Genomic DNA, 72,089 nt, shown 5'->3' on the forward strand with positions numbered 1-72,089 from the left:
GAGGGACTGGAGAGGGAAAATCGGCTTGCGGCTGGGGATGAAAGGGCGGAAACGAAGGTAGGGTTTTTTTAAACAATAAAAATATTAATGACCCCGCAAATGTTTCAATGGTAGGAGTATAATCTTGGCCCACTTAAGCTTTGGATCTACCTAATTTTTTCCATGATGGCATAAAATGATTTGGAAAAGCATATGAAGGGGATGAATTTCTCATAAACACCATAGTGTGCCCCACAAAGCTTGGCATCCCTGATCATTGACGGCTACTTTGTATGCTTACATTACGTGACATTAATGATCGAAGAGCATTTTAGCCTCTTTCAAAGTAAGCAGGTTTTATTTTTTATTTAGCAAATAGACCCAAAGATAGATGGGTTTTATTAAATGTATTTACAATGTTTTATTAAATTCAATATCTCCAAAGGTGACATTTCACTTCATCACCTCATCCAATGCCGGGAATGGGAAACTCTTGGAAGTGGTGAAGCTTCCATCTACCACTAGATTGTGACCGCTCACATACTTTCCATCATCCGATGCGAGATAGAGGGCTGCCTTCGCGATGTCATCCACTCCGAATTTCACCCCCTTTATCTCGCCAGATTCGTTAATGATCTCCGTTAGCCGTCCTACATCAAGCCCTGGGTAAAACTGTAGAAATGCAGAAAGTGCCAGCGGTGTCGGTAGAGTAGGAGGCGAAATGCAATTCACCCGAATTCCGTACTTAGACAGCTCTGCCGCGACTGATTTCACAATCCCCACAACAGCAAACTTAGAGACTCCGTAGGAACTGTATAGAGTGCTGCCCAAGATCCCAGCCACACTCGCTGTGCAGAGTATGCATCCTGTTTGGCGTGGGACCATGACACGGGCCGCGTGTTTGATCCCTGCGATCACGCTGCGAACATTGACCTTCATGACTTGGTCAAATTCTTCCAAGTCAAGATCGGCAATTCCAGAGACAAGGGTACCGGAGATCCCAGCATTGTTATACATGACATCAAGGTGACCATGTTTTAAGACAGCAAAGTCAACAGCGCTAGAGATGTCGGATTCTTGGGTGACGTTGCAATGAACAAAGGTGGCATTTGGTCCAAGCTCCATTGCTGTTTTCGCCCCGAGTTTTTGTTGGATGTCAGCAATGATGACTTTAGCACCATTACGGATGAATTCTGTCGCTGTAGCTTTTCCGACGCCGCTTGCCCCACCAGTGATCAACACCACCTTGTCAGCTAACCTGTTATCAGAAGCAAAATGTGATAATATATACTCTCTAATAATAGTTGATGCAAGGAAGGACGTGACGTCCAGCGCCATTTTCCCAAATACACCCAACTTCCCTGGACTCCGCACAAGGATTTCTCGAATCACACGAGAAAAAATAAATAAATAAATTCTAGAAAATTCGTAATTTGATTAATGTCTTATGTGCATGTCCCTGTTACGTAATTACCAAAAATATAAAAAAAAAAATTGTGGATCCATCTAGTGGATCCCACCATGGAAGAACTCTGCAGTTAAAACTCTCACAAGATCCCAGCCATCGAAATGCTGGCCCGTAAATTGACGGTTGCAAAAGTTGCCTGGATGGCATATTCACTACAAAAGGGTCGAGATCTGATGACTTGGGTCATCTAGCGGAAGGAATTTTTTGCTTCATCGACCATCCAAGGACCCACTAGATGAACGATCTGGAATCTGGATCACTAAGAGATAGATTCCACCTCCACATACGGAGTGCTCATCTCATCCAATGAAAATAGATAATTCAGGACAACCACTGTCTGATCTAGGCCATGAATATGCCATGACAGAAAATGTAGAGTGATCAATACATCAGGCGGGCCATACGTAAGCCTAACATTTAAAGAAGTTGATGGCTCATATTCAACAGTACAGATGGACCACATGACGAGTGAACCACGATAATTTTTGGGCCAAGCATGTTCACAGCGGCCACCTGGATGACCCATACCTTGAGCATGTGCCACATGGGCCCATCTCTTAGGTTAGGCCTTATCCCTTATAGGCCCAGCAGATGAAAGGTAAAGATCACATCTCTTTTCATGCCCCACATAATTAATTAAGTGTACGGGCTTAGACCTGGGCCCACTGGGCTTTCTGATGTGATAAGGCATCATAGTATCTAAAGCTATATTGCATGAGTAGGCCTATATAGTTCCAAATAATGGGAGCCCGTTGATCATAACATAGGCCCACATAAAAATGTTATGTAGATTTACGAGAGTGACTGAAAAGATGAATTGCGAGATGTGTTCAAACGTGGCAATCGTGTACGAGATCAGGAACAATCATTACGTGTGGCCCTACTGTAAATATGATCCGACCCATAACTCCGGTCAAGCCACTCATCAGGTGGGCCACATCTGAGAGAAGAAAATTGTGGTCAGAAAGAAAGATAATCACCAACCACCAATATTTAATGTACATACATGTGACCCATCCGGTGAGTGGACCTACCTGAAGTTTTGGGACAAGAGGTGTTCTCATTGAGGCCATCAGATGCATGGCCGGGATTTTACACACTTGTGCACAATGGGGGTTGTGTCCGGTGATTCACCTCTTCAGTCACTTGTGTGCTCGGAAGTAACACCTCTCGGTTACTCATATGGGTCAAATAAGCTATATGGACAAAAGAAAATCATGGCGCACGAAATGGTGGGTATCACTAGCTAATCTCCACCATGTATGAATCGAACTGCTTGTACAATTGTGTTGGAAACTAATTCAACTGATCAAGCCTAAATATTACATATTTATCCCCTTAATTGAACTAGTTTTGAATGCATTTAAGAGATTAATTGATCTAATTAGATATGTTTTATACATGCCTGGTAATTTGGAAGATAAAGTCGAATATGTACTTAAAATGATGAATTAAAGCTCAAAGAATGATCAAGCGAAGAATTGAATGTTTGGAAAACAACATCGAAGATTTTAAGTGTCAAAGATACAAGAAAACCAAGTACAAAGGGTGAAGAAAAGTCTGAAAAATCATACAGTACAATAACAAAAATAATAGACTGTAAAATCCCACATGAAGTTGGTTTAGTTTAACTAAAAGTACAAAAAATAGTCCAATAAGAAACAATGATTTTTAGACTTAATTTGGTTTGACAGTTAAGTCCGACCGATGTGATGTTCAGTGCCACCCAAGGAGGGTTCGTCGTGACCTAAAAGAGACAGACTTACAAATTTTAATGAAATTTGGCTGTAGCAGAAGACAAGTTCAGGTAGACTCAGTGTGACTTTGTTGCAACTGAAGGATATCGTCAATGTGACCAAACCGTAACAAAAGTGTAGAATTTCGAAGTTGGTCCAAAGTTGGTATGGATTTTTCTTCTTAAAAGGGGTGTTTTAGACTGTTCTATATATGAATTAGGGCTTGGGAGAAAGATCAAGGGGGTGGCGGTGCTTCTACAGAACCGCATACTTCTTCTTTAAACCTTTCGTTCTAGTTTATCTTTTAGGTTTTTCTTTTGTTTTTGTTATAAGATGTTAGGCATGTTAAGCCAATCTCTAAGAGAGGGTTAAGGGATGAAGCTTATAATTACAATATTTAAATTATTTAATTCAATAACAATAGTTTGAATGATGATAATAGATTAGATTGGTTTGAATTTACTTTATGAAAGTTATTTATTTATTTATTTCCTTGATTCACTATGAACTACGGTTATAGTGGATATTTTGAATGAGCAATTACTTAGCTTGATTAAAGAAGAAATCAATTTGTATAATTGATTGATCCATTGTAGACTTTTGTTACAGTAGACACTATTGATTCCCTGTGATTGAGATTTGAGTGCTTCGTGAGAGAAACATTCAATTGAAATCATGTTTTATTAGTGTTTATGATTTGTTTAATAGAATTATCTTCCAATTGGATATGATAAGATTTCAATTTCAATTGAGTTATAAGAGTTGAATTAACGAATTAGATATTGTGATTACTATAAACGAACCTGATTTAAACCTCTGATAGTAAAATCTAGTACACTTAGGGATAGTGTGTCCGCCGGAAGTGGAGTAGGGAAACCGAACCACCATACATGCTTGTATTTGGAATTATCATTTGTGTACTTTTCTAATTATGCTTAATGTGATTATTTTATTGAATTGTATTTATGCATGATTAGATGAATACTAGGATTTGAATAGTTAGCACATCCTACACATATGTACACTATCAATTATAGCCTAGTTACATAATTAGCATATCTTTAGTAATCCATGTGATTAGATCAATATCTATTGGCTTAGAATCTTTAAAACTAATTGTTTTGCTTAGTTTAATTGACATATTAGTTTAAGTAAGTAATTGTATGTTAAAAAGTATAAATTTTATTTGGTCCTCATCACCCCCAGGACATAGTCACCATTCTATAGCTATGCCAAACTTCCGCTCATAGTTATGATATACTATTTCACGCAATTTCATGTACCGTTATCTGAATTGAGACACTTAACCAGTCTCCAGGTTTGTTTATCTACTTTTGTCTTCCATTCCTTAATATTGGCAAATCTTGTATGAGGCATTTAAATACGCTTGTAATCGTGATTAGGGTAATTCAGAACGTGTAAAGAGCTTGAGAGCCAAGGGTTTTGAAGGGAGAAACTAGGATTTCATTTATAAGTTATTACATCTCTTGTAGTCTTTTGATTATAGTGGATTGATTTTCTCTTTGTGTCATGGTTTTTTTCTAGAGTTGTACACGAGTTAAGCCGAGCCGAGCTTTGCTCAGCTTGTGCTTGACTCGGACTGCTTGAGTCCCAACTCGTACTCAGCTCGGCTCGGCCTTTGAGCTCGAAACAGCAGCTCGTGCTCAGCTCAGCCGAGTTTGAACCAAGTTTTCGAGTTAAGTTCGGTAAGGGAAGAAGAAGGGTAAGGGAAATGGCGACTGGGCAGGGCAGAGACCGTCGGACGGTCGCTGTGGCCACCAGAAAGGTCGCTAGACAGGGCAATCGAGCACCTAAGAGAGCGAGGGAAGAAGAACAGTGAGGCGACTAAGCGCCTGAGACTTGAGAGAGAGGGGGAAGAAGGGTAATGGTCATGCAGGTTAGGGTTTTTTAAAGGGGAACGAGCGCCTGAGAGAGAGGGTTTTTTTTTTTTTTTTTTTTGAAGGGGAACGAGCGCCTGGGAATGGGATGGGTAGATGGGTGGTAGAGTTTTAATTTTTAAGGGGTATATATACCCTGTACCGAGTCAAGCCGAGTTCGAGCAATATTCGAGTCGAGTCGAGTCGAGCAGGGGCAAAATCGAACTCGGCTCAAACTCGTTTAGAGCACCAAAAATTAGCTCTACTCGGTTCGAACTTAGCTTCAATCCGAGTCGAGTTGAGCGAGCGAGCTACCGAACTAACTCTACTAGTGTACAACTCTATTTTTTTCCTGTAAGGGTTTTCCACGTAAAATCTGTATTCTATGTATTTGCTTAGATTTTTTTTATTTTTTTATTTTTTTTAATTTTTAAATTGCATTGTTTGATTTGATCTTAGGTTGCTTCAGCGCCCAACATCATCTCCATTATTTCTTATAGTATGGTCCACTTAACTTTTGAATTTGGCTCATTTTATAACTCACCCGAGGAGATGGGATAGACTTCTTGGGAGCGGAACCACACCATCTCCAGTGGGGATGAAATACCATACTAATCGGCCAGATGTACAAATGCTAATGCATGTGTTTTATCCAATCCATCCATACATCTTTTCAACTCATTTTACGACATGAAACAGAAAAAAGGTGGTTCCAAAAGCCTGAGTGGACCACACGAGAAAAAATAGTGGAGATTAAACGCCTACCATTGAAAATTTCACAGGGCCACGCTGATATTTGTATTTTCCCTTTGCCCGGCTTCTATGTGACCTTATGAGCAAGTTGGATGGTGAATAAACGTCTTGGTGGAGCTAGGAAGACTAATGATATCATTAATTATCCGCACTATTTCCTGTGGCCTGGTCCACTGGTGCATTGAATCTGCCTGATTTTTGGTTCATGCCTTAAAATGAGTGGCAGATAAATAAATTTAAAAAAAAAAAAAACATGCACCACGGTGGGCCCTACAGAGTCGGGTCACGAGGGATATCCCTGGTGACCGGGACAGGGTCAAGCCGCATCCGTTCGACATTGACTCGAGCATTACGGTGGAGCCAGGGGACCCGATTGTAGTGGTAGAGAACTTTAGCCACAGCACACAACGAAGGGATAACTACTAATCGAGACCGTTACATCTAGTGGGCCCTATCATAGATGGACCAGAGTTCAGTTTGCATAGCTACAACACAATCATGTGCATTCCTTTACCATGTTTCGCTCACCGAATGTCGACCACTAACTATTTTTTCTACATTCGTTTTGAAGGCTACTGATTTAACGGTTTAAATAGACCACTAGGTGGAAGGTCCCAATTAGTCCCAATTGATGGACACTTCCCACCATATTGAGTTCTTGAGGTTAGATAAGGGTGATTGCTACCTGGCAGACTCGGTCGAGAATCGCCTGAGCCTATTCTCCACACTCCATTCTTTCAAACCAAGGTAACTTCTCCTGCAAAGAACCCAGCTTAAATGATGATGATCCATGTCATGAGGGTGGTGCAATTTACTAAATGGTACCAAACGTGCATTGGATCAAATTCAAAAGAAAACATAACCCCAAAAATCTAAATATCATATCTTTATAAAAAAAATTAAAAATTAAAAAATTAAAAAAAAAAAACAAAACAAAATCGTATATATCCTTTCTGGTAATAACATAAAATAAAATCCGAATCCTTTTTTCGCCCAAAGCAGGTATTTCTTGATTGTTGCAATGTGACTAGTCTACGTCATCACTAATATTGTCAGTACTGATGTATTAAATGCAGTTAGTGATGACATGGCCAATCACATTGCAACGTACAAAAACCTTGGACGCAGATTTACTGCTAGAGCCTTTTGCAGGAAGCTCCGTGAGAAATCTATCCCGTGCCAAAAATGAACTGCATCCAATACTCAAGTGGGCTGAAAAAATGAGAGTGGAATGTCCACAGTTGAAATATTCCTAGGGTTACTGAAGCATTGTATCATGCTAATAGGAATGATGTTATGGCTGATATGAATCGCATGTAAACATCGCTGTCAATCCAGGGAGGTTTTAACTGTAGAAATGAGAAATCTCCATAACCATTTTTTCCTTTTGTACGGCCCACTTGAGTCTTGGATCCTGCTTACTTTTGACCTCAATTACTAAAATGAGCTCACACAATGGATGCATGGGTTGGATTTCTCACAAACATCAAATTGGACCCCACATAGGTTTCCAGCACCGGAACTTGCTAATCCGTCTCCAAGACCCTTGCTTGTGGTAAATGGAGCGGATCCGGACACCATAAAATGACATGCATAAGCTCAAAAGAATGAGTTGTTCATAATGGGTTAGAAAAGACTAACCTGAATCCAAGCCTCATCATATTCTGATTTAGGGGAGAGAGAGAGAGAGAGACAGAGAGAGAGAGAGAGAGATGCACTACACTTCTCCAATCTCTTGCCCTTTTGCACATTAGAATGCTCTTCCACTAGCCCTTTTATAATAGAGAGCCCTAACAACCTTCTCCTCGTCGTATGCGTGCTCCTTGGCACACATGTGAGGTGGAGACGTGACCTCTCTCTCCACATTCTACATAACTCACGTTGCTGCCCTTTGGAGATACTTTCACACGTGTGAGAAGTATGGCGCGGATAGAAGTGTGTTGAAGATGAATGGATGCCGAAACGCTTTTTTTGATGTACAATCCGGATTGACGAGTGGAGGTGGGCTAGTGGGTCTCATGGATACACAACTGGATGAGAACGGATTGGCTACTCCTGGTGCTCTGTGGGCCCCACCATGATGTATGAGTTTCATCCATGCCGTCCATCTATTTTTCTAGATCATTTTATTGCATGATCCCAAAAATGAGATATATTCCAATCTCAATTGGACCACATTACAGGAAACAGTGTTTATTGATCGCTGATCATTAAATTTTTTTAAGGGCCATAAAAGTTTTGGACCAAGCTGATCTTTGTTTTTTTCCATTCATCTAGGTTTGTATGACCTAATCAATAGATTGGATGTCAAATAAACAGTACAGTGGGCCTTAGGAGGATTTTAATGGTGGATATCCAATCACTATTGTTTTCCTGTGGTGTGGTCCACCTGATATTTTCATCTATCTCATTTTTGAGATCAGGGACTAAAATGATCTTTAAAAATGAATGAACGGCATGGATAAAAGACATACTTCATAGTGGGGCCTGCAGAGCCCCCACCAATAGCCACCGGGCTAGTGGCGGGGAGTAGCCAATCCGTTTCCCAACTGGACGGTCTTGATTGCCTCTCCTCTTTCTAAAAAATAATCAAAGCTGCTGGTTTCTCTTTCCTACAATTCCTTCTATTTTAAAAAGAAACTATTGCACGCTAGCTGCTTCGGAACGTTGACATGATATCCCTAGTGGGGGTGGCTACCAGTGAAGTGTTAACTGACAAGCTAACAAAAAAAAAAACCGTTGACATGATCCACGTTATGGATTCTTAAACTAACAAGCTTCCTTCTCACTCTCCGCTCACGTGGAGTGTCGGGTTTTAGGATGATTTTCACCGTACATATGATAGTTGCGTAAGTGATATTGCGAATGAACTATCCAGATTAGAGTGGTAGGCACTAGACGGCTGATCTAAATGGGCGGATTGAATGGATTAGCCAGGTGATTTCGATATCTAAACTTTGTGAACTACTGAGATGCTTGAGTCGCTGGTCATGTTGGACGGTTAGGTTTTCGGGACCGAATGATCATGAAGATGGACGACTAGAATTGATTGCAAGAGGTGATGGACGGTTGGATGTTGGGTCCATCTCCCATTCCACAATGCCTTTTCTTTCCTTTCATTTATAAAGAAATGCATCACCTCTCTTAATGCTCTGCTACGTTAAGTTCCCCCATTGTGAGGGTCAGGTGCTGTGTCTCATTAGGAAAAAACTAAACCGGTACATTTGATGAGAAGAGTGCATGCTTTATAATAAAACGTCAAAATTGTATTTAAAAAGATCATTAGATGAATTTAATAAGTAGGTGCATTGGATGGTCCAGAGAATTTATAAATGTAAAGTGAATGAATGATTAAGTTGACAATGACTAGCCAATGAGGTAGGATAAACTGGAGAATGGTTTAGAAACGTAGATCAACCGGTGGTTGAGGAGATATAAGGGTGACATGGATAAAGGCCTATGTGAACCATTATAAGTCATGATGTATGGCTACATTGTTGTGTAGGAAGATGTGAGAGAGGCATGAGCAGTTAGATAAATGCAGATACCACTACAAGAAAAGAGGCCTAAGCCGACCGATGGCCCAACCCTTTACCCGCAGCCAGTTTTATCGGCTACGGGCAAAGGGACGCCCTATAAAATAAAATAAAAAAAGGCCCTAATCGCTATTTGAGCGCTGAATCTCTCTGCCTCTCGCTCTCCCTCTCGTGCTCTCCCTCCCTCTCTCTGCCTCTCCCTCTCCCTCTCCCTCTCGCGCGCTCTCTCTCCCTCTCTCTCCGTCTCTCTCCCTCTCGCGTGCTCTCCCTCTCCCTCTCCCTCCCTCTCTCTGCCTCTCCCTCTCCCCTTCGCACGCTCTCCCTCTCCCTCTCCCTCTGCCTCTCCCTCTCGCTCTCCGCTCGCTCTCCTCTCACTCTCACTCTCCCTATCTATCTCTCTCTCAAAACCCTATTCCTGTCTCTCTCTCTCTCTCTCTCTCTCTCTCTCTCTCTCTCTCTCTCTCTATCTCCTTGGCCCTCTGCTCCAGTTCGGTCTTCTACTGCTCGTGGATCTCGGATTCGCAACCATCTCAGGTATGCTTTGTTGACTACAAATCCCTAATTAGAGATTTACGTTGTCGAATCCATTTTAGAAATTTGCATTGTCAATTTTCTGTCTTCTTCTTTTCTTTTTCTTTTCCAGCTCATTTATTTCACACATCAGTTACTGATTTCTTATCTTTTGTTGGGTTGATTTGGCTCCTAGAAAGTAACCCTAATTGAAATGGAATCCATTAGCAAGGGCTGCTGCACATGTTTGGCTTCTGGGAAATGCTTGAAAATGGATCCTATTTCATGTTTTGGGGCCATTTTCCTTCATAAAAGTTGGGGAGCAAATTTTTGGAGATATCATTGGTCCTATTCTTGAAATGTTTATGTAGCTAGCCTTGAGATCTCGTCAATGATGCTAGATAGTCGCGGTTCATTTTCACTGTTTTTAGCTCAGCCACCAACTCGTAATGAGATATGATAATGCTGAATAAAAAGACAAGATTTTCGAACTATGAAAATGTAGAAGGAAATTGGAAAGTAAAACTACAACACAGAAGGAAAAAACAAAAAAAAAAAAAAGAAAAAGAAAAAGAAAAAAAAGAAAAGAAAAGATAATGAAAAAGGAACAACTGTAGGGAGGAAAAGAGGGCATTAGCTTTGAAAATTCAGATTAACTCCAATAAAGAAAAACAGTTTCCAAGATCTGAAAATGATGGGCTATTTTTTTGGATCAGCCTATTTTTTTGTCCTCATCCTAACACTACCTGGTGCAAATGATGGGCCGAGTAGATGTCACATACACAGCACAGTAGGCTCCACAGTGCTTTTTTTTGCACGGAGAAGTTTATGGGAGTAAGACACCATCTGTTTATTGTAGATGCTTACTGGCCCATTTGTATGTTTACGTGAGGGAGCCCGATTTACCATCACATCCATCTGTTTAGGCCCCTTTTTCACCAACATTTTTTCAACTAAATACCAAATGAAAATAATGAGAACACATTTGACTGGAATACAATTCATATAATCATTCAGTAAGTAACAGTACAATTGTATGATGGCGGCGATGTATTTCAAATATAAACTTAAATTAGACTCATGCATGTTGAGCTGCCCACAATCTGTCGATGAACAAGTTCATGAGATCCAAGCCATTCATTATCTAGTTCCAAATGAAGTGCATTTTGGAACGTAAAGGATTTAAATCCTTTTGAATCTGATGAATGTGAACCGGTCCTTAACAATTAAACAATAAGATCAAGTTGATGCTGTAGGTTTCTTCAAGGTCCTGATACAAATCAAGGAACTGTCTCTAAAATTAGAGAGGCTATCAAAGAACAGAAGGAAATCACCGTTCGGCTGATCAACTACACAAAGAGTGGTAAGTTGCTAATATCAGTACCATGGGGTGCCTAATCATGGATTTGAACCATTCATTCATTCATACAACTAGGATCATGCCATGTTGCAAAAGCCACACCAATTGGATGATCCTAAAATCTAATCAATAGCATGAAAAATGGATAGTTGAGATTGAATGGAGAAACAAAATAGATCCAATCATCATCTTGAAAGTTGAAACATCTAGTAGATAGATCCCACTTTGTATTACTTAAGATTTAGGTTCTAGCCTCACACTATTCTGCATATCTGCTCCATTTTAAGCTGTTGTAATCCATTTGTTACCTAAGCCATCCTAAGCTCGTTGTCATGAATATTGAGCACTTCTGTTGGTTGTCTGAATTGATCTTGTGGTTATTTATTTCATCTTGCTTTTGCAGCCTGGACTAGGCACTGAAGTCTTATTGTTTTGCTACATTCACAGCTTACTGGAATGATGAGAAAGGAGAGGCCACCTTGTGCTATTCTGTCGATATATCAGTTGCAGTGGCTAATAAAAAGGTACTTTTGCTGGTAACTTGTCCAAACACTGGTATGAAAACATGGGAAACCTATGGTTTTATCACCTATATTTGATGACTTATCAAGCATACGTATCCATAGATTCCATACATGTGCAACACATATGGGACTGCTACTCTATTTGTTGGGACCTACCGTGAATGGGGCATACCCCAAAATTAGACCATTTGCATGATCATAACCATTCATCTTATATATATGTATTAATTGGTGAAAGTGTGTTTATTGATGATATGGCCTACTGCAATTATGTTAATTTCTAGTTAGACAGTAACAATAATTGAAATTTGAGGGTTAATATCTTCTTGATTAAACAGGATATTTGCAGCTCTATTTACGAGTACATCTGAAGATTCTGAACAACCTCATTTTGGTGCGCAAGTCATCTAAGTCCAAAACAGATAAGGTTAGGTGACTAATTTCCATTAATATATGATATTCCTCATTAGTTTTCGGAAAGGTAGTGCCTACAGTTTCACCCAGAAAAAGGTAAACCACAACACATGTAACAGACTGTAACTTCCTATTCACATTGTTCTCTTTGCTATAGATGAAAATTTTTATGTTTATTTTTTCATTGATTAGCTGCTTTTATAGCTTTTTAATTTTTTAATTTTTAATTTCTAATCAATATGCAATCTTTTATTGTTTGCTATTGTCATGGATATGCTTAGATACTTAGCTTACTCCTGACTTGTAACAGATCATTCTCCTTTCTCACAGTTTCTTGGAACTTGTAACAGATCAATCTTTAGTAAGAGTCTTGTCTCAACCCATCTAATGATTTTATTAACTTGTAACAAATCATTCTTTATTAAGAGTGTTGTCTCAACCCACCAAGTACATTGGACAGTTTCCTTTATCTGGCTACAGTCCCTGTCAGACCAGAATTTCCTATTTGTTTAAGACAACTACATTTACAGCACAAGTAAGATGCAATAGATACAGATTCCTTTATTTTGATGGAAGCAAACCTGCTCTTTACTTTACCAGGAAACTTCAAATGACATTTGTTGCTAATCTTGATAACCATATGATATATGCTTTGTATGTTTATTCAGAGTTGTTATATATGAGAATGAAGTTGCTAATCTTGATAACCATATGATATATGCTTTGTATGTTTATTGAGTTGACTTGTATTGCAAGGTCATATCAAAATTTATATAAATCCAGTGCTCATGTGAGTCATAATAGGAAAATACAAATTTGGGCAGTATGCTTTATATGTATTATATTTTTTTTCTTAAATTATTATTGTGACTTGTTAGTTTATAATTGTGACATGTGATTGTGATTTGTAAGTTAGATAATTAGTTACCCGTTTGAGGATTTCTATGTGGCCATACATAGATATGGTGTGTTTTTGGTGGCATAGAAATCGCTCGAATTGCCATATTTTGGACAATTCAAGGTTAGATGGATAGTATGCTTTCATATAATCTATTTAAATGTTCATGCCTGATCTGCGGTCCATCTCCTCGTTTCTCTCTGGATATGTTTCTTCTGTTCCGTATCCAATGGCAAATATCTTTACATTGCTTCAGATATTTGACATCGGAATGTAACATAAGATTAATTTATCTGGAGAGGCATGGGGAGATGCTGCCGGATTTTCGACGTGGACGTTTAAATGAGAATATGAAAGTATTACAATCTATCCAACCTTGGATGGTAACTAATTTATGATTTAATTGAGTGGTGGTCCCTGGAAGGTGGGAACCGCTGTTATGACCATGACGAAGCTGTCCATTTCCTATGGACAGCAATATAGGGGTCCCTGGAATGTGGGAACCGCTATTATGACCATTTAAGGTTGGATAGATTAGAATGCTTTTGGTTCCTTAATTTAAATGTTCATGCTCGTTCTGCATTGCATCTTTATAATTGATTTTTAATGTCAAATATCCTCACATTGTGCGGATACTTGACATGAGAATAAAATGCGAGATTAACATATCTGGAGAGACATGTGGAGATGCTGTCAGAATTTCAATGTGGGCATTTAAATGGGAACATGAAAACATTACAATCTATCCGATCTTAGTTGGGTGATTGATTTAGTCAATTCTAGTAAATCTTTGACAATAGTGAATCTTCAAGTGAGTCATTCTAGTTAATCTTTCGTAGGAAGCTTTGTCGAGCCTACATTGTATTTTCACCAACTTGTCTTTCGAAGTGGCTAAGGAACATAGTAATGGATAAGAGTTGGATTCGTATGTCAAGGTACCTCAATAACTTTTAGTTGTTATGGCCCATTGGTTAAGATGCATTTTTTTGACATCTCCTCCAATTTCATTGGATGGTTTAGGGTGAGCAACGAATACTTAAGTGGAGCTGTGAAATTCCTAGATTTTGCATTTGCAAATGCAAGCAATAGAAGGAGGATCCTATGTCCATGTAAGAAATGCAACAACAACTACTGGGTGTCTCGACAAGAAGCATACGATCATATTGTGTGTGATGGATTTAATACGAGTTACACCCATTGGCGTTTTCATGGAGAAGCTACGTCTTCTTTTATGCCTGCTACTACAAATGTTGAAGGTGATGATCCAAATCCATGCGACGATATGCACGGATTGTTGGAAGATGCATTTGGACATACACTGGATGGTCAAGAGAGTGATGCAGAATATGGACCTACACCGGGGCTTAATACCGAAGCGCAACAATTTTTCAAATTGGTGGAAGACGCCGATCGGGAATTGTACCCAGGGTGCAAGAAGTTCACCAAGCTATCTTTCGTTGTTCGACTATATCATGTGAAGTGCCTCGGTGGATGGAGTGACAAATCGTTCACCATGTTGCTTGAACTGCTGAAAGAGGCACTCCCCGAGGGTGAAACTTTACCAAAGTCTTTCTATGAAACCAAGAAGATCATTGGGGACTTGGGCTTGAAATATGATAAATTTGATGCTTGTCCCAATGATTGTATGTTGTACTGGAAGGAGGCCGCTAGTGAGCAATCATGTGCTACATGTGGTGCTTGTAGATGGAAAACGGTTGAACATCAGATGACGAGGCAACTTCTTCATTAGTAAAAGATCAAAAAATTCCGGCTAAGATATTACGCCATTTTCCCTTGAAATTAAGGTTACAGAGATTGTCCATGTCATAAAAAATAACTTCCGCTATGAAATGGCATTTCGAGAGTCGAGTCGCACCAAAGATGGAATATTAAGGCATCTTGCTGACTCCCCAATGTGGAAAACTTTTGACCATGACCACCTGACATTTTCTTCGTACGGACGCAATGTTAGACTCGGGTTAGCAGCTGACGGTTTCAATCCATTCAGGACAATGAGTATTGCCCATAGCACATGGCCTGTTGTTCTGATACCATATAACCTACCACCATGGATGTGCATGAAGCAACCGTATCTCATGTTGTCCTTGCTTATTCTTGGACCTTCTGGACAAGGTAATAACATTGACGTATATATGCAACCTCTGATAGATGAGTTGAAGGAATTGTGGGAGGTTGGCACAGACACTTATGATGCCTCAAGCAATGAGATATTTCGAATGCGCGCGACATTGTTGTGGACTATTAGTGATTTCCCTGCATATGCAAACTTGTCTGGATGGAGCACTAAAGGACGCCTCGCTTGTCCTTGTTGCAATAAAGATACTTCATCTAAATGGTTAACGCATGGTCGAAAGTTTTGTTATATGGGTCATCGTCGATTCTTGGAACTTGATCATAAGTTTAGAACTGATAGCAGATCCTTTGATGGCACGGAAGAATTTTGTGAGGCGCCAACTCCGCTATCTGGGTCTGATGTGTTGGCTCAGTTACAAGGAATTAATGTCACCTTTGGGAAGAAGACCGTAGGCAGTCATGGGCATAAGAGAAGACGAGAAGACAATGAGGAAGAAAGACATAACTGGAAAAATAAGAGCATTTTCTTTGATTTACCGTATTGGGAGCATAATCTATTACGTCACAATATAGACATGATGCATATTGAAAAGAATGTATGTGACAATGTGCTTAGGATATTGTTGAACATTGAAGGGAAAACAAAAGATAATATGAAAGCACGTCTTGACATGCAAGATATGGGTATAAGACAAACATTACACCCGAGACAGCTCTCATCAAATAAAATATATTTGCCACCTACATGCTTTTCTATGTCATCGAGTGAAAAGGATGATTTCTGCAAAGTCTTGAAGCGGGTGAAAGTTCCAGATGGTTATGCAGCAAATATTTTATGATGTGTGCATCTCAAAGAGCACAAAATTTTAGGACTCAAGAGCCATGATTGTCATGTTATGATGCAACAAATACTTCCGTTGGTGATACGAACAACACTTCCTCAGCGTGTGAGCTCAACCTTGCTTGAATTGAGCAGTTTCTTTAGGGAATTATGTTCCAAAGTAGTCCGAGTAAAAGATTTCGACCAATTGAAATCTCGAATTGTGCTAACACTTTGCCATCTAGAAAAGATCTTTCCATCGGCTTTTTTGATATTATGGTGCATTTGCCTATTCATTTAGCGAGTGAGGCCAAACTAGCAGGATCGATACAATACCGATGGATGTACCCCATCGAGAGGTGCGTGCTAATATTTATAAATTAATTTTATTTTCCATGCTATTCTAGTCATGCTAATCGACCATATATTTCTGAACTGTTTAATATTGGTGACCATAGGTACCTACACACATTGAAGTCCTATGTACGTAATAGAAGTCGGCCCGAGGGTTCAATTGCAGAAGGGTACTTGGCAGAAGAATGCTTAACTTTCTGCTCAAGGTACTTGCATAATGTGCAGACAAGGTTCAACCGACCAATACGGAATGATGATTATGGTAACACCGTTATAGAACAATCATCTATTTTTCCACGAATAGGTCGTGCATTAGGGAAGGCTAAAGATTGTGTACTAAATAAAGTTGCATTTACACAAGCACATCGATATGTTCTGTTTAACAATAGCGCAATCATCCCATATCTTGAGTAAGACAACTATGACACTTAATTTATACATGTGAAAAATAACTTCCCACTGTTTCTTACCGGAACCAATTTATATACAGAGAACACATGAATGTTGTTAAGCAGAAGAATCTTTGAGCACGACCAAGGGATATAGAGCGCATTCACAATGAAACATTTCATGAATGGTTTAGTGATCATGTAAGTAGTCGATGCAATAAGTTGACTGACATGTGCATGTTCATTTATTTTCATTGTCTAGACACGTGCTTCTATTTTAACATTTTTTTTTTATATATGCGAATAGGTTGAACAGTTGCGCTATGCAAAGAATGAGCAGGTCTCAGAAGACCTTAGATGGCTAGCTCGAGGTCCTAATATGGCAAGAAGATATGAAGGTTTTATAGTAAATGGCTTCAGGTTTCACACTAAAGATCGAGAGAAGAAAAGAAAAACTCAACATAGTGGAGTTGTGGTGACTGCAAAGACATCAAGCTTTGCGAGTGTTAATGACAAAAACCCTATTGCAGGAGATGTAACTTACTATGCTGTCTTGACAGACATCATTGAACTGGAATATTGTGGTGATCGAAAGGTTATATTATTTAAGTGTGATTGGGTTGATGTTCTATCTCAGGGCAGGGGTGTGAAGAAGGATAAGTTTGGGTTCACGCTCGTGAATTTAAAATAGCTATGCCATACTGGTCAACAGTTGTTTGATGAACCATTTGTGTTCGCATCTCAAGTTGAGCAGGTGTTCTATGTGCAAGACCCCATCGAGAAAGATTGGCATGTTGTAGTGAGGACGAAACCTAGGGATTTGTTTGAGATGCGTGGGGAAGAGTCTACAGATGATGTTGACACTAACTTAGAGAGTTCATCATTCAATGATCAAAGTTTGGAGGAATCGAGTGATGACATTATTAGTTGGGAAAGGATAGACATCGATGGTACAACAATTGTCACACCTTTACTACCTGCCCAAAAGATGGTAGAGGACCAAACAGATGATACTGATTTTTCTGATCCCGATGGAGATGACATTATGTACAATAATTGATTTCTTATGTACCATATTGCCCTGATATATGAAAAAGAAATTCAAATATTTTTTTTCCAGGCGATTTTGTTATTATTATTACTGTTTTTTGAAATTTAACTAAAGATGAAGAATATTTTATTGTCATACTGTCATATTGCTAGACATATACAGGTGTTAGACATGAGGCGCATCAAACGCACGGCTAGGCGATCGATAGGTCCTATGACTGATGCGGGACCTAGCCAGCCTCAAGTGACCTAGGCTACAATGGGTCCCTCTAGTGGTATGTTATGCATCGATTATTTTATGTGTTTTTATGCTAAGGAACTATATGAGTAACCATATTAATGTTGTTGTTTTAACTGATTCACAGGGTGCGATAAAAAAGAGAGGCCACACACGATGCCTCGAAGTTTGGAAGATGCGTGAAGGACAACGCATTACTATTCCCATCAACACTAAAGGACAACCCGTTGGTGACAATGTTAACAAGTTGACAAACTTCCTAGGGACTATGGCACGCAATGGGGAATATGCACCCCTTACATTTACTGATTGGAGGGCAATGCCGAATGAGAAGAAGGATGATATGTTAGGACTTGTTATGGTAATGGTGATAATGCTTACTTTTTTTCATTTTTCATTTTTTTTCCATTTTTTGTTCATTATATGATTGTCTGGTTTTAACATGTGATGCAGTCCAAGTTTGAGTTTAACGCGGATGCAAAGAAGTGGGTGTTACAATCAATTGGTAGAAAATGGAAGAATTGGAAAGGTGAATTGAAAAAACTCTACTATTCTCCTCATGAGACTGACGAGGAGCGGCTTGCGAACCTTGATGAGCGGGTCAAAGAGGATCAGTGGAAGGCACTCATTCAGTTTTGGAACTCTAAAGAAGGGAAGGTATGTGATGAGTAATTATCGATTGCTTTATGTTTTAGAATTACATAATAATCTTTCATTGACATCTTATAATTTACTCCGTCGGTGTCTTCACATATAGGCTCGTAGTAAGACAAGTTTAGAGAATCGAAAAAGACAATTAATCGGCCACGCTGCAGTCTCAAAGAGCTTTGCATGGATACGTGAGAAAGAGGTAAATTTTTTTAATCACTCGATCAACCATGTTGGTCTATTTCTTATATATAACTTGTTTACATAATGATAGAGGAAGAAAACGGCTAGTGGCGAGGATCCAAGCCAGGCAGATGTGTTTATATTGACCCATACGTGCAAGAGTGGTAGGCCTGTGGATGAGGCTTCATTAAGAGTAATGGTATATCCATGCATCTAATCGTTATGTTTTATACTTAAAAAAAATTCTCTCATTTATTGTTGTACAATCTAAACCGATATTTTTCTATTGTAAGAACAACTTAATGAACAAATTTCTCAGCAGCCCGATACCTCACAGACTAGCACAGGAAGGAATGACTTGTTCTCTCAAGTAATGGGAGAAGATCGACATGGCCGAGTCCGCACTTATGGGTTAGGCCCCACTCCTACTGATTTGTGGGGAACAACACGTAGCCAACGAAGGATTACCTCCGCTGCTCAGAGTAGAAATGAAGAATATGAAGGACTGCAGATTGAAGTATCATCCCTAAAATCGGAAGTTTCATCCCTAAAATCAGAAGTATTATCCCTAAAATCAGAATTTTCATCTTTTAAAGAATCCATGGCGCAGCTGATATCCTCTAGGACAAATCTGAAATCCACAGTATCAGATAATTCAGCTAATCTCAACCTAAACCAACCGGCCTCATCATCAAGCCAGGTAATTATATGATATATATGCATATATTTACATGTGTATTGTGTCCTATATTATATAAAGTTTAGTCGGTATATGATGATTGACATTGATTTATCATTTGTAGGGACACTTAGCGAAAAAGGAAAAGACTATGACTTGCAGTAGTACCGGGGTAAATTTTCACACAAATCGAATAGTTCTTTTATTATGTTTTGAGATTATTGTGTTCTTAATTAGATGTGGTATACAAATGATGCAATGTATTGTGTTAAATAGTAACTTTTATTTGTAGGACGTAATCGAAGTTCTTCTTACTAGTATCTGTGGGGTTACTGTCACTAGAGGGATTGTCTTGAGTAAGGATCCTCTCACAAAAGTAGGCAGGTTCCCACTTGGAAATGGTTTTTGGGAAGTTTATATTCAGGTGGCAATTGTACGTGAAGAGACTATGATGAGACCCTATGGACGATACAGAACAATTGGGGATGCGGCTGGAACAAGTATTTGTTGGCCTGATTGTTGTTGTTTGGTAAATTTTTATTTATTTTTCATATACAATAGAACTTATATAAGATTGTAAATATTAACTAATTTCTTCTTGTTATTTTATTTTGTAGGTTGTGACAACTATGGATTGAGCTAAATGGAGATCTCTCTCTCTCTCTCTCTTTTTGTTATTTCTGAAAACAAAAATAATTGATTTTGACAGTTGGTTGTGACAGCTAATGTTTGTTTCATGTTAGTAGTTTTGCTTGACTAATTTACAAAGATTTATATTGTGATTTGTTTCAGCTTTTCATCTTCTTATGCGTAACAGAAGGTACACATTTCTATTATGATTTGTTTTGATTTTTTCTCTGCTTATGCGTAAAATATTCTGATTTAAATATTAAGAACTACGTAGTGGCTTGATCCCAATCTTCCGAACATTGGGTACGTAGGCAGCCGTTCATACTAGACCGTATCGGTGCAGCCACAAATTATTATTTTTTCCCCTTCTTGTAGTGTAGATGCATTTTCATCAGGACTACTTGGTAGTAAGAGAGGTGGATGATCAATATATACCCTTGTGTTCAGTTTCTATGCAGGTAAGCAGATATTCCACCCCATAAGTTTTTGACATGTTTGTTTATCTATATGTTAGAAAGATGATCTTAGAACTGTGATGTCCTCTGGTCATCACTGGCTACAATAGGAATTATCCTGATGATAATTACTTAAATAAGTTAGTCCATTTTTGTAATACAGGCTGTGTCAGCTTGTATATATGCATATTCAGTTTACAATTGTACATGTGGCATGTCATTAGCCCAGTCTAAATCATCCAAACTGCAAGTCTCAAAGTGCATAGTTGATGAGCCTAAGATTAGAATAATCTTGTTTATGAGTTTAGATGGTTGGATATATATTTTTTTTAAAAGTTTGAGTACTGTTTCTGTGATGGGTTTGGCTGAATTCGTATGTTGTTGGATTTTTAGTAACAAAGTCTGATTTAGTTTACTTTGATTATCTTTTTTCCAATTCAGTTTTGAAAATTTTGAATGTTAGAGAAGTGCTACTGTGATTTGTCTGGATGTATTTAAGTGACTATTTTGTGTGTTCTCTACACCATAATGAAGGACCACAGCTGGTCACAGAAAGTTGTGAGGTGCATTGGACACAGAAAGCTGAAGGAGATCTAATAGTCCAATGCTCCTGAGCTTTCACGAAGACCATTTTTCCTAGAGAGTTGAAGAGCTGATTGGTATAATTTATACCATCAGCTGGTGGACCTTTATGTTGGGATGGCAAGGTTTGGCCTTTCTTGATTAATGGATCTTCTGAAAGATGTTTCTTCTTGCCATCTTATGGTGATTGCAGGAGTTGAGAAATTGAAGAATATTTGATGGCAAAGTATTCTCAATTAAGTAAATAAGAACTTGTATTTGATTGTGGAATCGACTATGGTGCTTCTGAATGTCATGGCATTTTGAGAGGTGAGCTTTTCATGATTGGAATCAAATAATGGAAAACACAGCAGGGTGATTGTGGATAGTCTTTCAGCCTTTAGTCACTATCTCGGTAGTTTCAAGGGGATTCATGATCGTTGGATTGTTTTTCTTTTTGGTTAGTGGCAGTGTTTTTCCTTTTTCTTGAGAATTGCCCTGCAGCATTCTTTCTTTTCTTTTCTTTTTGTCCTGGTTTTTCATAATGATTTTTGGTTTATCTTTAAAAAATGTCACAATATCGGGGTTGTATGATTGTGTCAACTGAAAGAGAAGTCGAACAACACTTTTCAGATCAAAACCTGTGTCAATGTCCTTGCATTTTCTGTTTTCAGAGTTCCATGCAACTGTCTTGGAAAAAAAAAAAAAGAATTCTGTAAGCGTAAGGAATGCATATGTGTAAATCGAAAGGGAAGGCTAGTGTGCATGTGACACTTAAAACATGAGCTTGTTTTGGGTCTCACGTGAGCCAGGATGAGATAAGTTTGTTGTCCTTCACCATTGTACATATTGTTTCACGGCTAAATGGCCTGGACCATTGATCTGGTGGTCTCCATGGACATACCATGATCCAGGTATGTACCGTCCTAACCATTTGTTCGGTGGGCATGTGGCCCTTTTGTGGTTGAATTTGGACTTTTGCCACTTTCTGTTTCCAATGTTATTTGACTTTCAGGGATTTGATATTTGGAGGCTAAACTACTTGTGTGGAGTTGCATATTTGTGATGCAATAATTTGGTTGCTAATGGGAATGATCTGTTTGAAATCTCTAGATGAGATTTAGCAAATGAACTAGAATTATTGACTGTTGGCATTTGGCATCTATGAATGTCCTAGTGTGAGAATGAGTTCATGAAGCTGTTTTCAGTTTGGATAGGAATAGTGCTCTGGGTCCAGATGGCCATTGACGTGATTGAAATATCCAGGTCAAAGCTTTTCACCTATGATGATGCTGTGGAGAGAGTTGCTCGCCAACTTGGCTTGGATGATCCAACAAAAATTAGGCTTACTTCTCACAACTGTTACTCTCAACAACCTAAGCCCCAACCCATCAAGTTCTAGGGTGTAGAACATCTGTCTGACATCTACAACCAGTTTGTCCATCACAGTGCCTTCCGCTTGTCTTATTGTTTTGTTCATGCTACTATATCTGAGAAATTATATCCAATAACATGTCATGAATGACTGGAATTTTCCAAGTTCATTTCTTTTGGTGCAGACTTCTGATATCTTGTATTATGAAGTGTTGGACATTCCTTTGCCAGAATTGCAAGGCTTGAAAACTCTGAAAGTTGCTTTCCATCACTCCACTAAAGATGAGGTGAGATACCAAACCATGAGAGTCATCTAATTCTGGATCAAGTACAAACTTAGGTGTCTTTTGCTTTCTTTTCAGGTGGTTATTCACACTACTAGATTGCCCATATAGAGTACTATAGGGGATGTAATCAACGACTTGAAAACCAAGGTTAATTTCTGCAACTGTTTATGCACTTCTATTCGATGTGGTCCTCGTCTTCTTCAAGGTTTCCTTAATGCATGAGCCTATTATCCCACTCTTTCTCAAAAGAGGACAATTGCTTTTCTAAGCTAGTAGTTTATTGAAACCCAGTTGATTTGCAATCGGGATGCTTCTCATGTATTGACTGATAGAATGCTGCTATTTTGGTGCCCTTGGAAGAAAATCAACTGACTCTCCCCTGCATTCTACAACATGTACATGCCAGCCCCTCTTATGATTCAAAAATAGATCCCCCCGGAAAACCTGTGGCCATCTAGATTTTTTGTAATCCTGAGGCTAGAATTGCGAAAAACAATCCTCCCTAATTTTTTTATTAGGGCCAGTTTGGCTTCATGGAAAAAAAATGAGGAAAAAGTGTTTCTTGGAAATTGTTGCAAAGGAAAAGCTGCTTCTTGTAGTGTCTCCTTCAGCATATCTCTTGTATGATTGTTTCATTGCTTTTTTGGGTTTAGATTTGCCTTAATATTTGTTAAGCTTGATACATTTGTACTTCTTGTAGTGTCTCCTTCAGCATATCTCTTGTAAAAATTGCTACTGCATTAGCTGAAAAATGGGATTGCTCTGTCTAGGTTACACTTGGACATTCATCATCATGGGATTTAGAAATCCCATCTCACACTTTCCAACGCAAGGCTCATTTTCCAAAGCCTATAAAATTAATTTTAATCTCATCCCACACTCCTTCCAAACATGCCATTCCCAATCCCGAGGTGGGATTATCAATGCAATCCCATTTAATACAACTTAATACCACTGGCCAAACAGGCCCTTATTGACTTTTGACCTTCAAACAGACAACTAAATGGGCATTGGTACCTCAACAAGATTCTCATACAATCATCAACTCCAAAACTAAAAAAACCAATAGCAAGCAGACAGGGATCCTAAGACAACTAATCCAAGGCCAAAGGCCCACAACTAGCAACAAAGCAATCCAAAGAGACTGGACCCTGAGCATGAAGGCAGGCTCAACAAGCTAGCTGAATCAAAACTCTGCATATAGCCATTATTGTGTACCAGACAATAGACAGACTTATCCTCCATTCTTGCTGCCCATATGATTGAAATGTGCCATCTCAAAAGCTACTAGGGACCATGGACTAATAATCAAAATGAACCAGTAGATCAAGTAATAGCAGCAGCCTGTACAGACTCATCTAAAAGTTGGAACTGTCTAGAGCTGCTCATGGGCAATATTTATCCTAAAGCCTTGAGCTGACCATTAACAAACCAGAAAACGAACGATGACCACCTTCAAGCTGCAAAGCTATCAACGCAGTCCATAACACAAGCAACCGAGGGTAGCAGAAAGTAGCTCATGTGATGCCAGAAACCACAACCAAAAATGCTAAAAAGACATCAGCTGCAAAAATCTCATAAGAGCTCTCAGTTTCTGACATTTTTCGGCTCATGCCTAAATGATCATGTATTGCCTTTTTTGCATATACAGGTACTCATAAGAGCTCTGTGAGGAATCTACTGAGAATCCTAAAAATACAACTCTTTACATATTTGTAGTGGGATTCCATCGCTATGTTCTTGAATTATTTAGTAGTTTTGCTTGACTAATCTACAGAGATTTATGTTGTGTTTCAGCTTTTCATCTTCTTATGCGTTATTGTTTTCATTGGCATTGGCAATTGTATGTTCTATTAGAATAAAAGTAAAGATAGGTAGGACACTTCTTTCCTCTGTACAACTTACACAGGCTCTAGTTTTTAAGGTGTCCCTTGACTTAATTCTTACTGGTCCAAGTTAGGGTACAGCCTAAACAATCAAAACTTGAAGTTGATTTGGAGATGAACGTTGATCCAGACATATATGATGAAGAGGTTCCAGAGCCTTGGAGGATGCGAAAGCAGGTTGATTTTAATTCTCTTCTCTTTTTTAACCATTGATACATGTAGTTGATGTGGATGGACCATTCCTTTTTGTGGATTTTACCCTATTATGTTTCTTCAACAAGATGTATCCAGCATTTTTCTTATTTTGTGTGCTCTTTGAAGGCAGGAATCTTCTTTTCTTCCATTTTTTATCAACCATTAGTCATCTTTTAATTGTTTGATGAAATGATTTTCATGTATTTTGATGCAATATTGAGTTGAATTCCAATCTCTAACTTTGATACCAATTAGTTTCTTTTTGCTATTTTGTTTTGCAGGTTTTAGGCATGGATGAATGGGAGCTAGATCGATGGATTTTTTTCATCTGAGACAAACATCTCAGTTATTATTGTAAATTTTTACCAATCTATATTTTCTTTTAAGCTTTGATTTCTCGGTATCTTATGCAGGTTGCTTCAAATCATTATGGTTATTCTGTTATTGTATTTGGTGAACTCATGGAATTCCATGGAACTGATTGAATGGAAGGAGCTTCTGTTGTTCATACAAGTCATGTTTCTAATTTTTTGGATGAATTGGGTGTGTGAAATTGCATGGAACTGATCAAATGAACATGGAATTTCTATTGGGTATTTTTCTCATTTGCTATTTCTTAGTTTTTAAATATGGGTTCAAATTTCTGAAAGATGATTATTATACTGTAATTATTTTCTTTTAACAGGAAGAAACACCGACTCCTCAGAAGGTCGTAGACAGTACAGTCATTGGATTCTCCGCATACTTCCTCCTCTGCCATTATTATATTATGTCAAGGTGATTTCAAGACGGATTTGTGTTTTACATGTCACAGCCACTCAGAACATAATGAATGGTGATTTGGAGTGTGAGCTAATTTTAACTGCTAATTGGTGCTGATGCCTTTTACTGCTACACAGCTCACCAAAGATCGACAAAAGAAACTAGTCCCTTGGAAACAATGGCAATCATTGGCAACAAGGAGATCATTGACATACATTAACCAAGGTATGTTAGCTGTTTAGACTGGTGTTAAAAAAAAAAAAAAAAAACTAGGATGTGGGTTACCTTTTCTTTTCTTCTTTTTTTTTTTTTAAAAAACTTTTTGATAAGAAAGATTTTCTCTATTGCTACGGATTGTCGGTGGGCATGACCTCTAAGCTACGGATTTAATCCATAGCAAAAGTTTAAAGAGTTACGGTACCAATGGCTACGGTCGTACTGTGGAACTAATATTTAGCTACGAATTCTATCCGTAGCTTTTGAGAATGTAGCGGTGGCCAGGACAACTGTCAGTAAAGGTCCTAACCGCTAGCAAAGCCTTTACCGACTGAGGCTTTACCAGCTGTTAGCTGACCGCGGGCAAAGGATTTTGTGGCGGTTTTTTGGGTCTTTGCTGGCGGTTTTGACTGCTGGTAAAGGCCATTTTTCTTGTAGTGTACGTATGTACATATGTAAAAGAGAATATATAGAGTATATTTTGGGTAGGTGATGTACAAATGATCAAAATCAATAAAAGTGTCATTTTGGATGATCGGTACTTCGATGATCAAGTGAATGGTTAAAATGCTAGATCCAATAGTCATTAAGTATGTGATCAGACAAAATTTCAAATGGTTAAGTATACATGAAGTTATGTATGCCTTAAAATGCACTTGGGTTACTAAACTGAGGAATATCTAATGATGGAGTCATTGGATCAGAATTTCAATATTAGAAAGGTTTGTGTAAGGTCAAGGAGTAAAGTCTCGATGTACTTAATTTGGATGGTCAAATATATAGGTGGATATAATGCTCAAAGGGTTGGTTTACCATGATGGGGTAACCTACTATATGATATGAATTTATGGATCACGAGGTCTAAATTTCCTAAGTCTTCTCAAAAGTTCGAATTGGTAAGAGATCGAGGCTATAGGTTAAAATTCACAAAAGATGGTCATTCTGGAAATACATGAAAATAAACAAATAAAAATTTAAAAAAATAAAAAAATAGAGCCTAACCATTTTAAGGATGAAAAAAAATTCATATTTAGCTACAAATATTTAAACAATAAACCCAAAAAATATTTAGAATATTACAAGCAGTTAAATAGATTCTTAGATATCTTAGGGGTTCATCCAAGATGTGTTTATACTATACAGATGCAAATATGATAGGAGACAATGACTCCAAAAAGTCCACATCGAGGTATGTGCTTACTGTTGTAGGGGGAGTAATGTCTTGGCAGTTCAAGTTATAAAAGTGTAAGACCTTATTATCTACTATAGAAGCTGAATATATTACAATAATAGAAGCTTGCGAGGAAATGTTATAGATGAAGCGGTTCTTTCAAGAACTTGGCTTTAATGCATGATAATTATATTTTTTATTGTGACAGTCAAAGTTCCACCACATTTGTAAAAATCCAAATCTTCATTCTAAGTCCATGCACATAAATGTAAAGTATGATTGGATTCATGATGCTCATAAAGAAAAGTTATTACAACTTAAGAAGATTCATATCAACAAGAATGGTTCGGACATGATGACCTATGCTTTAGAGAAAAACATGAGTTTGAAGAAGAACGACAAGTTTGGGCGTGGTGGAGCCCTCCTTATGAGTTGGGAGGAGGAGATTACTGGGGCTTCCTCCTTATATGAAAGTGGGATCCACATGTGTAGTCTTAAGTATTCTTCTTTTACAACATTTGTGTGGGGGACTTTTGGCCTATCTTTCTTGTTTAAGAATAAAACAAGAAAAAATTATTTTCAAAACAATATTTGGCGTTTTTCTTTCTTGGAGAAAAAGAGAAGAAAGAAGAAGAAGAGAAAATGAGTTTTGTAGAAGAAGAGGATCAAGAGACTTCTACCACCAAAATCTTCCTATATGGGTTTGTGATACTCATCCACAACATCGGTTTCTTCAATTGTCTTCTCCAATGGATAATGTTGGGGATTTTGTACAATCCCTAGTGTTAGTACACTGATTTGTGTACTTATTTGTCAATCACGTGAGTTCGTGTGTCAGTGAGTCAGTTGAGCCCTTTGTAGCTGAAGACTTGAATCATTAAGGAGTAAAGGAATAGGTAAATTGAGGTTCCTAGGTGAACCTTGAAATTATGATTTTTGACCGCTATGCGTTAAGTGCGGAAGCTTAACGGAACTAGAGAATGTAGCCTAAGTACTAGAGATGAGGGGATTAGGACTAATTAAATTTTTTGCTTATTTAAAACAACAATTGCCTAACTTAAACTAATTATCAATTAAACTAAGTGAGGCAATATAACTCTAATGCTTCCAAGCTAATAAAGGGACTAATCACATAGACTACAAAGGATTTGCAATTAAAGCACCTAGTCTATAAATGATAGTATATATATGTGTGTGGGATGTACAACTAATCAATACTAAACATTCATCTAATCATGCATCATAATTAACCATTCAAAGCATATAAGCATAATTAAACAAATGCACAAATGACAATCCCAAACATAATCATATATAGTGGTTCGACTATTTACCTACTCTACTCCCGACAGATGCAGTCAACCCATGAGTGTACCAGATTTCACTATCGAATGTTTAAAATTAGGTTCACCTCTAACCTTTACATCCCTACAGAAGGAATCTAAGATTTATGCTCTATACAAGAGCAATGGTCCTACTCCCGAACCCAACATTTTAGGCTTTACTCTTGAGCCAAGGTCTGACACAAGAACCCGAAGATTTAGGCCTTACACAAGAGCCAAGTTCCTACTCTCAAACCTAGAAATTCAGGCTCTACTCTCGATCAGGGGTCCTACACAAGAACCTGACATGTATTCTCCCGTTGGAGGCTTATAAAAGGACTTCAGTTGATTTTTTCTTAGGCTAACCAACAACCTTGGTCCTACACAAGAACTACAAATTTAGGTCACACAAGCCAATGTCCTATACAAGAACCTAGGATGAGTTTGGGACAAAAACTCTTGCACTCCAACCTACACAAGGAAGGAGTACAACAATGGACTCTAAAAATGACAACTCACTTGTCTGATTGAGCCTCGTATGTCGCACCTCTTAAGTTGCTTGGTCTCCACTCTCCCATCCTTCAATCAACTCCCCGATGCTCCCTCGATCATGTTGTTGCTGCTTCGCCACTACTTCAGCTCCACGATCAACCACCTTGCATTAGATGCTCCTCTGAGATGTCTAAGGTGATAGGAATGTGTTGAATCTCCTACAACTAATTGATAGTTAATTATCTTAGGGGATTCAATTAGATGGGTCTCCTAGGAGATTTGGACAATAATATACCAAAATGCTTAAGTTCAATATCTAGGAAATGGATGAGTTCAAGCATATCTCCAATGGTGAGGTTGGAATCCTTATTAGAGTTGAAATCTTTAGGTAGATTGCTTGAAACTCATAAGAATAGAAGTAAAAGATGAGATATATGCATATGGGATCACCTTACCTCTAGTTGCTTCAAAAACCCATCAAAAATCTAAAGAACCAAATGCCCTTTCTAAATAATTCGAGCGTCACCAGTAAAAAAAGGGGCAGAAAACGATTTTGTCAATGCCATCAAAGGGTCTTCAATGTCATCAAAAATTCCTTCGATGTCATCGAAGGGTTCCCCGATGCCATCGAAATTTCTAGAAAAAAATTATGTCTGCTTGTTGGACAAATCTGGACCCATTTTAATTGCAATAATCCGACCTTTGATGTCATTGAAATGACTTCGATGCCATCGAGAGAATCGAGGGAAAAATCCAAAAACCTTGCCTGACAATTTTGGATCTCAAATCGAAGCTATCGAGGGGACTTCGATGCCATCGAAACTTGAGTTTCAATGTCATCGAAGGATCCTCGATGCTATTGAGAATTCTAGTCAAAATCCAGTTTGGTTGTTGGACATCTTACTCTCGATTGATGTCATTGTCCAGGTCTTCGATGTCATTGAAGAAAACCGTTCGATGGCAGTTCGACGCCATCAAACATGTCCTGGAATATGCTATTTTGGGCTAACTTTTACATAGGATATTCTGTAACGCCCCTAACTTTTCAATACTCGAGAATCGAAAGTCCTCGAGCGTTACCGTGAAAAGTAGCATAATAATTACATGTGTACGGGACCAATCTAGCTAACCTAACCCTACATCCATCCTCTAATGTGAGTCTGACTGATTGAGAACGATCTTCATCCAGGAATTAACTCATCCGACCGTTGATCATGTAGGTTGATATATGTACCTTCCTTTGACTAAATTGGCAAAATAACCCCTTATCCGTAATGATTTAGATGTACATTCTTTTATGAAAATTACTTAGAAACTTTCCTACTACCATGTAGACCTGTTAGATGTCACAAAACTCTTAGATTATCAATAATTACGATAATGCCACTAACCTAGACCCTTGAATTCTAGATCGCGCAGTTCTCATGATCCATTTAACAAGAAAAGTTATACCATGCTTTGGGATCATAAATTAGTCATTCACACCAAAATTTAGCCCTTAGATCATTGTAGAAAGGGCCCCGTGGACAGATCAACCAATAAACACCGATTTTAGGGCCCACCTGATCCTTGGATATGTTTCAATATTGGGCTCAACCCCTTAAAGAAAGTGGAGAAGCGAATGGATGGTGAAGATCGAAGCAAAGACATCACTGTGGGCCCCACACAAGTGTTCACATGCACCACAGGGGTGCACTGTACATGAGGTTGGGTCAAACGCTGTTTGACCCGACCGAAAATTTGAATTTAAAGAGGATTCATCCTCCTCTCTCGCATTCGAGGGGACGATCGTCCGTTAGGATGATTGATGGCCCACCATCACCATCTGGATGGACGATCTAAACCGTCCATCACGTACAGACCCCAATTTCGACCAGACCCTAACTTCTCCCCCAAATTTCAACTCTCTCAACGATTCGTGACTGAAACTTTCCCCGTCCGTGATTTAAATGGACCAGGTCCATTTAAAGGCCTGGTGGGCCACCCAAAAGACCCCTTAAGATGATCCGGTCCATCCATATTGATCAGAAGGAAAAATCGACCGGACATCGGCCCTCTTATAGTTCGTGTCAACAAGGATGAAAGCCTATCTGCAACGTAAATCCCGCAAAATCTATTTGCACGATTCGCGATTAGGTCGGGCGTCAGTTATTGTAAATCGTTGTGGGCCTCTGTCTTAGAGGTGATAGCAAATCTACGCCATCCATCCTATAGAGATGGAAAATTCAAACAAGACCTAGTGTCATGCCGGTCTGCAAGAATGTGGGAGTTAGGTGCTTTGTTTTTCTTGGCTGCGTAAATAGACTTATGCAGAGAAGTTTCTGGACTTCAGACAGTCTATAAAAGGGCTTTACTACCGCAAGAATAAGAGCAGAGAAATGTGGGAGAGAGAGAGAGAGAGAGATAGAGAGCAGTCAGCCAGGCCTGCTGCTGTCCAGCAGGGGAGGAAGAAAAGAAGGAATAGAGAAGAAGAAAAGAAAGAGAGAAGGAAAGAAAGAAAGAAAAGAAAGGAGAAGGAGAAGGAGAAAGAAAGAAAGACAAAGAGAAAGAAAGAGAGGAAGAAAGAAAAGAAAGGAAAAAGAAAAGAGAGAGGAAAGAAAAGAAAAGAAAAGGAAGAGAGAGAAAGAAGGAAAGAGAAGGAGAGAGAGAGAGAGAGAGTTCACGTGGGGGTCAAGTCAAATCGAGTCAACTCGGTTGGGGCTTGCTGTAGTGCTACCCTGAGTTCGGTTTAGGACCAGATTTAGTGCTCTACGGAACATCTAACCTTGGCAGTGGGTAGACAGATAACCAAAGGTGAGGATTTTATCCTTTAAGCTTACACTAATTTAAGTTATTATATTTATCCTGCCTTTCCATGCTATTAAAGATGTGAATTATCTTGCCATTTTCATACATTTAATGATATGAATTATCTTGCCTTTTCATACCCTTAATGATGTGAATCATCCTGCCTTTCATGTTTATATTTTTTTGGGAATTATCCTATCAATTGATTCAGTTATTGTCATTACAATTATTGGCCCTGCTGGGATTATGACATTATGTCAATTATAAGTGATTTCTCTGAATTTATGTGACGCCATGGATACAAGCATGCCCCTGCCTTATCAATTTATTGAGTTAGCCCCGCCACTCATCTCTTTATTTGAGTTGGACATTGCCACTCTCCGTATTATAGAGTTGACCATTGTCACTCTTCTCTTATTATGACTGGCCATTGCCACTTGTGTTGAGTTGACCCTTGTCACTCTTCTCTTTATAATTTTAGCCTCGTGCCGTCTATCTTTACGGCTTGGGCATGTGTCTTGCTATTCCAGAACCTCCATAATTCAGTTTATATTCTTCATAATTCAGATTCAGTTATATTCTTTATGATTCAGTTTATCTCTATAAGTGCAAGTGATGTGTAAGATCTATCACAACTAGTGATTCAAATATTCTATTATGGACGTAATGTGCTCTGGTTAGAGACCCTCTTGGTTCACATAATTCCATAAGCCTTTGGGTAGTGGTGCACAAATCGATGTGTGTAATTCACAAATGCAGTGTCACATCACTCCGAGACTGGATGTCACAAATAGTCGCTTCATGAACGAATCATTGCACGTAATTCACCTAGCTCATGTGTTGTGCGCCTTGAGGAGTTCACGTAAATCCACGGTAGCGTTGGCCATGCCAGCGAATATCCGTATATTGAGAGTGTGGGTCGAGCCGATTTTCTATAAATCGTATTCCACATTGCGATGATTACTGCGTATGATGAGCCCCACATACTTTGTTAGGCATGCATCTCATGTAGGTTTTTTGCATATTCTGATATCCTCGTATTTGTGGACTACGGGACATATCAGAACCTTTACATTACTATTACGAATCTCTTAAATTATTGTTAATCTTAAAGGATAACTATCACTATGATTAGGGTATTGACCCTCTCCCAACCGTACATGTGATGCAGGCGACGTACAGATTGAAGACTTAGAGGACTACTTCCTTATAGAAGATTATCTTTGAAAGACTAAGAAGACAGTTTTACTATTTAGTTTTATACTTCCGCTGTAAACTCTGATGTTGTAATAAACCTCCCACTATGAGGGCATTTGATTATTCTTTTTACTCTAATAAAATATAATCAATGCAGTTGATTTTATTCTTATGAATGTTACCTTCTTGAATGTATCTGGATGTGATCCAAACTAAACAAGAAAAAAAAATAAGGTGCAATTTTCCAAAGCATCCAATTTATTCATCATTAACCCCTGGTTTCCTCGGACATAAGTACAAACTCTGGCCATGAAAATTCGGGATGTTACATATGTGCACCTCTTCTAGTCTTATTTATCATGTTTTTCTTGGTCTCCTATGGTTAAGGGATGATCAAATTTATATTCCTATTAGGAAAAGATCATCTAAAGGTTATAGGGTTGTTTTGGGTCAATGGGTGAGGTCACCAAGGTACCTCATTTACCTATACGTGTTCCTTGATGCTTTAGCTCCGCTTGTGTCTTCGATCTTTACTTTTTAAATGCTCAATCGACTACATGACATAATGACTCATGTGATTGACAAACTAGGGTGCAAAATTGAGTATACTAACAACCCTAACCTTAGATTCAAAACAACATAACCTCTAGATGATCCTAATCGTAATAAGTAAACTCTTAGTTGATCATCCTTTAACTTTAGGAACTCCATTTGAACTTGCTTAAATAGGCTATAAAGGTCCCAAACTGCTTGAAATCAAATTGTCCAAATCAGTAAACTCTTAGGTACTGTTGAGCACAACTCGAATGAATGGTGGCTTGGCCGATCAATCGATGGCACTGGTCCGATCGATCGACAACCGTTAGAAATGTCCAGCAAACATATCCTATATATCTAAAATTTCTCAATCGTCTTGACAGGTCTTCAATTGATGAGAAAATCATGCAGCAAGCTTTCAGGAAAAATGTTGAATTAATCGATCGATCAAAACAGTGCTCGATCGATTAAATGTGTCATTTTCTGCAAGGTTTTTTTTTTTACCGTTGGTATTTGGTTCCTTTATAAAAGACATACAACTCTTAGGCATTTCGATGGGTCTTTTGTTCAATAAAAGTCTAGGTGATTCTCCACTTATATCTGTCACGCCCCAAACCCGGAAATCGGGCTCACAAAATTCCCGATTGTCGAATCCGGTGCCGACAGCCTTCGTAGTACTCCATTCTCGGCTCCCAGTGCCCATACGCCAGGGTTCGATCCTGGGTTCCTATAAGGTGGATTTTTCAACGTTCATTTGTCTTATAAGAAGCATAACCATAAGTATACCCAAATCATAAAGGCAACATCATCATCACATATCCACTAATATAAACATTTGAATACAAAGCTGAAAGGGAAATACATATATAAAAAATCAAAGCTCCAGAAGACGCTGCATGATCCAAGCTCCACTCTGCTACAAACTAATGCCACCTGCACGCATCTATCGTACATAAGCTTATAGAAAGCTTAGAGAGTGATGAAAATGTATGCACAGGGTAAGTGCCAAGTATTCAATATCATGCCATAATTATACAATGTTGAAAATGCTGTTAAGATTATGAATCATACGATGTCAGAGTAAGTGGAAATAGTGTAAGTCTATAAATCATCAAATATCAGAAAATACAATGTGGATCGACTATGCAATACGGAGACATAATAAACCAAATATCATATACCGATGGATGCAATGCAATATGCAAATCCTGTTAAGTCCGTTTAGGCCATTTAAGTGCATAAATATAGTAACCCAAAAATGTCATATGTCGGGGATGTAATGCAATATGCGGTGTGAAAGGAATGACCATGCTGGAGTATGAAGTCGAGATGATAGTACGTAGTATCGTAAGTCACGGGGTCCACCACAAGGGACTTCTATCCAAACCAGTCCCATACCTAAATTTAGATAGTCAGACTCAATGTGGTAAACTCCTGATCTCAGGTTAGTTGCACGCCCCAATCAAAATCCTGACTATTGCGAAGATACACAATAATTAGTTACGCACCACCAGCCCAAGTGAATAGTAAATGAATGAATGAGTATGCAACTCCTGCTTAATAAGTCCACATATCAGTACGGTTCCTCTTTAGGATTATCACCGGGGTCTATTATACTCTAAGCCAACTTGTTACCCCTATCCAAGAGCACAATTGGGTAAGTGCAAGAGACCTCATTATCTGCTTGCCAATATCGGGGTTAGCTCGTCGATAGCGGGCCTATTCCTCATGCTTGTCAAACTCAACCTAGATATTGCCCCGTCACTCAGGTGGGTAAGGTCACACCCCCTCCCAACCCACCATGACACAGTGGGAGATGTGGCCTACTAGTATATGGCCCTCATGTGCTCATATATATCCACTCGATATAGATGTTGGGGTGTCCTCTGGTACCAAGAGAGTTTAGAAATTTTCATCCAGGGCCATCTATGGCGGCCTAATGCTAGTAACAGATTTCTGGTGTCTCATCTGACTATCCACGATATGCCTGTGGAGGCTACGGCCCTGATGTCACTAGGGTATACAGTAATCACAATACATAATGTAAGATGCATAAGTCATATAATTCAGTCATGCATCAATCCCGCGCATATCGTATGCTCATGTGAGACAATCTCCGCCTATCACGGAGTCTCAAAACAACATGCCCAATAACATATGCAATAGTTAACCACATCTCATAACAAATATGTAAATGATGCGTATGAGTATGTGTTATGATGCCATGCTGTCACATACTCATAATCGGCATCGATAATCGGCCTCGATAATCGCAATCGACCTCGAGAATCGAATCGGCCTCGACAATCAGCCTTAACAATCAGAATCGGTCTCGATACTCAGAATCGACCTCAACAATCGAAATCGGCCTCGTCAATCAGAATCGGCCTCGACAATCGGAATCAACCTCGACAATAGGCCTAACAAGGGCCTAAGGGAAGGTCACAATGTGGACATTTAACTATCATCACTGTAACACCCCGACTTTTCAGGACCCGAGTACATCACCTATTTTCCAAAAACCCGAGTGTTAACCTTAAAGGATGGTCAAATTCGAGTATACATTTTTTTCATTCAGAGTAAGTATATTAGCGTAGTATGGACAGATCAAACATAAAGAAAAGTTTGCATTATCATTTAAATATACAAGAGTTGTCCATAATAACTTATACAAACCAATGTCTCCAAAATTGATAAATACAAGAATTACATGATCCAATACATGAGAAATAGTAGAATGCAAGTAAATTTAAACTGCAAGACCCCTTAACTTCTCAACATAGATATAGTCATGTAACCTTGGCACTTGAACCCGGCTCCTCATCAGCTCGAACCTGAAAATCACTTAAGCTACTTATGCTACCTATACGGTTATATTTATTTAATGGATGAGTGGCCAACTTAGTGTGAACTCCCCTCAAGATTACACATTGTCGCATTAGGTAATCATAGTTATAAGAACATGGGAAAGCATACAAAACAATACATGATGCAGTCTTATTAAATGCATAGATACGTGAATGCATCATCGACCTGTGGATGCACATCCCGCTGTCGAAATAAAGGGTTACCCTAAGAGAACTAGTCACCTGAAAAAATACATAAAGGTACGCCCAAGGAGAACCAGCTATCCAGAAAAGACCATAATATATACATCGCCCACGGAGAATTTAATTATCCGAAAAAGACTATAAAACATAGATCGCCCAAGGAGAATTTAATCACCCGAAAAAGACTATAGATCGCCCAAGGAGAATTTAATCACCCGGAAAAGACCATAAAGTATAGATCGCCCAAGGAGAATTAATCACTTGGAAAAGACCATATGCTATAAAAATGCATTATTAGCCCAACTGTTATTAGTCCATTTACAACCAGCAGGTTTAATAAGCTCAAAGGTCACTACGGGGAGCTCAGAGCCTAGCGTAGGCTGACAGCTTAGGCATATTGCCCATTTCACCCTCCTTGGCTTATGAGGCTACCACCTTAGGATGTTTAATGGATTCCAATCAACTAGTGGCCAATCATATTCAGTATATGGGGCTTACTATCACATGGTTGCATAAAATAAATCATTGAACCCATCTAGGGCAAATACTTACACAAAGCCACATTGGGTGAATATGAAAACTAAGCCACATAGGACAATTATTAAAACTAAGCCACGTAAGGCCAATATCAAAATCAAGCGATAAGAAACCATCCTTAAAAACCATTGGACACAACAACCCTGGATGGTAGGTCACATCAATGATCAATTTAAATCACTACTCAATAACCACTAAGTTGAAAGTTCATTATGATCACAATAGTCGTGTTACATCTCAAGTATGGGTGTACATCCATGGGTGGGGGTTTACCACTGATGTACCAGTTTAAGTCCCATAAGAAATCCACAAATAATCCATAAGTATAAGATAAATATGCAGGATAAATATTAAGCATATAATATAACTATTCAATTTCAACAATTAACACATGTCATTATAAAATGGAGATATCAATTAGCGTGATTGTTGAGTTAACAAGACAGAGAACTCCATAGGAAGATCGATCAAGCGTTTGCCTCAACTGGATATGTGTCCGAACTCACCACAGGTAAATCTTGGCCCTACATCCCATGTCCCAAAACACCAGGTAATTAAAACCCTTAAAATTAGTTAGAATATCATAGGGTTTAGGGTTAGAAAATATTTTCAAACTTCAAAAAAATCTCTAAGTTTTCTACCTCTATCGATTTATCGATAGACTAATCGATGTAATCGATCAATGCTATCGTTGTCCTTGAAGCTCACTTGATACTATCAAATTGAGGACATAAGATGTCCAGCAACCGCATATACCTCTGGACGGAATTATCGATGTATCGATAGCCGTATCAATATCTTCGAAATTTGAATCTCGAGTCTATTGAAGTTGACTCGATAAAATTGACATCATATATGTTGTGTCAAAGTTCTGCTAAGGCAAATCATAAAATCTTCGTTATATCGAATTACTCCTTGATATCCTCGGAATTTAAATTGTGATGATATCGGAAGCCCTAATGATATCGAATTGGACACTCTGTTTTCCAGCAATATTTGCAGGCTATTTTATCTTGGATCGAGGGTCACTCGATAGAATTACATCGAGAATGGACATAAACTGTCCAGTAATCTTAACTGAAAAATTCTTTGGATTTATCGATGCATCGACATGATTATCGATATCATCGACATTCAAATTTGATGATATCGAGTGTGCCTCGATCATTCTTTTAACTTGAAATATTTCAAAGGCAAGTCTCCCTCATTTTCAAATGTCGAGGAATCGAACATTGTATTAATGAAATCGGAGTTTGAAATTCGATGACATCGATGCTTTGCGATTTCCTCGACCAGCTGGCAAAAGATTTCAAAAGCGTTTAACATCTGTGCTTATGTTATCGAGCGGTCAATCGATGCGATCAAGAATATACACTCGATGATATCGACCTTGCTCGATGATATCGAATTTTGTCAAAAATGTGACCATTTTATATCCATTGGAACCCTCTGCCTATTTAATGAGAGCTTGCCCTTGGTTGTTGGATAGAGAAAGAAGAGAGTGCTTTTGAGTGTTTAAACCTTAGATCATATATTCAAAGCCCTTTCTCTCATGGGAGTTCATCCTCCAATCCACCCTCATCATTGACATTCAATAGAGTGGATTGGAGAATGAACTTCCGTATTCAAGGATCTTCCAACTACCACCTTAATGGTAAATCATTAAGTTGGGATGCCTTAAATGTATAGATGATTGGAATCACTCTATCTCCCTTATATGAAAACATTCAATAGAGTAGGATTCCATCACAACCTTGACCCAACCCATCGCCATGTATTGGTAAATCTTCTGAGTTGCGGTTTAAGGAAGCAGAAGATTCTTCATCAACAAAGGAGGAGATCTTCGACAACGCGCTGAATAGGGCTCATCCACTTATTTGTAAGTTATTAGAGTCTAGAGGACCCTTTTGATCATTCCTTCTATAGGATTGGGTCTAAGGTATTTCTCACCCCTTGCAAGTCCTCGTAGGAAGCCTCTGGCGAGAGTGTACGTGGTGGGTGCTTTGTGGAGAGCATAAACTTGTGAGGTTCCTTAAGTGGATCCTTGGCCAGTGTACCTAAAATCGGATGCTATGTGTTGACCCTTACTCGTGGGAGCATAAACTGTCAGCCTAAGTATAGGTTGTACTAGTTAGAGGTGAACCTAATTAAAAACCTCCGGTTTGAGGTGAACCTGTTGTGAAACCTACTTAGTAAAATTTGATACACTCAAGGGGTGAGTGTGTCAGCCGGGATTAGAGTAGACAAGTAGTCGAACCACTATAAAAATGACTTTGTTTGTGATTAATATTAGTCTTTAATTACTTGTATGATTTCTTTAAATGCTTTCATAATTAAATATCTAAGATCACACCTCACACACAGTCACATCCATCATAATCTACAAAATGTATCTTATTTACCTGTCAAATAGCATTATGATTGGATCCTCTATTTGGCTTGGAAGCCATTAGAGTTACTTTGAAGAAATCCTGATTCATGCATATCTACTCAGGACAAGTTTGATAGGATTTTAAATAAACCTTAAAATTTTTATAAAAGTCCTATTCACTCGCCTCTAGGACATATTGACATATTCTACTTCAACTAAAGCGGTCATTACCGCAATTTCAATTGGTATCAGAGCGGGTCTCTCTTAAGGGCTTCACCGCCTAGAGAGTGATCTTGACTGAAGTTGGTAATATGGCCAAAGGAAAGGGCTCATCAGTCACTAGACCTCCAGTATTTGATGGTTCAAATTATGCATACTGGAAGGCTAGAATGCATTACTTTCTGAGATCTTTGGATCATGATGTTTGGGATATAGTTGAAAGAGGATATGTGCCACCATCTGAACAAATAGTACTTGAAAACGGCACAAATATCACCAAACTAAAATCCAAAGAAAAGTGGACAACATTCGATAAAGAAAACCAAACTGCTGAGGCTAAAGCTATGAATGCTATCTACTATGCTGTGTCCCAAGATATTTTCAATCAAATCAGTATGTGTAGGACAGCCAAAGAAGCATGGGATTTGTTGGAAACAACCCATGAAGGAACAGGCACTTTAAAGAGATCCAAATTGTTACTCCTAACATCATAGTTTGAAAGTCTCAAGATGGAAGAGCATGAGACCTTCATGGAGTTTTTCACAAAACTAAATATCATTTGCAACTCCATGGGTGGATTAGGTGAGAAAGTTCTGGTCACAAAAATTTGTAGGAAAATACTAAGATCATTACCAGAATGGTTCAACCCATAGTGGAGATTGTAAGGCCCGTTTCCTAATCCGTACCATTCCGTAAACTTTCACAATCATCCCGGTCGAATTTCGGCAACCTTCAACCCTTAACCGGTATTTGCACGCGACCCTGCGTCATATGCCGTCAACCCGAGTTGAATCAACCCAAGACTTGTACTCCTGCGACCGCGCCGTCGCCGCGGTTCCGATGCCGCATCTCACGCGTTGAGACGATACCTGAGCCAAGAGATGTGGGCCCGTGTTCATTTCGAGAGAAACGCCGCGCATTTGCAAACCCAAGAAAGATTTCAAATCATGTCCCATCAATCCCATCAATCACACCTCATGTCAAGTACACATCACTCCATCCCCAAGCAACCCCTAAAGTCAACACCCTCTTACACAAACTACACCCATCACTCACCTTTTCACCCATCACACCCATCTCTCTCTCTCTCTCTCTCTCTCTCTCTCTCTCTCTCTCTCTCTCTCTCTCTCTTATCTCCCTCATTCTTCAAAAAAAAAAAAAACTAGCAACCCACGTCTCAACCCCCATGAGAGCTTGATGTGGCCCACCTTCCTACCACCCAAATCCAACCCTTGGATAATCATCTCAACTGTCAAAATTGCCCCCTTAGAGCTCTAGATTGCCTAGGCGGAAGAAGGAAGGGTGATCTTTGGATTTCTACCGTTGATTTTTTTTATGATTTAGGGCCCACATGAGTTGGGACCCATTTTGATGTGTGTATTGTAATTGTGTGGCCCACCCAGGGAGGGCTCATAGTGGCAGAGCCCCTCCCCTCCATCGTCATTTCTCCCTTTCATTCTCTCTTTCTCCTTTTCGTTTGTGATGGCCCACCTTGATGTATGATCCATGCCATCCACCTAGTGGGCCTGCCTTGCTGCCATCATAGGGCCTGCATGACCGGCCGATCATGCAGGGCTGCCTGATCAGAACAACACAAATATCACCTTGATCTAATGCTAGTGGGCCACATACGTGAACCCCACCTTGATAAGTGTACTCTGCATACACACCGTCCATTTTGGAGAGATCATTTCTGGACACCGGCCTTGGTGCTGGACAAATCCAGCTAATCAGTGCTATCCAACAGCAGCAGCCCGTATGAGATGTAAGTGTTTTACCACCCCAGGCCCATTGTTTGGGTGGAAGTGTGGGATTGGTCCACCTTATGGATGACACATGTCCATGTGGGGCCCACCAGCAATATAGCTGATATATATGATGGAATCCCCACCGTTCAGTTGGCTGGACGGTGGTGCACTCCGTGATGTGTTTGTATACCATATGTTTATGCCATCCATGGTGTTTGGCAGCTGTGGGGCCCACCCACACATGCTGCACGTGTGGGGTGGGGCCCACCTTGTGTGCATTGCATATCTAAACCATCCGTACGTGGGTCCCACATGGCATCCTCATCCAGACCATCCGTCAAAGGACGTCCAGAGCTGGATGTTTGACAGGCATATGTTATAGTTATATAATAATATAATTATATATATATATATATATATACAGGGGTATGTATCATACCCACACCATCCATCCGCTCTTCTGGTGTGGGACCCACCCACACGTGTTGCACGTGTGGGGTGGGGCCCACCTTGGACGTATGTATTATGTATCTCCACTGTCCATCTTACTCCCCGCACCGATGATCAGATTCAAATCTTAGTGGAAAGCATCGTCCACCACGTGGGAGCACCTGACGTGGGTGTTGTATTCACCATCCACACATGTGGACCCACCTCATGTTTGGGTCCATCCACACCGTCCAGCCGGACTGGACATGGGACCCACCTGGTTGAAAGCATGGTATCCACACGTGTGGGTCCCAATGAAGTATGTATTTCACCCACCGTCCACGTGAACGGTGGGGCCTGTCCTGATGTACGTGTGGCAATCCACACTGTCCTTCCGTGTCCCCCCCTGCATGATGTATGTGAGGTGTCCGCACTGTCCAGACCTTGGACGGTGGGACCCACCATGGGGTGTGCGTTGCATCTCTCCACCGTCCATACCCTAAACCGTGGGGATTGGATTGGCTGGTCTACCGTACATCAGATATAACTAGTGTAGTGATGTCACCAAATGGGGTGGGGACCCACTGATGTATGTTTTTTTTTCATCCAGGCCGTCCATCTCTGGACGTAGGCCTGTTGTGGCGTGTGGATCTACACCGTTCATCCAAGTCTCTTGGAAATGAGACAGATCCAAATCCCACGTGGAGCTCCACCGTCCAGTGCATAAGACGGTGGGACCCACCAGCCGTATGTATTATCCACACCGTGTATTTACGTGAACCCACCTATCTGGATGCTGAGTGGTCAGTGCACCTACAACCACTAATATAGCTGCTGTATTGACGTCAACAGGGTCTGTGGGACCCACACGTGGTACGTATGATATCCAACCGTTCATCCATTTTGCATCCACATCGTTCATTGGTGTAAGGACAGTAGGTCCCATTGCTGACCGACGACAGCTAGTGTTGTGGGCCTAACTAGGATGTATATTTTGATCCTCACCATCCAAAATGTCTGGACGGTGCTGGATCGTTTGGACGGTGCTGTCCTAGCCCACCTTGATGTGTTTATTTCATCCACATCGTCCAGATTGTGCTGGACGGTGCTAGACAATGTATGGTTGGTGCTGATTTGCAAGGACAATGTTTAGGCGGTACTGATTATCATTAGAGTGCCATGTCCCCGTAGAATGATTGTGTATAGTGATACACATGCTGCACCTGCAACTATTGAAATGAATTCTTAGTGTTAACCAAGCTCTTTCTCTTACGGCCCATTGATGTATATTGGCCCATTGGTGTGGCCCATTGATGCGACCCACTTGATGTACATTGGCTTATTGATGCGGCCCATTAGTGCGGCCCACTTGATGTGTATGAGGCCCATTTAGTACGTCCCATTGATGCGGCCCGACTTGATGTACACAAGGCCCATTATGATGTGCATTAGGCCCTTATCGTGTGACCCATTGTGACGTGTATCAGACCCATGATGCGTGGCCCATTTGATGCATACAAGGCCCATGTGTACGGCCCACCTATTGTGTATTCGAGGCCCAAGGGTTGTGGGCCATTGTGATGGTATTTGAGGCCCATGGGCGAGGCCCGATGCGATATATGTGTGGCCGTTGTGATTGTATATGAATCCCTTATGTGGGTCACTCCTTGGGAGCAATGTTGGTTAAATGTCCACATTGATGGACAATGATGGTTAGATGTCCACATTGCGACATTTCCTTAGGCCCTGGTTAGGCTGATTGGCCGATTTCGATCGATCCCGCTTGTCGTAGCCGATTGCCGATTCCGATTGACATGACAGATTTGCTGATTCTGATTATCGATTGACTCGATTATCGTGACCGATTTACCGATTTGGATTATTGATCGGTCCCGACTGTCGTGATCGATTTGCCGACTCTGATTATCGATCGATCCCGATTGTCGTGACCGATTTGCCTATTCTGATTATCGATCGATTGATCCGATTGTCGTGACCGATTTGCCGATTATGATTATCGATTGACCCGATTGTCGTGACCGATTTACCGATTTGGATTATTGATCGGTCCTGACTGTCGTGACCGATTTGCCGACTCTGATTATCGATCGATCCCGATTGTCGTGATCGATTTGCCAATTCTGATTATCGATCGATCGCAATTATCGTGATCGATTTACCAATTCGATTTCGATCGATCCCGCTTGTCGTAGCGATTGTCGATTTCGATTGGCGTGACCGATTTGCCGACTGATTATCGATCGATCCCAATTGTCATGGACGATTTGCCGATTCGATTATCGATCGATTGATCCGATTGTCATGACCGATTTCTCGATTTCGATTATCGATTGATCCGATTGTCGTGACCGATTTACCGATTCGATTATCAATCAATCCGATTGTCGTTCTGATTATCGATCGATTGATCCGATTGTCGTGATCGATTTGTCGATTCTGATTATCGATCGATTGATCCGATTGTCGTGACCGATTTACCGATTTGGATTATCGATCGATCCCAATTGTTGTGACCGATTTGTCGATTCTGATTATCGATCGATCCCGATTGTTGAGGCCGAGTATCGAAGCCGATTCCGATTGTCGAGGTCGATTGTATAAGCCGACCCCGATTGTTGAGGCCGATTCCGAGTGTCAATTTCGATTATCGAGACTTATATGATGTATATGCGAACCGTAGTTGAGGCCTACTGTGATGTATTCATGGCCCATGGGCAAGACCCATTATGGTATATTCGTGGCCTATGGGCCAGGCCATTGTGATATGTATTAGGCCCAAGATGTATGACGCATTTGATGTATTCGTGACCCATGTGTAGGGCCCACATTTCATGTATTTGAAGCCCATGAGCAGGGCCCACTTGTTGTGTATATGTGGCTCTTGAGTGAGGCCCATGGTGTTGTATATTTAGCCCTTGTGAGAGACCATGGGTCCACTATATGTTAGGCTCTATGTGGGTCATTCCTTGGGGGCAATGTTGGATAAGTGTCCACATTGTAGATGTCGATTGTCGATGCCGGTTATTGATACCGATTATGAGTATGTGACAGCATAGCATCATGATACATGCCCATACGCATCATCTGTATGTTTGTTATGAGATGTGGTTGACCATTGCATATGTCATTGGGCAAGTTGTTATGAGACTCCTTGATAGGCGGAGATTGTCTCAAATGAGCGCATGGTATGTGCAGGATTGATGCATGATTAGATTGTATGACTCATGCATCTTGCATTGTGATCATTGTACGCCCTAACGACATCAGGTCGTAGCCTCCACAGTATTTTGTGGATGGCTAGATGGGACACCGAAAATGCATTACATGGAGTGTTATAGATATCCCTGGGTGAAAGTTCCTAAACCCTCTTGGTTCCAGAGGTTGCTCCAACGTCTAGACTGAGTGGATGCATGAGCGTATGATGGCCGTATACTGATAGGCCGAGTCTCCTACTGTGTCGTGGTCGGTTGGAAGGGGGTACGGCCTTACCTGCCTGAGAGGAGGGGGCAATGCTAGGCTGAGTCTGACCAGCTAGAGGAATGGGTCCGCTATCGACGAGCCGGGCCTGATATTAGCAGGCGGATAGTGAGGTCTCTTCCACTCACCTTGTTACGCGCGATGGGGCGGCAATCTGGTTTGGAGTGTAATAGACCCCGATGATTTCCCAGAGAGTAACCGTACTGATATGTGAACTTATTGAGCAGGAATTGTATATTCATTCATTCATTCATTCACTACCCACTCGGACTGGTGGTGCGTAACTATTTGTTACGTGTACTTTCGCATGGCGAGTATTTCGGTTGGGCGCGCGACTAACCTGAGGTCGGGAGTTTACCACATTGAGTCTGACTATCCAAATTTACGTATGGGACTGGTTTGGATAGAAGTCCCTTATGGTGGATCCCGTAGCCTGCGATACTACATACTATCATCCCGACTTCACAACTCCAGCATGGTCATTTTATTCGCACCGCATATCACATTGCATCCGCAGTACTTAGCATTTTGGGTTACTATGTTTCTACACTTATATGGCCTAGACAGACTTAGCAGGATTTACATACTGCATTATACTCTCGGCGTCTGATATTTGGCTCTCTTTGACTCTTCATTTGTATAGTTGATTTGTATTACGTATTTTGATATTGTTTGACTCATGGACTTGTCAGTATTTTCGCTTATTCTGATAATGTATGATTCATGACCTTACGCCTATTTCGATATTGAATGATTATAACATTGCGTTGAATACTTAGCACTTACCTTGTGCACACACCTACACCACCCTCTAAGCTTTCTATAAGCTTATGCACGATGGATGCGTGCAGGTGAGGTTAGATTGCAGTAGTGTTGAGCTTGGAGCGTGCAGTGGTCTTCTGGAGCTTGATTTTTTTGATTTATGTATTTTCCCTTTTTGTATTGTACTCAATGATTATATTAGTGGATATGTGATGATGATGTTACCTTTGTGAATTGGGTAATCTTGTGGTTATGCTTATTACGAGTTAAATGTACATTTAAAAAAAATCCTCCTTATAGGATCCCAGGATCGAAATCTGGCGTATGGAGAAAGTTCTGGTCACAAAAATTTGTAGGAAAATACTAAGATCATTACCAGAATGGTTCAACCCTAAAGTAACAACCATTGAAGAATGTAAAAACATAGATGAAATGAAAGTAGAAGAACTAGTAGGTTCCCTACAAACATTTGAACTACACTTCAAACAAACCCCTAAATCCAAAACGACTATCCTCAAAACTTCAAAGAATATAACAAATGAGGACATTAAAAGTGAAATAGAAAACGAAGATGAAGAAGTGGCTCTATTGGCACAACGGTTCAGAAAATTCTTTCAGAAAAATCGTGGCCATCCATTTAAAGGAAGAAAGATGGACAACAGACATTCTGTAGGTAAATTTGGTAGAAAGACTAAAGAACCACAATGTTATGCCTTTCAGAAGTTTGGACACCTGTCTGCTGAATGCCCAAATAGAAAAATTAAGGGTAAGGCAATGGCTGCCACATGGGATGATACAGAAGAGTCAAACTCAGAATCTAGCGACTCAGAGAGCGATGGAGACCAGAAATCTTTGAAAATTCTTATGGTCTCTACTGCTCCAATCATTCCCATTGAAACTAAGAACGAGGAAGAACCACAAGCCAGTGAATCATTTCTATCAAATAATGAGGAAACCGAGAAGGAAGAAGAAGAAGAACAGAATAAACTACAAGATGCAATCAACTTTGCATCCTTAGCATCAACATTGTTAGAAGACTTGGAATATCTGAAAACAAAAATGAATTGCTGCAAAAAGATCAGGATAAAACTTTAGAAATTAATACACATCTAATTAATGATTTACAGCAATATCATTCAGATAATGATGACTTGAAAGAATCAACACCTTCCTTAAAACCAAGTCTGAAAAACTAAATAAACAGGTTGAGCTATTAAAAGACAAAAACATGCTCCTTCAAAATAAAAATCACACACTCCTGTTTGATTTAGAAGAATCCAAAAAATTTGCTAAGCTAAACTATAAGTTTTCCCAAAGTGGTGAGAAATTAGAAAAACTTTTAGGTATGGGAAGACCTGGGAAGGACAAAAGTGGCTTAGGATTTGATAAACTTAAAACAAAAACTGGAAATGAAGCACCAATGGCTAAAAAAGCACCAATGGCTAAAAAATCTGCTACTTCAGGAAGTAACACAAGAACTACTCCAGTCTGTCATTTATGTGGTGATTCAAGTCATTATAAGTTTGAATGATTGACACCTAGGAGGACACAATAGAACTCTGGTCAAAATCATTTTGGTAAATTCAAACCAACCAGAAAAATACAAGATGTCAGGAGTTCACCTAGGAATATGGATAAACAAAATACACATCCATCACCACCTAGAATGAATGACAAAATGAAGGAGTTATTGAATCAAGTGGTTGAGTTAAACAAGAAAACTAATTCTACCACAGTTAAAAATTCTATCAGAAAATGGATAGTGAAAGAAAAGAAAAATTGCCTAATAATGCCCTGAAATATTAAGCATAGAAAGACAAGTCCAGATCATGCATCTAGATCTGGATAGAGGCTGAAATGAAGCAATTTTTGTTGAACTCTTAATGCTATATCTGAGGTCTCTCACCGCATCTTTTGTATATAAACATCTTGATGTTTATAATTTTTTATTGTACAATGCTTGTACAAAATTTTTTCTGCTGTGTATGCTGGCTGATATAAAGAAATACTTTTCTATACATAGAAGATTGTCGATATGCTAATAAATGACAAAATACATCTTCGATATGTTTATCGATAATTCATGAGCTCTCTCGATTAAATCGACCAAGGATCGATATCATCGACGCCTCTTTGGTATCTGAGAAGTCATATGATCGAGAATGATATTCGATAATATCGAATGGGGTCTCTCGATATCATCGAAACACTGGTCGATGATATTGAAGATTGCCGCTTGATATAAGGTGGTCGAGCGGGAAAAATCACATTTTTCATCAAAAAGTCATTTTACTTCTTGCTCGTCTCCTTCCGTCGGTTCGCATGAAACTTCATTAAAGAGCCATCAAAATTCCTCAAAACCGATATTACTCCTTCCATTCCTTTTTTTCAAGATTTCATCTTGCTTTTGGATTGGGTATTTTTAGATTTTCAAGAAGAAATTTTGTCCGATTAACCCCAAAATCTCTTAAATCTCTATCTGTGAGTGTCATCAAATGGGAAAGGACAAAGGAAAGGTGTCTGGTCCTGGAGAGTCTTCTAGAGCCTCTCGACAAAAAATTCCTGCTTCAAAAGAAAGAGCAAGGGCTCCTGAACGCGGGACCCCTACACGCCAACGTACTAGATAGGGATCGCGTGGCGGGTCCCAATCTGAGACACCGGCACCTCCTCCGTCTAGAGTAAATCCGGTTCTGGCTAAATACACTGGTAGGAAGCTTATTCATGAGAGGAAGGTTGACAAGGACTGTTTAATACCATATAATCTGGAACCCCTTTTTGCTACAATTGACTGGTTACCTGTTCTTGACTTTAGTGGGCCATGTCACCTTGAATGGACATACAACTTTTTCGCTTCTTGTCATTCTCCAGTGTCTGATCCACATTCAATCACTATGTCTGTTCATGGTGACGATGTGGAGATCACCCCTGAGTCTAATGCTAGAATTTTTAGTCTTACCCTGTCACCTGTTGGTCTTCTGGATATGGATCTTGAAAATATTGAAACTCGTTCCATGGTCATGAAGTCTCTTTGCCATGGTCGTGACATTCCTTGGTACCAAGGCAATGCATTAAAATCCAAGTTCATAGAACTATGATTTCAGATTTTGCATGGTATCTTCGCCTCAAACATCTATCCTAGAAGTACCAACCGTTCCGATCTCACTGGGTTCATGACCATGATATTATATTCCATAGCCTCAGGGATTAAAGTATGTTTGCCTACTCTAATTGTGCATCAGTTAGTCTATGCCATTCATACATCCCGGGATGTTCACCTGCCCTATCCTTGGATTATACACACTATGTGCAACACCATCGGCTTTCCAACTACTAGTGATCTGGAACTTCCCCTTCATGTCTTCAATAAGAGCAACATTCGAAGGATGGACTTAAAGTTCCATAAGTTTCCCGAGGATCCACCAGAGGAAGGAATTCATGAAGAAGGAGGAGGTGAAGGTGATGCTCCCGCTGAAGGGGCAGAAATGGCTGGGAATGAACCTCCTACGCCCCATCAAGCTCCGTCCACATCAGAGCCCGGGCATGCGAAAAGGTTTAAGCTCTATCAAGACAGAATTGGAGCAATACAGCGAGATGTCACCCAGATAAAAGAGTTTGTGAATACACGGTTTACTATCTTGGAATGCCTAGTAAATGGAGTGCAACAAACGGTGCAGCAATTGGTGGATCTACTCACCTGCCGACGCGACGATACTACACCGTCCTCCTCTGCACCTCTGTCATGAAAAGACGGTCTGTGTGCCATCACATACACCTTACTCTCATCTCTACGTTAGGGCATGGGTATCTTTTTGTTTGCCCTATGTTTATAAAGTGTATGTGATGGCTTCCTAACCTGCAGAGTCTAACAATTTTTTATTATTATTATATATGCCCATGGATGGGCTAGATACTTATGGTTGGTTTTGGGTGCCCATGAATGGGCTTGGTATTGTTTTTGGGGATAAATGTTATACTATTGCCAATCTTGGGTAGTATATATGTTTTGGATATTTTGGGATATGATTGGTTATAATTTATATCTGCATTACTATCATCCCCTGTTTTATCTGGTTATAGCTCCAATGGTGTGTGATGCATGTGATATTTTGATCTACATATTGTCTGTTATGCATACATGGTTGTTGAAATGCGATGTTTGTCTTACATCTATCTTTTCTATGTATATGATCCCTGCATGGTAGTTCTCCAAGTTGCTTCAACTACGGTCAATATCAACTGTTATAATTACCTTTGCCAATGACTGACAAAAAGGGAAGAACAAATCCACACCCCCGAAAGAAAAATTGTGTGTGTATTTGCTTATGCATATGAAAGGTGATGCAGGTGTTAGGGGGAGCAGCTGCAATGAGACAAGGGGAAATGTTGTTAGGGGGAGCAACTTATGAATGTTGGTGTATGTGAACTAGATAGCATTGTACAATTGTGTAAAGTTCATGTACACATAATTTAGGATGTCAGTATAGAAGTTGTTCTAGGGTGTTTTGGTATTTTGTACGTAATTGACAAAGGGGGAGATAGAAAGTGCCTTGGTTTGTCAATTAGTGTGATTGTTGAGTTAGCTAGACAGAGAAGCTCCATAGGAAGATCAATCAAGCATCTGCCTCAACTGGATGTGGGTTCAAACTCGCCACAGGTAAATCTGAGCCTCACATCCCATGTCCCAAAACACCAGGTAATTAAAACTCTTAAAATTGGTTAGAATATCATAGGGTTTTAGGGTTAGAAAACCTTTTCAAACTTCAGAAAAATCTCTAATTTTTTTTTACCTCTGTCGATTTATCGATAAACTAATCGATGTAATCGATCAGTGCTGTCGATGTCCCTGAAGCTCACTCGATACTATCGCATTGAGGACATAAGATGTCCAACAACCGCATATACCTCTAGATGGAATTATCGATGTATCGATAGCCGTATCGATATCATCGAAATTTGAATCTCGAGTCTATTGAAGTTGACTCGATAAAATTAACATTATATATGTTATGTCCAAGTTCTGCTAAGGCAAATCATAAAATCTTCGATATATCGAAGTACTCCTTGATATCCTCGGAATTCAAATTGCGATGATATCGGAAGCCCTTCGATGATATCGGATTGGACACTCTGTTTTCCAACAATATTTTCATGCTGTTTAATCTTGGATCGAGGGTAACTCGATAGAATCGATATTCAAATATTGATGATATCGAGGCTAGGTCGATTGCATCGAGAATGGACATAAACTGTCCAACAAGCTTAACTGAAAAATCCTTTGGATTTATCGATGCACCAACATGACTATCGATATCATCGACATTCAAATTCTGATGATATCGAGTGTGCCTCGATCATTCTTTTAACCTGAAATATTTCAAAGGCAAGTCTCTCTCATTTTCAAATGTCGAGGAATCGAACATCGTGTCAATGAAATCGAAGTTCAAAATCTGATGACATCGACACATGTTCGATTTCCTCAACCAGCTAGCAAAAGGATTCAAAAGGATTTAACAATTGAGTTTATGTCATCGAGCGGTTAGTCGATGCGATCGAGAGTATACACTCGATGATATCAAACTTTGTCAAAAATGTGACCGTTTTATATCCGTTGGAACCTTCTGCCTATTTAATGAGAGCTTGCCCTTAGTTGTTGGACAGAGAAAGAAGAGAGTGCTTTTGAGGTTTTAAACCTTAAATCATATACCCAAAGCCCTTTCTCTCATGGGAGTTCATCCTCCAATCCACCCTCATCATTGACATTCAATAGAGTGGATTGGGGAATGAACTTCCGCATTCAAGGATCCTCCAGTTACCACCTTAATGGCAAATCATTAAGCTGGGATGCCTTGAATGTATAGATGATTGGAATCACTCTATCTCCCTTATAGGAAAATATTCAATAGAGTAGGATTCCATCACAACCTTGACCCAACCCGTCGCCATGTATTGGTACATCTTCTGAGTTGCGGTTCAAGGAAGCAGAAGATTCTTCATCAACAAAGGAGGAGATCTTTGACAACGCGTTGAATGGGGCTCATCCACTTATTTGTAAGTTATTAGAGTCCAGAGGACCCTTTTAATCATTCCTTCTATATGATTGGGTTAAGGTGTTTCTCACCCCTTGGAAGTCCTCGTAGGAGGACTACAGCGGGAGTGTACGTGGTGGGTGCTTTTTATTGACCCTTGCTCTATGGAGAGCATAAACTTATGAGGTTCCTTGAGTGGATCCTTAGCCAGTGTGCCTAAAATCGGGTGTTATGTGTTGACCCTTGCTCGTGGGAGCATAAACTGTCAGCCTAAGTGTAGGTTGTACTGGTTAGAGGTGAACCTGATTTAAAACCTCCGATTTGAGGTGAACCTGTTGTGAAACCTCCTTAGTGAAATCCGGTACACTCAAGGGTTGAGTGTGTCAGCCGGGAGTGGAGTAGACAAGTAGACGAACCACTATAAAAATGACTGTGTTTGTGATTGATATTAGTCTTTAATTACTTGTGTGATTTCTTTAAATGCTTTCATAATTGAATATCTATGATCACACTTCACACACAGTCACATCCATCATAATCTACAAAATGTATCTTATTTACCTATCAAGTAGTATTATGATTGGATCCTCTATTTGGCTTGGAAGCCATTAGAGTTACTTTGAAGAAATCCCGATTCATGGATATCTACTCAAGACAAGTTTGATAGGATTTTAAATAAACCTTAAAAATTTTATAAAAGTCCTATTCACCTCCCTCTAGGACATATTGGCATATTCTACTTCAACTAAAGCAGTCATTACCGCAATTTCAATTGGTATCAGAGTGGGTCTCTGTAACGCCCTAGAAATCGGGGGTCGCGCATACGCTCAACTCTCTAGTTCCCGAGAGTCACTATTAACCGATTTTCATTAATATGCATTTAATTCGTTTTAATTGCGCAGCCTAGAATTTCCTGAAACATGAAACATAATCACACAGGTCTACTGAAATGAAAGAGATCTATCATGTAAACAAGTCCAAAAATATAAATGGGTCACACGAGGCGTTGCTAAATCAAAACAACAAAAGAATACTATATCCCAAAAATAATGAGGCTGAGCCCACTACACAGCAATCCCAATCCTGCTCATTAAGCTGATGGAGAGCCATCCATCAGTTGGAAATAAGATAACTCCTCCTCGTTGAGGCTCGCCTCACCAGGCTCCTCCAATCCTAAGTCACCTGATCTATGAACGGGTCTGGTTGGTATTTTAAAACACCGTCCTAGAGTGGGAGTGAGTGATCAACTCAGTAGGTGCTATTAGTTTCAAGTTATTACAGGCATCAATTATAATATGATCTTAATGAAAAGCAGTCAATCATAAACATCTAACTAATCTTATTAATGCGCATGCATGCAGGATGATATGATGTATGCCCTTGCCACAACGCTCCCTCGAGTGACTCATCTAACGATCGCATATGACAACACTCCCTCAGTGCAACCTCGACTGCCGAGTCGCCACCCTAACTAGTGCGATGCAATGCAATCGTGTTAGCCGAGTTATTAGTTAGGTCCATTCATCCAGCAGATTGGAGAATCTGGTACACCCACATATCAATGCCCTAAACTGGTTGCGAGGCCAATACCCCCTAACGTGTGAGGCCGAGACCCCGTAGTCGTGATCCTGTCGGGTTCCTCATCCCCGACTCCAAGCACATGAGGACTGCCGAAAGGAAAGGGATCACTCGTGGTCACTACGGGGAGGCGCAGTACTCCATCATAGGCCAACAGCTCAGACACGGTGTCTCATTCCACCATGCCTGGCTCATGAGGCTGTGGACTAATTTTAAGTGAGTTACTAATGAGCTACAACGGTTGTGGGGTGTTCCAGGTTCCATACATGTGTGAGCAAACAGGGTTAACAACAAGGTTGGTCAGACAGTAGACTAGACCGCACGAGTCGGGCGAGCGTGAGACGAGTGACATCGGGTATGAAAGAACCATGTAGTTGGACTACAGCAACCCAAACACACCCACCCAAACCCACGAGTCTAACCATAGCATAGTCCTACCGATGGGACTACCGTCTTTCCTTAAGTTCCTGACCAACCCAAGAGGGTGAGGGGATCCATGACATACCGAAAATCCAAGTTATCAACTAGCATATCACATCATGTTTTCATGTACCTCAATCATACAAATCATATATTCTCAACGAGCAAGCTATCGCTATCATGAACATGTGCATGTGAGTTGTGTGGGCCTATGAGGAAGTTAAGCACTTCCCCCATATTACGAAGTCATGTACACAAGCGAAATGACATCATATATATACTATAAGGCACAATACATGAAAAAATCAACCAGGCATAATCATGTAATCATACATACACAAAATCATGTGAGAGGCAAGAACGACATCAAGAGAGCCAAACATGCAATCCATACAATTTCACAAACATATGCTTCCTAGGGCTTCTCTAGAATTTTCAAATATTGCATCCAAACGACCAAAATCATTAAGCTTATACTAAAATTGGTGCTAGGCCACCTAAGAGTAATAGTCCACACCTATGGGTTGTTGGAGATTCGGAAAACGCCCAAGGAAAGAGGGCTTTCGGGTCGATCGGCCGGAATCCCTAAAACAAGCTCTTACATGTTAAAATTCCAAGCCAATCCCGTCTTTCTACACAGATTTCAAGAAGAATGGGTGAAAGATCTTACCTAGGCAACCCACGAACGAATGTTGAGGTTAAGGAGGAGAGTTTTTCCTTGTAAGAGAGGTAGGGAGTTGGAAGGGTTGACTCTCTTGGGCCCCACTTCGATCTAGGGTCCACCTTGTATCTCCTTCTCTCACACTATCTTCTCCTCTTAGCTCCTCTACTCTCTTCCTCTCTTGGTGGATGTGGCAAATGAGAGAGAGTTATGAGAGTTAGGGTTTATTCCCTAGACTTGGGCCCTTTGGCCCTAAGTTTCCTCAAATTTCCAAAATAGTCTACTAGGACTCACTATTGGAGTTGTATTGGTCCCAACACTCTCTTAGCCACCAAATTTGGTGGGTAGGTGCCTTATGGCCTAATGAGGGGCTATATAAAGTTTGGGAACAAACGGATGAACGGTTATGGGGTTTGAGTCATCGGTTCCGATCTTTAAATGGCCCTGTGGGGTCCATTCTGATGATGGGAGTAGTTCTGGTGGCCCTCTGGCTATGAAATCCTTAGGATAGATGCTCCATGGCCCGATGAAGGGCCATGTAAAATTTAGGGACAATCGAATCTGGGGTTTGGTCACACGGGCTCTATTTGCGATCAAGAGTCACCGTTCCACGGTCGGGTCCCAGAGTCTACGGACGGGTGTAGGAAAATTCATTAGACCCCCATCGAAAATGTAGAAGAGATCCAACGGTTGGATAGCCTGGTATCTCAGTTTCATTTGCAGGCACCAGATTTCGGTCCTGGCATTGGTGGGGTGCATTTAGTCAATGCCAGATCCCACTTCTGGGCGTTCACTGGGTCTGCGGTCCGTGATGGTTCACAAGCTCAGTGAGTTCTATGATCCCCTAAATTTTTAGATTTTTCTGACCTTCCCTCACCGCGGTATAGCCCACACGGGCTGTTGCTAAGCGTAAATGGTCATCTGGCTTGGCGGCCTGCGCTTGGTCTTGTCATGGCCCACCTGGTTTATTCAAATGGGCTAATCCTAAATTAATTTATTTGTGAAACCTCACCATAAGTAATATAATCTAGCAGTCCTACGGCAGATCCTACGTAGACGCCCTATGACACTGTTCTGGTTGGACGGGACGTTACAGTCTCTCTTAAAGGCTTCACTACCTAGAGAGTGATCTTGACTGAAGTTAGTAATATGGCCAAAGGAGAGGGCTCATCGATCACTAGACCTCCAGTATTTGATGGTTTAAATTATGCATACTGGAAGGCTAGAATGCATTACTTTCTGAGATCTTTAGATCATAATGTTTGGGATATAGTTGAAAGAAGATATTTGCCACCATCTGAACAAATAGTACTTGAAAATGGTACAAATATCACCAAAACTAAAATCCAAAGAAAAGTGGATAACATTTGATAAAGAAAACCAAACTGCTGAGGCTAAAGTTATGAATGATATCTATTGTGCTGTGTCCCAAGATATTTTCAATCAAATCAGTATGTGTAGGACAGCCAAAGAAGCATGGGATTTGTTGAAAACAACTCATGAAGGAACAAGCATTGTAAAGAGATCCAAATTGCTACTCCTAACATCACAGTTTGAAAGTCTTAAGATGGAAGAGCATGAGACCTTCATGGAGTTTTTCACAAAACTGAATATCATTTGCAACTCCATGGGTGGATTAGGTGAGAAAGTTCCGGTCCTAAAAATTTATAGGAAAATACTAAGATCATTACCGGAATGATTTAACCCTAATGTAACAACCATTGAAGAATGTAGAAACATAAATGAAATGAAAGTAAAAGAACTAATAGGTTCCCTACAAACATTTGAACTACACTTCAAATAAACCCCTAAATCTAAAACTATTGTCCTCAAAATTTTAAAGAATACAAGAAATGAGGACATTGAAAGTGAAAGAGAAAATGAAGATGAAGAAGTGGCTCTATTAGCACAACGGTTCAGAAAATTCTTTCAGAAAAATCGTGGTCGTCCATTTAAAGGAAGAACGATGGACAACAAACATTCTGCAAGTAAATTTGGTAAAAAGACCAAACAACTACAATGTTATGCCTTTCAGAAGTTTGAACACCTGTCTACTGAATGCCCAAATAGAAAAACTAAGGGTAAGGCAATGGCTGCCACATGGGATGATACGGAAGAGTCAAACTCAGAATCTAGCGACTCAGGGAGCGATGGAGACCAGAAATCTTTGAAAATTCTTATGGTCTCCACTGCTCCAATCATTCCCATTGAAACTGAGAATGAGGAAGAACCGCAAGCCACTGAATCATTTCCATCAAATAATGAGATAATGAGGAAACTAAGAAGGAAGAAGAAGAAGAACAGAATAAACTACAAGATGCTTACAATCAACTTTACATCCATAGCATCAACATTATTAGAAGACTTGGAATATCTGAAAACAAAAAGGAATTGCTACAAAAAGATCTAGATAAAACTTTGAAAATTAATACACATCTAATCAATGATTTACAGCAATATCATTCAGATAATGACAGACTTGAAAGAATCAACACTTCCTTAAAACCGAGTCTGAAAAACTAAACAAACAGTTTGATCTATTAAAAGACAAAAACATGCTCCATCAAAATAAAAATCACACACTCCTGTTTGATTTAGAAGAATCCAAAAAATTTGCTAAGCTAAACTATAAGTTTTCCCAGAGGTGAGAAATTCGAAAAACTTTTAGGTATAGGAAGACCTGGAAAGGACAAAAGTGGCTTAGGATATCATAAACTTAAAACAAAAATTGAAAATGCAGCACCAATGGCTGAAAAATTTGCTGCTTCAAGAAGTAACACAAGAACTACTCCAGTCTGTCATTTATGTGGTGATTCGGGTCATTATAAGTTTGAATGCTTGACACCTAGGAGGACACAATAGAACTCTGGTCAAAATCATTTTGGTAAATTCAAACCAACTAGAAAAATACAAGATGTCAAGAGTTCACCTAGGAATATGGATAAACAAAATACACATCCATCACCACCTAGAATGAATGACAGAATGAAGGAGTTATTGAATCAAGTGGCTGAGTTAAACAAGAAAACTAATTCTACCACAGTTAAAAATTCTATCACAAAATGGATAGTGAAAGAAAAGAAAAATTGCTCGATAACGCACTCTATTCATATGCCCTGAAATATTAACCATAGAAAGGCAAGTCCAGATCATGCATCTAGATCTGTATAGTGGCTAAAATGATGCAATTTTTGTTGAACTCTTAATGTTATATCTAAGGTCTCTCACCTCATCTTTTGTATATAAACATCTTGATGTTTATAATTTTTTATTGTACAATGCTTGTACAAAATTTTTTCTGCTGTGTATGCTGGCTGATATAAAGAAATACTTTTCTATACATATGAGTGGAATTTTTTCATATATATAATTAAAATATAATATTTAAATATTTTGTAATATCACCTGAAAAAGAATATTGAGAAGTTTAGTGTAAGACCCGTGTCCTAGACTGTATCGTTCTGTAGGCTTCCGTGGTCCTTCCGGTCGAATTTCGGTGACCCGCGATCTATTATCGGCAGTTGCGCATGATCTTGATTCGTATCCTGTAATTCCGAGTTGGCTTGACCTATGACCTATGTCAATGCGACCGTATCGTCGCTGCGATTCTAACGCCGTGTCTTCTGTGCCGATCCGATGGGTAGATCAAAAGATGTACCGTTTACGATATTTGAGCCCTTGATTGATGTGGGGTCCACTTTGAGGGGGTGCACACGTTTCCCTAGGTGGACCCACCCTAGGAGCACCATTTCCCATGAGAGCTTTAGTCAAGTCTCTTTTACAAGTCATTATGAGGTTCTCTTCCCTATGCTCTTACAACCCATAATTACCCTCCTACAACCCATCCTTTCACTCTCTCTCATCTCTCTACTCTCTCTCTTCTTCTTCATTTTTCTCCCCTAGCAAGGGAGTAGCTAAAAATGTCCATGGCAATCCTCCCATTTCCAACCACCTTCTAGTTAGATCTCTCTCAATCCAGCCCTCCAAACCCCATCTCGACCGTTAAATCAACCTCCTTGGAGCTCTAAGACCTATTGGAGGAAGGTGGAGTTCAAGATCTAGAGGTGGGTGCTTCTCTCTCTCTATCATTTTGTGTGATGATGTGGTTGTGTGGCCCACTTAGATGGACCCCACTTTGATGTATGTCTTATCCACACCATCCAACCATTGGTGGTCCACCTAGGCAGCCATCTGTAAGCGGGGCCCACCTTAATATATGTTGTATCCAAAACCGTCCAGCATCCTTGGACACTGGATGTCAGTGAAGCGTGAACTGACCGTGCAGTGCACTGGGATAAAAACAAAAAAAATATCAGTTTGATTTGAAACTTGGGGTGGGTCGCTCATGCAGAACCCACCTTGATGCGTTGATCCAATCCACGCCATCTATCCCATTCACCAGATCATTTTAGACGTTGAGCCGAAAAATGAAGCCAATCTGACTATCTGGCGGGGCATAGCATAGAAAACAGTGTTTGTACCATTGAAATCTACCCTGAGGCTTCTGTACCCTAAAAATACATCAAATATCGGGCTTATTTGCACTGTCTTGAGCCATAGAATCCAATGGATGGGTCGGATCATCTTGATGTGGACCCCACTTAGGAAAAACCACAAGAAAACTGTTTTTTAAAAAAAAACAAAAGCATATAGCAGCTGACGCTGCTACTATGCTGCGTTGGGACGGTTGGACAAGGACCGTTAGGTCCCAGCCATGGGCCCCACCGAGAGGTGTGTTGGTCACCAACACCGTGCATTTGGTAGGTCCTTTAGGGTAGTGGGCCCCCTCCAAAAATCAGCCATATGTGGGACTCAGGTGGCCCACACGGCAGGAAACAGTGTTGATTGAACTTCTGCCATTGAAATGCTTTTGGGTTATCACAGAAGTTTTCGATCATCATGAAAATTGTTTTTCCTCCTTAGCCGGGTCTGTGTGACCGTATGATCAGATTAAATGGCAAATAAATGCTATGGTGGACCCCATAGTGATGTACGTGGTATGATCCACGCCATCCGCCTATTGGAACACTGGGCAGCAACCCAGCAGCACATCACTGGTGTGCATGATGTCACCAAGTTGAGGGTCCCACCATGGTGCGCGTTTCATCTGCTTTGAGGCCACCATGATATATGGGTTTTAACCCATGCTGTCCATCTGTTTTGCAATCCCCACCGTCTAGATGGCTGGATGGTGGGCCATGCATGATATATCTGCTACACCAGCAGCCGTGAGACCCACCTTTATCATTGGTGATTTGCACCGTCCAGATAGATCTAGACGATGGGCAGTCACTCCCTCTCTGTATATAAGGTATATACATATATAATATATATTATATTATATTTGACTAAATAATATATATAATATTATATACTATGAAGCACTGTTTTGGTGGGCCACCCCCCTCCCATGTGGGACCCACCTATTCTGGAGAGGTTGATTGGCTGGGTACCGCATACCAGCTACACTGTTGCTGTAGGTGGAATTAATTCACACCATCTATTTATCTCCTTTGGGCCCACCTGATGAACGGATTGGATGGCGTGTGTACGACAGGTGGGCCATGTATGTGGGACCCACCTTATGGAAGTGAATTGGATGGTCTACCACCACACCACGTCAGCCAGCTATGTAGGCCAGCCGTGATATATGTGTTCTCCATGCTGTTCATCTGATCATCCAGGCCGTCCATCGTGGCCCACCATGATTTATGAATTTTATTAGATCCGTTCATCTGTTCAGGATGGTGGACCTACCTTGATGATGTGTTGTATTTGCACTGTCTATCTATTTTGATGGACGTGTGATCTGCCTTGATATATGATTTCATCCACACCGTCTAGGGACGGGTGACTACCATGATATATGTTTTATCCACACTGTCCATGGGACGTGTGACCCACCTGATGTATGCATTCTATATCCACGTCGACCATCTGGTGGGGCCCATTTGCTGCGAGGGCCCACCTGTAATGTATATATGACCCATTAGTGCAGCCCATTGATGCAGCCCACTTGACCGTATATAAGGCCGATTGATGCAGCCCATTGACTCGGCCCATTTGTATCGGGTCCATCTGACTCGACCCATTGACTCAGCCCATTTGTATTGGCCCATTAACTCGGCCCATTTGTATTGGCTTATTAACTCGGCCCATTTGTATCGACCCATTTGATTAGCTCAATTGATTTGGCCTATTTGACTTGACCCATTTGATTCGACCCGTTGTATTAAGGCCCGATGTGCTGTATTTATGGCCCATGTGCAGGGCCCACCTATTGTGTATTTGAAGCGTGGGGTCCACCTAAATGGGTCACATAACTCTCAGACCCAAGCCCCTTCCGAGGTCAGCCATAAAATCAGGCCCAAAAGCCGTCCAAATCATGCCAACAAAATGGGGCAACAAGGTTAGACCAAGACATCCAGCAACTTGGGCCTGGATGTCCCAACAACTTGGAGGTCTGGTTGCATGGCACATCAGGTGGGCTACACATACATCAGATCCACATCAGAGAAAGTGAAGAAAAGATAGAGAAAGGACACAATCTGACCATAGGGAGGGCTCCGCCACTATGAGCCCTCCACAATCAAGGAATCAACATGTACATGCAAGATGAATCCCTCCAGAAGTAGCCCAAAAGACAGATCAGCCCCTAAAATCTTGATTTGGGGCCCGCCTGATATCTGGATACACATGAATTTCATTATCAACGCTTTAAAGTGGATGAGGAAAAGGATGGACGGAACAGATTTCTCAGATTCATCACGAGTGGACCCCATTGAATTGCCAGTGCACGATGTGTAAATGCACTCGACGTGCACCAAATCAACCCGGTCAAAACTAGGCTGACCCGATCCGTCTCCTGCACCAAGACAGCGAACAGACACTGTTCGTCCGTTTTGTGTAGTGGGGCCCACCCAGCTCACATTTTTCAAAAATCAGAATCGTTCATATGCTCTGCGAGGTGACCAACACCGTCGCCTAGCTTTCTCTTTTGTCCCATGCACACACACAGAGGAACAGTGCATGTAAACGCAGGATAGACGGTGCAACGAAGAAATCCGTGGGCCACACCAAATTTGATCCGAAATCAGTCATTCCCACCTAGTTTTTCATTCCTCATTCAATGGACGGAGTGGATCTTCAACCTGACCTCAAAAAATGGGCCATCGCAGGTGGCAGAGTCGACTTGCGGCGACTCTGTTCCGCAGCAGGAAGCTACGTCGACTCTGGTGGGCCACCATCATCATACCTCATGATGATCCAAGCCATTCAGATGGAGCAGGAGTGAAAACCGACCGTGCAAGGAAGTTTTCTCGAGGATATCCACGATGAATATCACCGACCGTGTCGTTTTTCCGGTGGCGAAACTCTCGGCTGCGGCAGCTCTGTTTGCGTAAACGGATTTGTTTCCGTTTCGAATACAACACCTCGCTCTTCCGTCCCTAGCAAGGGATAAAAGGAAAAGAGAGGGAGAAGGGGGGGGGGGGAACGGGTTTAGTTGAACGAGAGAGAGAGAGTTGATCGGCTGGAGGAGTGGACGAGCAGGCTGGTGCTTGGCTGTTCAAGAGCGGCAGTTGGGTTTGGAGACAGGGAGCGGAGAGTTTTTGTAGAGAGCGCAGCAGAAGCCGTGGAGAGGAGCTTGGCTTTTCGGAGAGAGCTTGGGAGAGGAAAAGAGGAGCCGGTTGAGGAGAGTGGAAGAAAGAGGTTTTCCTTTTTCTTCTATTTTATTTCTTTCCTTTAATGTTTTTTTTCCTTCTTCTTCTTTTTAGTTGGAATTTAACCCATATCATGCTCGGCTAAACCCCTTAGCTAGGGCTAGGGGGTGAAGCTTGTAGCCTGATGGGAGAGATGTTGCTGGTGCCCTTTGATTAAGATTGAAGAGATTATTTTTGACTTAATTTTATGGGAATATTTTTAGTTTTTAATGGCATGTTGTGACTGAAATTACAATGGGCTTGCAATGGCTTTGAATATTCCTTTCCTCTTTTTATATTTATGAAGTCAGGAAGCCCTGTTGTTCATCATTGTCCCATGGGCATGGTAGGATGACAGTACCTTCCTGACCTTCATGGCATGTTGATTGATTGATAATTAGATTAATTCTGTTGTTTGCTTTGTCTCCTGGGCATGGTTTGGTGATGGAATCCATTCTAATTCATACACCTTTCATCTCTTGAAACCTATATCAATGGCAGTTCAGTAAATTTCCATAATTTGTGATCCTGGCATACGATCTCCCTGATCTCTACAAGTGGATCCTCTGAATCCCTAGTTCCCTTTCTCTGAATTCCTTAAAGTCTTAGATAATTCTTCCACAATTATTTCTTAAAGTCTATTTGGTTTAGATCACATCTTAGTCTAGTTCTAGTTCTACTTGGTTTCAGATAACGTACAGGTATCAGTCCCTGTGGATTCGACCTCGGTCTTACCGAGTTTATTACTACATCACAACCCTATACTTGGGGAGTGAACAAGTTTTTGGCGCCGTTGCCGGGGACTGACGGTTACGTCTTTCTCCTCTTTTGGTTCTTGAGGCTTTTCGGGCCTAACAGGAAGAGTTTTATCAATGATCTTCCCACTCCTAAGAGTGGTGATGGATTTAGCATGTCCCATCTGATTTGAAGAGCTGGGATCATTATTCTCGTATTGCGGGTTAGGATTGGGGAGAGGTTGTGCAGGAAGCATCCCCTTTTCTATAACCGTCATACGAGAATCTATCTTTTGCATAAAATCTGTAATTCCACGCATTGCCTGAGCCGGCTCTTGTATGGGATTTTGAACCGGTTCCTCTTGAGGTTTCACTTGATTTGGATTTTGATTGAAGAAACCTGGAGGAGTCGCCGTTTGTCCATTCCTCCAACGAAAGTTTGGATGATTTTTCCAGCCAGGATTGTATGTGTTGGAGTAGTGAAAGTCAATATTCCTCTACTTGATGTCGTTAAACAGATACCTTCATATGCCAAATTTCTGAAAGACTTATGCACGACCAAAAGACGGAAAATTATTCAAAAGAAAATCTTCTTGACTGAGAAAATGAGTGCCATCCTGGAGCAAGACGTGCCGCAGAAATTCAAGGATCCCGGTAGCCCAACCATATCATGTGTAATTGGGAACCATCGAATTGATCACGCACTTCTTGACTTAGGAGCGAGCGTCAATCGATTCCCTACTCGGTATACAAACAGTTAGGTTTGGGTGAATTAAAACCCACCCTAACCACACTACAACTTGCGGATCGCTCTCTGTTCGTGTACCAAGAGGGATAATTGAGGATGTGTTGGTCCAAGTTGATAGATTTTACTACCTTGTAGATTTTATCATCCTGGACACCGTTTTCCTGACTGAAATGGGAAAACGATTCTCGTCATTCTTGGTCGCCCATTCCTTGCCACGTCAAATGCAATTATCAATTGCAGGGAATGGTATCATGACTATGTCGTTTGGAAATTTGACATTGGAGTCAAACATTTTTTTCAATAACGGCAGTAATGCAGAGGATGATGACGATTTTCACGATATTAACATGATTGACTCTTTCGTGGAAGATACGACACCTCTGACCTTATCCTCCGACCATCTAGAGACGTGCCTGGCCCACTCCCATGATTTTGATGATGACATTATTAGGGAGACGTGCGCCTTGCTTGATACTGCACCGGTACTTGAAGTTAACCGATGGAGGCCACAATTTGAAGAATTACCACAAACTGATGTAGTGCCTCTGCCGTCTAACCTCAAGCCGCCAAAGCTTGACCTAAAACCTTTGCCCTCTGATTTGAAATATGCATATTTAGGTCAAGATGAGACATACCCGGTGGTGATCTCTGCCCACCTGGAGAAAGAACAGGAGAGTATGCTTATATCTACTCTCATTGAGCATAAAGGAGCCCTAGGATGGACGATAGCGGACCTCAAAGGAATCGATCCCTCGATTTGTACTCATCACATATACCTTGAGGATAATGCAAAACCGCTCGGCAACCACAACGTAGACTAAATCCCAACATGAAGGAAGTGGTTAAGGCCGAGGTTCTTAAACTATTGGATGTGGGTATTATATACCCTATATCCGATAGTCGATGGGTGAGTCCAACTCAAGTGGTCCCTAAGAAGTCCGGAATCACCATCGTAGCCAATGCTAATAATGAACTCGTGCCAACTAGAGTTACTACGGTTGGAGAATGTGCATTGACTACAGGAAGTTGAATACCGTCACGAGGAAGGACCACTTCCTTTACCATTCATTGATCGGATTTTGGAAAGGTTAGCGAGTCATTCCTACTACGGTTTTCTTGACGGGTATTCGGCTATAACCAGATAGAGATAGCCCACGAAGACCAGGAAAAGACTACATTTACATGTCCCTACGGCACCTTTGCTTACGAAGGATGCCATTCGGACTATGTAATGCCCCTGCCACCTTTCGATGTATGCTTAGTATCTTTTCTGATATGGTAGGGCAATATCTAGAGGTCTTCATGGATGATTTCTCTGTTTACGGTCCATCTTTCAGCAAGTGCTTGGAAAGTCTTAAATGTGTGCTGAAAAGATGTGAAGAAAAGAACCTGGTACTTAATTGGGAGAAGTGCCATTTCATGGTTCAGAAGGGAATTGTCCTTGGGCATATCATCTCGTCCAAAGGAATCGAGGTAGATAAGGCAAAAATCGATCTTATCTCTAACCTACCTCCACCCAAGAACATCAGAGACGTGCGATCCTTCTTAGGACACGCAGGATTTTACAGGCGATTCATAAAGGACTTTAGTCTCCTCTCTCGTCCATTATGTAATCTTCTTCAAAAGGATGTTCCGTATGAGTGGACTGAGCAATGCCAGGAAGCTTTCACCAAGCTTAAGGGCACGTTAACCACTGCACCTATCATGCAGCCACCCGACTGGAACCTTCCTTTTGAGCTTATGTGCGACGCTTCTGATTATGCTCTTGGGGCGTTTCGGCCAGAGAAAAGACAAGAAGCCCTACGTCATTCACTACGCAAGTAGGACTCTAAATCCTGCCCAAGTGAACTACTCGACTACGGAAAAGGAACTCTTAGCCGTAGTGTTCGCCTTGGACAAATTTAGGTCCTACCTGATCGGATCCAAGATCATTATCTATACAGATCATGCGGCACTGAAGTATCTTCTTTCTAAGAATGATTCTAAGCCCCGCTTGATACGATGGATCCTTCTACTCCAAGAATTTGATTTGGAAATTAAAGATAAAAAGGGAGTAGAGAACGTAGTGGCTGATCACCTTTCTCGCCTTAATACCTCGATTCCTTGAGACGACTCATATCAATGACATGTTCCCGATGAACAATTGTTTCGAGTCTCCCATTCACCTTGGTTTCTTGATATTGCTAACTATCTTGCTACAGTGCCATACCGACATAGTTAGATGCGCAAGATAAGAAGAAATTTTTCACCGAGGTGCGCAACTTTTTCGGGATGATCCTTATTTATTTAAATATTGCCCGGACCAAATTCTAAGGAGATGTGTACCAGACGATGAGCATCGGAGCGTCATCTCCTTCTGTCACTCAAGCTCGTGGTAGTCACTTTTCTGCTAAAAAGACCACGGCCAAGATCTTGCAGTGTGGCTTTTACTGGCCCACTATGTTTAGGGACACTCATGAGTTTTGCAAAGCTTGTGAGCGTTGTCAGAAATTGGGAGCATTGTCCCGTCGAAATATGATGCCTTTGAATCCCATTCTTATCATTGAAGCATTTGATTGCTGGGGCATCGATTTCATGGGACCATTCCCCCAATCGTTTGGAAATCTGTATATTTTGCTCGCCGTGGATTATGTCACTAAATGGGTCGAAGCGATTCCGTGTCGAAAGAATGACCATCGCACGGTCATTAAATTCCTAAAAGAAAACATCCTTTCTCGTTTCTTAACGCCTCGAGCCATCATTAGTGATGGGGGCTCACACTTTTGTAATAGACCATTCGAGAGCTTAATGAAGAAATACGGTATCTCTCATAAGGTGAGCACCCCATACCATCCACAAACAAGTGGACAAGCTGAGATTTCGAATAGGGAGATCAAACACATTTTGGAGAAAACGGTTAACCCAGATCGTAAGGATTGGTCAATCCGATTGACCGATGCCTTATGGGCATACCGTACTGCCTTTAAAACCCCTATTGGAATGTCTCCCTTTAGACTTGTCTATGGGAAAGCTTGTCACTTGCCTGTGGAGTTGGAACATAAAGCGTACTGGGCGATCAAAAATCTTAATTTCAATCTGGACAACGCTGGCTCGCTACGCAAACTTCAATTGAATGAACTTGAAGAAATCCGGAATGATGCATACGATAATTCGAGAATTTACAAGGACAAGATGAAAGCATTTCATGACCAACACATTTCGCGAAAATCATTCACGCCTGGTCAGAAGGTCCTTTTGTACAATTCTCGATTACATCTCTTTCCGGGTAAGCTTCGATCTCGTTGGACCGGTCCTTATATTGTTGTCACTGTTTTTCCGCATGGGGCCGTTGAGATAAGAGATCCGGACAATGGCAAGGAGTTTAAAGTCAATGGACATCGATTGAAACCATTTGTCGAGAAATTTGATTCAGAGGACATGTCCATGCCTCTGGCTGATCCTGTTTACCAGGATTAATCTCCTTGTCTGATGGAGGTATAGGTAAGTTTCCTGTTTTCTTAGGACTAGGGTAGTTGCTTTCTTTGTCTGGCTAAAGACGGTAAACTTAGCGCTCCTAGGAGGCAACCCAGTTCTTCATTTCATGTCATTTTTTTTATTAGTCAGTTCAATGTTTGTGGGTAACATTACTGCAAACCCTCACGAGACTACAACTCGTCCACTAGGGGTAACCTAGGGGTTTAAAGGCTTGTTGCATGCGCTAAATGCAATCGAGAGCACCTGCGAAAGTGGTATAGGTAGGATTTTATTTTTGTTAGTTCTGTGTCACTTTCTCTCTCGTGCTGACCGGATTCCATGCTGCGATCTCTTGGAAAGTCTCTCACGATTCATCATCCAGGTACTATCTTCCCTTCACTCTTTCTTTACTTTTGTTGTCCTATGCGCATTCCATACTCATATCCTTTACATTGAGGACAATGTAGATTTTAGGTTGGGGGTGGGAGATTAGGCTTCCTAATCAGTATGTTCCTAGTCATGAGCAGAGATTGTGAAAATTTTTAAAATTTTTTCTAGAATTTCATATGAATTCGAAGCGATTTTAACGGCCATCTTGGATTTAGAACTACAAGATGCGTGATGTTGGTACTTTATGACTCTTGGATTCAGTCATCTATCAAATTTCAGAGCTAAGTTTGAATTGTTAATCCATGATTAGTAGTTGTAAACATTGATTGAGTCATAAATTCGCAGGACACATCTCGCTTGCATATTAAGGTTTCAGTTCGATATTAAAGGATTAACTTAGTAATCACTAAACATGAAAGGAACCAACTTGGAAAATTGAAAGGATTAGGCGAATGGTCTACACCATAGGTTTGCTCCCTATAGGTGTAGATTTAATTCCCCATGAATGATATGTGAACAAGTTGGGTGTACAGTCTTTACCTTAGGTTTGCTCCCTATAGGTAAGGATTTGATTCCCCTTCTTGACATTACTTTCAATGGAAAAGTCAAAAAATTAAAAGAATAAAAAGATAATGTGTGAGACAAGTTCTGGTTATCGTGAATTCTCCTATTGGTTACCAATGATATCCTTAAATAGAGAAGTGAATTTTAATGTTTCAAGATTAGACTATGCATCCATGGAATTTAATGTTTAGAATTGTTCTAATTGATGGACTAATATTTTGAACTTAATTACGAAGTTACCGTGTGATTAAGTCTAGAAGAGAAAGTAATGCCAACATTCATGAATCTTAGAATTCGAGTATCTGAATTGTTCTTCATAAATCCCTTGAGTTCATAAAAAGTGTCCTGTATTTCTCAACTTATTTTTCGCATACCTTGCTCGGGACTAGCAAGATGCTGGTTGGGGGTTGTGTTGAGGGTCAAATATTGCATATCAGACCCAGTTATTGCATAGATTTAAACGCATGATACTGTCTATCGGACTAATTTAATCGTGTTTGTAATGCAGAGTGTGTTTAAGAACCTGGACTGAAAAAGGGTGGTAAATGCATGGATTTGACGCTCCAGAAGCACCAAGGCAGGGAACGGACTCTAGAAGACCAAGAGCGACAGAATTATACACTAAGGGTCCGCAAAAATCGAGAAACTGAAGCTTAAGTGGCCCAAAAGACGTCCAAAATGCAAGATCACGGGGTTCCCACCATCTGATCAGTTCGAAACTTCATACGTGGCCTGAGGACCATGAATTAACCGTACAAAGCGAATTCCAACCTTCAGATCCCTCCAGAAGTAGCCCAAAAGACAGATCAGCCCCTAAAATCTTGATTTGGGGCCCGCCTGATATCTGGATACACGTGAATTTCATTATCAACGCTTTAAAGTGGATGAGGAAAAGGATGGACGGAACAGATTTCTCAGATTCATCACGAGTGGACCCCATTGAATTGCCAGTGCACGATGTGTAAATGCACTCGACGTGCACCAAATCAAACCGATCGGGTCAGCGGCGCTGACCCGATCCTTCTCGCATACGGAGAACAGCGGGCGGACGCTGTTCGTCCGTTTTTGTGTAGTGGGCCCCATCCATCACAGGTTTCAAAAATCAGAACCGTTCATATGCTCTGTGAGGTGACCAACACCGTCGCCTAGCTTTCTCTTTTGTCCCATGCACACACACAGAGGAACAGTGCATGTAAACGCAGGATAGACGGTGCAACGAAGAAATCCGTGGGCCACACCAAATTTGATCCGAAATCAGTCATTCCCACCTAGTTTTTTTCATTCCTCATTCAATGGACGGAGTGGATCTTCAACCTGACCTCAAAAAATGGGCCATCGCAGGTGGCAGATTCTCCTTGCGGCGACTCTGTTCCGCAGCAGGAAGCTACGTCGACTCTGGTGGGCCACCATCATCATACCTCATGATGATCCAAGCCATTCAGATGGAGCAGGAGTGAAAACCGACCGTGCAAGGAAGTTTTCTCGAGGATATCCACGATGAATATCACCGACCGTGTCGTTTTTCCGGTGGCGAAACTCTCGGCTGCGGCAGCTCTGTTTGCGTAAACGGATTTGTTTCCGTTTCGAATACAACACCTCGCTCTTCCGTCCCTAGCAAGGGATAAAAGGAAAAGAGAGGGAGACGGGGGGGGGAACGGGTTTAGTTGAACGAGAGAGAGAGAGTTGATCGGCTGGAGGAGTGGACGAGCAGGCTGGTGCTTGGCTGTTCAAGAGCGGCAGTTGGGTTTGGAGACAGGGAGCGGAGAGTTTTTGTAGAGAGCGCAGCAGAAGCCGTGGAGAGGAGCTTGTCTTTTCGGAGAGAGCTTGGGAGAGGAAAAGAGGAGCCGGTTGAGGAGAGTGGAAGAAAGAGGTTTTCCTTTTTCTTTTATTTTATTTCTTTCCTTTAATGTTTTTTTCCCTTCTTCTTCTTTTTAGTTGGAATTTAACCCATATCATGCTCGGCTAAACCCCTTAGCTAGGGCTAAGGGGTGAAGCTTGTAGCCTGATGGGAGAGATGTTGCTGGTGCCCTTTGATTAAGATTGAAGAGATTATTTTTGACTTAATTTTATGGGAATATTTTTAGTTTTTAATGGCATGTTGTGACTGAAATTACAATGGGCTTGCAATGGCTTTGAATATTCCTTTCCTCTTTTTATATTTATGAAGTCAGGAAGCCCTGTTGTTCATCATTGTCCCATGGGCATGGTAGGATGACAGTACCTTCCTGACCTTCATGGCATGTTGATTGATTGATAATTAGATCAATTCTATTGTTTGCTTTGTCTCCTGAGCATGGTTTGGTGATGGAATCCATTCTAATTCATACACCTTTCATCTCTTGAAACCTATATCAATGGCAGTTCAGTAAATTTCCATAATTTGTGATCCTGGCATACGATCTCCCTGATCTCTACAAGTGGATCCTCTGAATCCCTAGTTCCCTTTCTCTGAATTCCTTAAAGTCTTAGATAATTCTTCCACAATTATTTCTTAAAGTCTATTTGATTTAGATCACATCTTAGTCTAGTTCTAGTTCTACTTGGTTTCAGATAACGTACAGGTATCAGTCCCTGTGGATTCGACCTCGGTCTTACCGAGTTTATTACTACATCACAACCCTATACTTGGGGAGTGAACACTCTGATACCAGTTGTTGCGCAGCACCATAAAATCAGGCCCAAAAGCCATCCAAATCATGCCAACAAAATGGGGCAACAAGGTTAGACCAAGACGTCCAGCAACTTGGGCCTGGATGTCCCAACAACTTGGAGGTCTGGTTGCATGGCACATCAGGTGGGCCACACATACATCAGATCTACATCAAAGAAAGCGAAGAAAAGATAGAGAAAGGACACAATCCGGCCATAGGGAGGGCTCCGCCACTATGAGCCCTCCACAATCAAGGAATCAACATGTACATGCAAGATGAACAAGGGTCCCATGCATGCATGGGCCCTACAAATCAACATCTAAGGTGGGGATGCCATCCCCACCAAGGATCTAGGGTCTGGATGACCCATAGTCTATAGATCAAAGAGAAGAATCATCAAGATGGGGTCCATGGAGGATGGCCCTATCAAGACATCATGCATGTAAATGGTGGGCCAATGGCCACACCCAAGGAGTTGTGTAGGACCTCTACCATTGATTGGTGGGTCCTACACTCTCCACATGAAGCAAAAGAAAGATCTATGAAGGAAAAACAATGAAACCTATCCTAGATGCTCACCCACCTAATGGATCTCCACCAAACTTCAACACCAAGCTCAATAGGGACCAAGGGATGAAGATCTATGAGTAAGACGATGTTCCAAGGGCTAGATGATGAGAGATTAGGATGAAATGTAGCTGAAAATGGAGGAGAAAGGTTGGACGTTGGGTCTCTTGCAAGGGAGAGAAGATGGAGAAAATGAGGGAGAAAGAAGAGGGAAAGAGAGATGTAGTAAGGAAATGATGAGATTTGCTAGGGAATGGGGAGATGTAGCAATAAAAAGCTGAAATTTCTAGAGAAAAGTGGCCTTGGTTAGAGCAAGTTATGATGACTTTCTAGATAAGGATGCTCATGATTGCCTAGGTTAGAGAAATCCCGTGATAGCTAGATATGTAGGGTGTAGGTTAGGTGTACGCTAGGTAATAGGTTAGACTAGGCACCTAGGGAATGATGAAACCTAGGGTGGGCCTTGTTGTCTAGGGAAATGTGCACACCCCTAAAGTGGGTCCCACATCAAATCGAGGGTTCAAATATTACAAAGGGTACATCTTTTCATCTACCCATCGGATTACTGCACAAGACGCGACGTTGGAACCATGGCGATGAT

General features: G+C 40.6%; 3 protein-coding genes across 3 annotated transcripts; 2 read left to right on the forward strand and 1 right to left on the reverse strand.

Annotated features, from left to right (window-relative positions):
- Positions 1–348: 348 nt before the first annotated feature.
- Positions 349–7,507, reverse strand: LOC131225761 (momilactone A synthase-like). The gene is made up of 3 exons (XM_058221349.1): positions 7,455–7,507; positions 6,499–6,570; positions 349–1,237 (listed from the first exon to the last, which is right to left on the reverse strand). Exons 1-3 carry the CDS (start codon positions 7,472–7,474, stop codon positions 433–435), a joined length of 897 nt encoding a protein of 298 aa, XP_058077332.1. The 5' UTR covers positions 7,475–7,507; the 3' UTR covers positions 349–432.
- Positions 7,508–17,873: 10,366 nt separating this feature from the next.
- On the forward strand, positions 17,874–19,048 carry LOC131224912 (uncharacterized). The gene is made up of 5 exons (XM_058220352.1): positions 17,874–18,037; positions 18,128–18,361; positions 18,454–18,657; positions 18,758–18,850; positions 18,923–19,048. Exons 2-5 carry the CDS (start codon positions 18,176–18,178, stop codon positions 19,046–19,048), a joined length of 609 nt encoding a protein of 202 aa, XP_058076335.1. The 5' UTR covers positions 17,874–18,037; positions 18,128–18,175.
- Positions 19,049–19,129: 81 nt separating this feature from the next.
- On the forward strand, positions 19,130–22,575 carry LOC131225269 (uncharacterized). Its single transcript, XM_058220773.1, has 3 exons — positions 19,130–19,531; positions 19,635–19,682; positions 22,423–22,575. The coding sequence occupies exons 1-3, from the start codon at positions 19,205–19,207 to the stop codon at positions 22,441–22,443; spliced, it is 396 nt and encodes a 131-aa protein (XP_058076756.1). The 5' UTR covers positions 19,130–19,204; the 3' UTR covers positions 22,444–22,575.
- Positions 22,576–72,089: the final 49,514 nt, after the last annotated feature.

The sequence above is a fragment of the Magnolia sinica genome, chromosome 14 (assembly GCF_029962835.1).
Source record: "Magnolia sinica isolate HGM2019 chromosome 14, MsV1, whole genome shotgun sequence".
Taxonomy (NCBI): Eukaryota; Viridiplantae; Streptophyta; class Magnoliopsida; order Magnoliales; family Magnoliaceae; genus Magnolia; species Magnolia sinica.

What these genes read in the sequence shown, in the direction of transcription:
- LOC131225761 (XM_058221349.1), bottom strand. Translation starts at nt 7,474, where the DNA reads ATGATGAGGCTTGGATTCAG. An exon ending in ATGATGAGGCTTGGATTCAG is followed by an intron (nt 6,571 to 7,454) that starts GTTAGTCTTTTC and finishes GGTTCTTTGCAG; the next exon opens with GAGAAGTTACCTTGGTTTGA. An exon ending in TTCTCGACCGAGTCTGCCAG is followed by an intron (nt 1,238 to 6,498) that starts GTAGCAATCACC and finishes TTCTGATAACAG; the next exon opens with GTTAGCTGACAAGGTGGTGT.
- LOC131224912 (XM_058220352.1), top strand. Translation starts at nt 18,176, where the DNA reads ATGCGTGAAGGACAACGCATTACTATTCCCATCAACACTAAAGGACAA. An exon ending in GGAACTCTAAAGAAGGGAAG is followed by an intron (nt 18,658 to 18,757) that starts GTATGTGATGAG and finishes CTTCACATATAG; the next exon opens with GCTCGTAGTAAGACAAGTTT. An exon ending in CATGGATACGTGAGAAAGAG is followed by an intron (nt 18,851 to 18,922) that starts GTAAATTTTTTT and finishes ACATAATGATAG; the next exon opens with AGGAAGAAAACGGCTAGTGG.
- LOC131225269 (XM_058220773.1), top strand. Translation starts at nt 19,205, where the DNA reads ATGGGAGAAGATCGACATGGCCGAGTCCGCACTTATGGGTTAGGCCCC. An exon ending in CGGCCTCATCATCAAGCCAG is followed by an intron (nt 19,532 to 19,634) that starts GTAATTATATGA and finishes TATCATTTGTAG; the next exon opens with GGACACTTAGCGAAAAAGGA. An exon ending in TGACTTGCAGTAGTACCGGG is followed by an intron (nt 19,683 to 22,422) that starts GTAAATTTTCAC and finishes TGAAATATCCAG; the next exon opens with GTCAAAGCTTTTCACCTATG.